The sequence below is a fragment of the Lactuca saligna genome, chromosome 7 (assembly GCF_052625555.1).
Source record: "Lactuca saligna cultivar CGN05327 chromosome 7, ASM5262555v1, whole genome shotgun sequence".
In the NCBI taxonomy this organism is placed as follows: Eukaryota; Viridiplantae; Streptophyta; class Magnoliopsida; order Asterales; family Asteraceae; genus Lactuca; species Lactuca saligna.
This window is the reverse complement of record NC_136423.1, coordinates 67,491,637-67,563,725: the sequence shown is the minus strand read 5'-3', so window position 1 is coordinate 67,563,725 and position 72,089 is coordinate 67,491,637. Positions and strand designations below refer to the sequence as shown.

The window sequence follows — 72,089 nt, the reverse complement described above, 5'->3', positions numbered from 1 at the left end:
TTTTACGGAATTCAAGGAGAATATCGGATTTTTCTAAAACAAACGCGACATTTACATTTGAAAGACTTCTACTAAGTTTATTAATAAAAGCTTATGAACTCTCCAACCTTTGTGTTGACACTTTTCAAACAACTTGTATTCTCAGGAAAACACTAAACAGGTAATCAAGTGCTTTTGAGGATGGGACGTTAAGGCGTCAAACTTTTCATATTTTGTCAACGTATTGTAATTGATTTTGAAACATGTAATTCATACAAGTGATGTAACTTTTTCAATTATATATATGTTGGTTGTGTTTGCATAAATTACTATTGAAATTGTGGTTGTGATACTATACATGAAGTCCTCCACCCCCGGACGTTTCCGCCATCCTTGGTTTGGGGGTGTGACACTATTGTTGTGTTACATTTTGTAACCAGAGTCTCCTGGAGGGAGAGCGTGAATTTTTGTATAGATCTATACTAGAATGACCATCTTACACCTTGTTGCTAGCTATAGTGGGACCTGCAGGTCTACGGGTGACGAATGTCATACCATTTCAACGTCTTCGAACGTCGTGTTTTACTAGTCGATCAAGCATGGTTACAATCATATCACATTTTACCTTAATTAACAATTGGTTTAAGGTAGTTATTACAACAATAGTTACTATATACAATACTACGGTACATCATTATTTTTCCCATTGCATTCACTTTGTGATCTTCTCACATAAACGGAAATGTAAACTATATTTCGGTAATGATAGTCATACTTGGTAAAAACACTCACTTTTACAAACAAACAACATGCAAAACATTCGGGCCTTGGTAGAAGGCTACATTTCTAGTAGAAAATATAGGATTTTTTAGGAGATACAAACATTTACTACAAACACTCACAAAAATATAGTACAAACATTTACAACAAACATTTGCAAACACTTTCAGCATACTTATATAAAAAATGACACTGAACTACTTATGAACTCACCAGCTTAAATGTTGATCCTCTCTTTCAAAATAACTTGTATTCTCATGTCACCAGTAGACAGGTACAGATGGCCAGGTTTTTGAGAAGGCGGAGCACTTTCAAGACTCGTCTATATTTTGATTATTCATTTTTGGTGTCTTATTATTATTACACAGAACAAACTTGTATTGAATTATACTATTGATGCAATGGATGATGTTGTTGCTTGTTTACTATTATGCATTGTTATGATACTGTACATGACGTCCTCCGCCCCTGAATGTTTACGCCAAGTAGGTTTGGGGGTGTGACACACACGCGTGTACATATATATATATATATATATATATATATATATATATATATATATATATATATATATATATATAGTCACGCCGTGGTGGTGAAGAGGTCACACTGTGGTAATCAATTGGTCTCTGAAGTTGCCACATATCGTGGCCTTTTTCCATGTGTCATTTCATGATTGACACGCGTCCTAGTGACTCATCGATTGTCGCTCTATGGTGAACACTATTCCACACCGCAGTAGCCGCAATGTGACCAATGACTTTGACTTTTGTTGACTTTCTTAAAATAGTAACACACTTTAATCTCAACTTCAAATGGCCATAACTTGCTCATATGAACTCTATTTTTGATGATCTTTATATCCATGTAATCATCTCTGTAAGCTCCATAACACTCCTCAATTGTATTTTTCTAAATAGCATTTCTCTGTTTAAAGCAACTCCACGCTTTATTTCATGTACTCATCTAATATCAATTTACATCTCTCGAAATAATACCTATTATGAAAAACAGGTGTTACATCATATATTTTTAAACTAGAGTTATAATACATACAAAGAGCCCTTTATAAAAAGCAAGTCTATGTTGTCCACTTTGAAAGCATCGTACGTCACTTATATAAGATTATGGGGAAAAGGTCACATGACCATCGGTATTATATTTTGATGGCCAATGTGTATTCCTGATTTCTATAACCAAGTTATAGCTAATTTAAGGATGAGCGTGGGACGAAACCAGTACCCACCCGTCCTATTCCCGATTTCCCGAATACCGAATTTGATCAAAAGTTAATCCCGAGTACCGAACCAAATTAACATCACCGGTACTGGTACCGGTACTCGGTATCTGTCACACCCCCAAACCAAGGATGGCGGAAACATCCGGGGGTGGAGGACTTCATGTATAGTATCACAACCACAATTTCAATAGTAATTTAAGCAAACACAACCAACATATATATAATTGAAAAAGTTACATCACTTGTATGAATTACATGTTTCAAAATCAATTACAATACGTTGACAAAATATGAAAAGTTTGACGCCTTAACGTCCCATCCTCAAAAGCACTTGATTACCTGTTTAGTGTTTTCCTGAGAATACAAGTTGTTTGAAAAGTGTCAACACAAAGGTTGGTGAGTTCATAAGCTTTTATTAATAAACTTAGTAGAAGTCTTTCACATGTAAATGTCGCGTTTGTTTTAGAAAAATCCGATATTCTCCTTGAATTCCGTAAAATGTAGCCTTATAACCAAAGACCAAAATGTATAAGAAATCATCCTTACTTAGTAGAAATGTCGTGAGTTTAAAATGACATGGAAAGTAAATTTTTACTCAACCTAAAACCTACTTCGGTTTTATGAAATCCCGTAAACTTTATGAATTGTTAACTCCCTAGGTGAGTCGCTATAATCATACTGTGACTATGTGAACCTGCCACAACGTTTCTCAGGCGTCGCGAAAATGAAATGACATTTGTCACCCGTAGACCTGCAGGTCCCACTGTAGCTAGCAGCAAGGTGTGGGGTGTCAAACCCAATATAGATCTATATACAAGTATCACGTTCTCCCTCAAGGAGATTTTGATTATAACTACCAGGAATTATATCCCGCACTCGGACGTACGGGGAGAGAGAGAGTCTCACAACATAGGTTAACAAGTTTACGTGAAATGTGTGTGAATATAAATCTTTCTTGTATGAATGTACCCTTTTTGTACGAGTGTGTTGAGTGATGTATCATAAACTATACCTATTATAGTTTATCTAAAACGTATGTAGTATGTATGAATTCTTTTATGGAAATGTATTAGTGTTGTGAATTTATCAAACTATACTTTTTATAGTTAAATATACGTGTTCTAAAGTGAATGAATAATATTTAATATGAATGACTTAGTTTCAGTTCATAATGATAAACTAACAAGGAAACACATTCAAATATTAGAACTTATGATTATACACTTTGCTCAACATAATACAAAGTGTTATGATATTTACATGCTGTTGGCTAACTTTAGCCATTCTGCCCTGTTTTTGGAAAAATCATAGAAAAATCATACGAAGTCGAAAACTAGATCCGCAAATTCTGAGAGTTCACAAAATGTGTCTAGTTTACTCATAATTTTTATCACGATTTTTAATGACCTCCAACTTGGGTGAAAAGGTCCAAAATCACAGACTGGTCCGGATTGTTGTTTGAAATGATAGGCAGTTTTGTAAAAATCACCATAAATTGTAGAAAAATCGTATGGAGATGTGCAAGTAGCCATTTTAAAGCTAAAAACTTGAACTATTTGCGTCTTGTACAGTTTTAAAAACAAAAATGTTTAAGATGCCCAAAACAGTCCGTGAATGGAGTTGAACTTTTCTGATGAAGGCTGTTAGAAAATTTTAGTTATGTTCTTAGTGTTTTAACTTGTATTCCCCCCCTGAAAATTTGAGAAAACATGAAAATGTAGGGGTATGAACTCACCTTAAGTGATTTCAGTAGATGACTTTGAAGAATGGAAGTGTTTAGTTCAAGAACACTTGGAGATGCCTTGAAGATTTTCGAGAATCTAACATTATAGTTATGGAGTTTGTGTAAGCAATCAAAGATTTGAGTAGAAGGAAGTGAAATAATAATAGGGAGGATGAATTTTTTTTTACTTACTAAGAGTGGAAGAACACTTGAAATCAGCCTTGAATCTCGAAAATTTGTGTAGAAAAAGTTTGAGAGAAAAGTGGTGTTTGTTACTTAGTGGAATGAGAGAAATGAGAGAAAATGAGGAGTGTGGTTGTTTGTTCCAGCTCAAAAAAACGTGAGAGTGAGTGAAATTTGAGTGTAAGGGGACATTGAAGTGACATAGGTAAGGTGGGGAGGTATGGCTGGTCATAGAGTGGGTGTGGGGTGGTTGTTTGTGTCATAAGTTAAGGCAAAGTCAACACTCCACCTTAAATAAATCCCCCATTAGATCTTTATTATTTAGATAATGATTTTCATAAAAATGTGATTAAATTGTGAATATTTAGAGTTTATTATGTTAAAATATAATTTCTGGAGAAAATCCCGCGTTAAAATAATTAAAAACGGGCCTTAAATGCAAAACTACGCGAAAACCGGGAAGAAAGGCATTCCCAGCGAGACCTCTCGGTCCCTAGGCCGAGGTTCGGTCCTTGCTGGGGGCTGTAGCCGGAAATGAAACGAACAGAGGGAAGAGAAAGGGGCGACGAAGCGAGAGGCGAAGGCGAGAGGGGGGTTCGGTCCGGAGATAAGAGGCGACGCGTCCGACCGAAAGGTGCCGAATGAACAGTGGTGAACAGTACCTTCGGGTTCGGTTCCTCCTGGGCGAGGTTCGGGTTCGGTTCCTCTTAAGCAGGGTTCGGTTTCGGTTCCTCCTAAGCAGAGTTCGGGTTCGGTTCCTCCTGGGCGAGGTTCGGGTTCAGTTCCTCTTAAGCAGGGTTCGGTTTCGGTTCCTCCTAAGCAGAGTTCGGGTTCGGTTCTTCTTAAGCAGGGTTCGGTTTCGGCTCAGGAGGGTTCGGCTCCTCCTTGCTCTCAGTCCCTAAGAGGACCTTCGGGTCCTAAGAAGCTTCTCTCTTCTCGAGAGGTTTCGGTTTCTAATGTCTATTTTTCTCGTTTTTACCCCGTTTTAAGCCGTTTTTGACACGGTTAAGCGTCGGAATGACCCGAATGATTCTAAAAAGTTACGGGAAACTTTGGAGAGAGATTTGGGAGAGATTTTACATACTTGGAGAGATTTGGGAGAGATTTGACATTCTTGGAGAGATTTCTCATACAGAGAGATATTTGAGAGAGATTTCACATACTTGGAGAGATTTGGGAGAGATTTCACATACTTAGAGAGATTTGGGAGAGATTTGACATTCTTGGAGAGATTTCTCATACAAAGAGATATTTGAGAGAGATTTCACATACTTGGAGAGATTTGGGAGAGATTTCACATACTTGGAGAGATTTGGGAGAGATTTCACATACTTAGAGAGATTTGGGAGAGATTTGACATTCTTGGAGAGATTTCTCATACAAAGAGATATTTGAGAGAGATTTCACAAACTTGGAGAGATTTGGGAGAGATTTCACATACTTGGAGAGATTTCACAGACTTAGAGAGATTTCAAATAGAGAGAGATAGAGTGAAAACGATTGAGAGAGGTTTCGAGTGTGGCATTTGTGAGTGTCCGGCTTCGCAAAGGTCCACAAACACTGTTAAGCCTTGTTTAAGGATCTTACACATTCCCGATGAGTATTCAACATGGTTTTTATCAGTTTAGTTCGTCGATTTACTCTAAGGCTCAGGAAATTTTAACACAAGATTTTTCCCAAGTGAAGTTTTCCCATTAATATAGCAAGTTATACAGTATGAACATAACACAAACTCTAATACACAAGGTTTAATCGAGTTGACCGGTTTGACTTGATGACTCGACTTGACTCAAGATTGACGATTGTCACAGTATTAGTACCGGAACCGGCGGTACCGATTCCTGAATTTCATGTATTTAGAGTACCAAGTGTCGTCCCGTGTTTTTAAATTCAGTACGGTTCGGTACCGGTACGGGATTGGGATTTGGGACAACCTGCTCATCCCTAGGCTAATTACACATGTTCCTAAAACTGAATATTTGTTCGGAAATCTGTTATGAAAAAGGTCACATAAGAAATAAAGATATGATGCATACATGGGATCAAACATGTCAATTAACATAAGTTATTAGCGATTCCATAATACCGAGCATTATATATTAGAATATGATTAATAATTGAGACATAAGTTATTAGCAATTCATAACACTGAGCATTATATATATATATATATATATATATATATATATATATTAGAATATGATTGATAATTGATATCTAGGTTGTTAAATTTAATGAATGGGAAAAAGAATACCTAACAGTTTATTTGTTTTGCAACTTAGATCCTACTATTTGGAATTTTGATAATTAATGTTTTAGAAACTTAAAGAGTATTAATTATTGAAGATTTAAATATTAAAAATACTAAACGAATTATGTTAAATTTTGTAGATGAAAACAAAATCCACAATCATTACCATGCATTATTTTTTCTTTTGCTGATCTATAAGATGTAGTGACCCAGAGTAAGTAATTATGTTTAAGCTCTCATTAATCTAGTAAGCTATTACAAAGTAGGTATGTAAATATTCTCTTACTAGACTAATCTCACATGTAGTTCTTACATAAAATGGGAGCCACCCACTTCCTATTTATAGGAAAGGCTAAACTCAATACACATCCAAATAGGGTAAGCTACATCCGCGGAGAACTTTTCACCCTAACATTCTCTCGTGAAAGTTAGGATTGAATGTCTCGACTTTAATGTTTAAACGAGCTCCAAGCGATCAAGACCCAACTCCCCCTCCAAGTAACACCGATCATCAAATCCTCTTTGAAAAAGAATATATGAGAATCTTTGAACACCCATTTTAACATTCTCCCCCTTTTTATAATCAAAAAATGATTATAAAACCCATAAGAGTATGAGAAGCGCTCGAAGAATAAACCATACAAAACTCCCTCTCGATGTGAGACAAAAATGAAACCATGAAAATCTTGCACGAAAAACAATCACGAAAAGTCGATGAAAAAAATATTCAAAAGTTGTGAAGATTTCGAATTTTGGGTGAGAGTTGCAAGAAATTCGAACATTGGGTAAAAAATGTCATTTTCACAAATACTGCAGGAACCTGTTGCGAAAAATCAACTTCAAATGCGAAACTTTACCCCAAATGAGAAATAGGGTATAAAGTGTCATTTCGCATAAGCTTCAAGGACCAAATTTGTAATATATCCAATACATTCCATAGATTGCAATTTTTTCAACTTCTGGGTGTAAAATGCTAATTTGTTGAAACTATAAGGACCATACTAGTCAAACTCAACCTTGATTTTCGACCCAATCAAAGCAATTTAGCTTTCGACTATCAAACCCAAAACATGTTCAACTCGAACTTAACAACTAACACCGTCGAAATCAATTTCAACTCCAAGCAATGTATTTCAATCCAAGTAAAACCAACGAAATCGACTACAAAAAATCACAGGTACCAGTCAAATTCGACTCTAAACATCGTGAATCAAGTTTCGACTTCATCAGTCGAAATCAACAACAACACGAATCAAGTCTCGACTTGAATCAAGATTCAACACCATCGAAAAAAATCTCTCAACTCGAACGACTCCATATGTTGTATCATCTCGATCTCAATACTATTTCTTTTGATTTCAAGTAAGCCTAAATCCAGATGCGAAACCAAAGTTGTGAACTCTCGATTCCAAACATTCATAATATCAAAAATCAAATACTCCAAATTCGACCACAAATTCGCTATCGAGTATCGACCACCCAAAATCAACCACTCATAATCAGCCATTTGATACCAATTAAAAGATCTAGAGCTCATAATTGAAAATCAATTACGAGAATTGGGAATTTAGACCAACAATTCCATATTCCCATTCGATACCATTTTTTACTTCAATTCACCGAATCACAAATGAAATTAGATTATGACTTTTACTTTTCGTAATTTCTCATCAATACATCTAAACAAGTCGATTTAACCATAAGAACCAAATCACTTTCATTTCATGTATTTCATTAACATGAACCCATAGAAACTGATTTTGATTCGACTTAACAACCCTCACAATTCTAATTTAGACTTTTGTTAGTTTGGCCATCCATTGAACTTTAAGAACATATTTAATCAGACATCGTACCAAAATCCATCAATTATGAGCTCATGTCTCACATCGAAAAACACCACACAATTACTAGCATCAATATTTTTTGGATCAAAACTGATTTATGAGGAAACTTTCTAGTTCTTTGGCTGTTCGAAGGAATCACATCTTTTCTCATCAAGAAAAATTGATCGGCAATTGAAACACAATCAAAATCAATGAAAATCAGATTTCTTCTTCCTAATCGAAAAACAAAACCAGTTAAGATTAACAGTAAAGTAAATCGATTTAAAGAGATATTTCTTCAAATTTGAATGAAGTCCATAAAAGAACGAAGAACATTGAACTGTAAAAGACTTTGGGCTTGATGTGATCAATAAATGATTTAATATTTTGCCTTTGAAATCAGATCAATGAATAGTAAGAAGATCGAGATTTTGGCTTAACTTTGGATCAATGAACGCTGAACAGATTATAATTTTGGTTTTGGGCATGATCTATTGAAAAATTTTATTGGATCATAACGATTGGGTTGATACAAATTTGATCCAAACGAGTCAAAATGATCAAAAATCAATAACGAATGCACGAATTGAAAATATGATTGAATTCGAATTACGAGAAAACCTGGATCGTTCATCAACAGATCTTCAAAAACAATGTATTGAAATCATGAACTTTTCTGGAATCTATTTGACAATTTGAGAACCTTTTGGATAATCCTTTTCTCATTTACAATGTATGAATTGATCATGGAAGATCTTGGTTCCTTGTCTCCAAATTGCACATTGTACCACCTATTATAAATTCATAACTTCTTCATCCGACGTCCGTTTTCACCTGTCTTTTTATCGTTTCACTACAATTAATGAGATATTTGATTCTCCTTTAGATTGTTTCGGCTAAAAACCGCTCGATCTCAAATCAAGTATTCGGGCTGCATACCGCTAAGTCGAAACTTCGAAAAATCATAACTTCCTCATACGATGTCAGATTTGGGCGTTCTTTTTATGCACGCTCTCAGTTTAACGTATTCTATGACTTTCGTTTACATTATTAAGGCTAAATATCGATCTATCATAAATTCACTATTTACGTCATTCAACGTTGTCGGTTCTGTCACGAAACTTCGACATGTCATAACTTCTTTGTTATAACTTGGATTTCAGCATTCTTTATATTTTGCGGAATCCTTGTTTCAACCACTACATCTTCATGCAAAGATATCGGGCTTATGTCACACTATAATTTTGATGCTTATTTTATTCTTAACTCATTAATTTATAATAATTAAGAAATTAAACACATAAATTACATAATACTCAAATATTTCATCATTAATAGTTCAAAAAGAGTTACAAGGGTTAATCTAGACTATTACATCAACAATAATGCCTAGCCTGGAAACACGGGAGTTATAATTCTCTCCCCCTTAGGATGATTCCGTCCCTGGAATCACACATCAACAAACAAACGCGGATAGCGGCTCAACATGTCAATCTCCATTTCCCAGGTGAGATATGGCCCATTCGTATGTTTCCAACGAACAAGCACTAATTCGACCATCTTGCATCAAAGCTTCTTAGTATTTCGGTCAATAATTGCCTATGGTTCTTCAATTAACCTCTTGTTTTCATCAGGTCTCAATTTAGAAATTGGAATTATATCGGGCACTTCTCACGTGAACTTCCTCAAATAACACACATGGAAAGTGTTATGAATTCCATTCAGTTCTTCGGGTAATTCGAGCTTGTAAGCTTTGTTCCCAACCCTATAAAGAACTTTAAACGGTCCAATAAACCGTGGACTTAACTTTCCCCTTTGACCAAATCTTATAAGTCCCTTCCATGATGAGACTTTAAGCAAAACCGAATCTCCAGCTTCAAAAGTCATCGGTATTCGCTTTGTCAGCATAGCTCTTTTGACAATCCTGAGCGGATAACATTCTTTCCCTAATTATCTTGAACTTTTCAGCGGTTTGATGAATTATCTCGGGTCCCATAAAACGCTTTTCCCCAGCCTGAAGCCAATAAGACGCCGTACGACACTTTTGTCCGTACAAAGCTTGATAAGGTGCCATCTTTACGCTCGAGTGGAAACGATTATTGTAGGAAAGTTCTACCAAAGGTAAATGTTCATCCCAGTTACCTAGGAATTCCAGAGTACATGCTCTAAACATATCTTCAAGTGTTTGTATTGTTCTTTCACTCTGACCATCAGTTTGTGGATGGTAAGTTGTACTTAAACACAACGTGGTACCCATTTCCTCTTGCAGATTTCTCCAAAACCTTGAGGTGAAACGGCTGTCACGATCCGATACAATCGTTAACGGAACACCGTGAAGCCTTACAATTTCCTTCACGTAAGAATTCGCAAGCTTTTCCATAGACCATTTCTCATTGGCTGCTATGAAATGCGCACTCTTAGTGAATCAATCAACGACCACCGAAATAATGTCGTGACCATTCTTTGTTCTGGGCAGTTTAGTGACAAAATCCATAGCAATGTCTTCCCATTTACCCATAGGTACAGGAAAAGGCTTTAAACTCCCATATGGTTTCTGATGTTGTGTCTTGACTCTAGTACAAGTCACACACTCGACCACATACTTTGCAACATCAAGCTTCATCGTCGACCACTAGTAGTAGGGTTTCAGGTCCCTATACATTTTTGTGCTACCAGGATGAATCGAGTACATTTCTTTTGAGCTTCTTCCATCAGAAGATCTCTGACTCCTCCTATCTTAGGTATCCAAATCTGATCTTGGAACACCTTCAGTCCATGACTGTGTATACCGAAGACCAACGTTTTTCCCAAACGTTCTTCTTTTCGATCATTCTTCACAGAAGCTTCCTCTTGAGCTTTCTTTATACTCTCCACAATTGTCGAGACAACTTCTATTCTCAACGCTCTTGGCCTTTTTCTTTCAATATTGACTTTACGACTGAGAGCATCAGCAACAACATTAGCTTACCAGGGTGGTAAAGTATCTCGCAGTCGTAGTCCTTAAGTAACTCTAGCCAGCATCGTTGCCTCATATTCAATTCCTTCTGACTAAAGAGATATTGGAGACTCTTATGATCAGTGAAAAGTTTGCACTTCGTTCCATAGAGGTAATGCTACCATATCTTTAGAGCGAAAACTAACGCTGCCAACTCCAAATCATGAGTCGGGTAGTTCTTTTCATGCTCCTTCAACTGTCGAGATGCATATGCTATCACCTTTTCTCTTTGGGTCAAAACACAACCCAACCCAATACCATACACATTGCTATAAATAGCGAAGTCTTCAACTCCATCGGGTAGAGATAAAATCGGTGCCTCGCATAATTTCTTCTTTAGCTTCTTGAATGCTTCTTTATGCTTATCACTCCAAGCATAAGTAGCTCCTTTGTGGGTCAAAGCTGTCAATGGACTAGCGATCGAAGAAAAGCCTTGGATAAACCTTCGGTAATATCCGGCTAATCCCAAAAAGCTTCGGATCTCCATGGGACTTTTCGATTGTTCCCACTTCATCACAGCTTCCATCTTTGCTGGATCAACTATTATCCCTTCTTTGTTGACCACGTGACCCAAGAACTGGACTTCTCGAATCCAAAAATCACATTTGGAGAGCTTTGCATACAGCTTCTCCTTTTTCAATAGTTTCAAGTGTCTACCATGCTCCTCTTGGCTTTTCGAGTAAATCATAATGTCATCTATGAACACTATCACGGATTTATCTAGGAACGGATTACAAACCGATTCATTAAATCCATGAATGTTGTTGGAGCATTGGTTAGTCCAAATGACATAACCAAAACCTCGTAGTGTCCATATCGCATTCTGAATGTAGTCTTCTCGATATCCTGCTCTCTTACTTTCAGCTGATGATATCCTGACCTTAGGTCGATCTTTGAATAATAACTTGAGCCTTGAAGTTGATCGAACAGGTCATCAATCCTTGGCTATGGATATCTATTCTTTATTGTTTCCTTATTCAGCTCTCTATAATCAATGCACATTCTCATACTTCCATCTTTCTTCTTCACGAATAACACTGGAGCTCCCAAGGGTGATGAACTAGGTCTAATGAAACTGTTGTCCAACAACTCCTGAAGTTGCATAATTAGCTCCTTCATCTCCGTTGGTGCTAATCGATAATGTGCTTTTTCTATTGGCGTGGTTCCTGGTAACAAGTCAATACGAAATTCTACTTGTCGATCAGGCGGTAATCCAGGAAGATCTTCGGGAAATACTTCCGGATAATCACACACCACAGGAATGCTCTGCATCTCCTTTTTCTCCTTCTTTGCATCAACCACAAATGCCAAATATGATGTACATCCTTTGGCCAAACACTTTCTAGCTTTCATTAGAGAAATAATCCCACAACTTACTTTGCGTTTGTCCCCATAGACCATAAATGACTCTTTCCCTGGTGGGTTTACTTTGACTATCTTCTTTTTGCACAATATCTCGGCGTCATTGGCGCTAAGCCATTCCATCCCCAACATGATGTCAAAACCATTTAGTTCGATAGATAATAATTCCTCGTGAAACTCATTCCCATTCAAGTCAATTAAGATGTTTTTCACACGATGACTAACAGGTACAAACTTTCCACTAGCAACTTCGACTACTAAAGCATTATCTAGTCTATCGATAGGCAAAGCTAGTTTTCTACCAAATTCATGCAAAATAAAGGAGTAGTTGGCTCCAAAATCAAATAAAATTTGGGCAGGCAATTCGTTTACGAGAAAGGTACCAGAAGCGACATCAGCTTCAACTTTAGCAGCTTCCAGTGTTATCTGGAATGCTCTCACCTTCGGCTTTGGCGGAATGTTGGGTCTTGTTGCCTACTTCTTTTTCGGACAATCCCTCGAGATGTGATCCTCCTCACCGAAACCATAACAAACTTTCTTGGTAAGAGTGCATTCATTGGCATAGTGCCATGGCTTTCCAAATTTAAAACATGTGGCCACTACCTCACATTTTCCATGATGCTTCTTCTTACATTTGTCGCACCATTTCCCTTCGCCTCCTCATCCTCTAAAACTAGACTTCGAGAACTTGTTTTTCTTGTTGGACCCCGAGGGTCCATCGAACTTCCTTTTTCTCACCAAACTCTATCCTTTCCAGACCCTTTTCCGTCTGTTGGGCCTCCACATTCTTAGCTGCACGAACTGTTGTTTTCAGAGTGGTTGCCATCTTGACTGTCGGGCCAAAGTTAGCAATCAGTCCATTAGCGAACCTCTCGATCTTGGAGAGTTTTGTTGTCACTAGGTACAAAAATAACTTCATTTTCTCAGTGAATGCAGTACCATAGTCGTCTATGCTCATTCTCCCCTTCTTTAAGTTTTGGAACTTATTGTTCAGATCAATTAGATTTATCTCTGAACAATATTGCACCCTTAATTGTTCCAAGAACTCCTCCCATAACATTTTCAGGGCTTCTCCTCGTTGCATAGTATCTGCCAACAACTTCCACCACCTTAAGACTCTGGTCTTCAGTTGCCTAACTGCAAAGACAGTCTTCTATTTGTTGCTACAGTTGCAACTTTCAAATAACATCTCCATTTCAGAGATCAAATCCATAATCTCAACAGGCTTTGGGCTTCCAGAAAGACTTGGCGGCTTGGCGCCCAAGAAATTCTTATACATTCGTCCATCCTTGTTGTTTCCCTTTTCCGGGTCTTTCCTTCGTTCTCCTTGAGTCCCAACTTGACTCACAATGTGACTATTGTTCCCTATCTCCGATTGCTCGAGAATCAATTCAGGTTCCTCAATGGGCATGATAGGTTTGTCCCTATTATCATGCAACATATGTCGCATTTCTTCCCTTTGTTCGGCTAACATAGTCGTAATCATGGCTTTCACTCCATCCATGGTGATCTGCTCTGGTGCAGCAGCTTCAATAGCTACTTGTTCAATTACAGGCGGTTGATTCATGTTCTCATTTGCATTTCCAACACCGCTTCTTGTTCTTTCCATTCTTGATCTATACACCGACTAAGATGAAATTCAGATCTTCAATCATGATAGATATTATGATCTTCCATATCACTCCGAAATGTTTACATGCTAGTTCTAATACCTTAGACATACTCTTAGAATCCTAAACACATAAGGTCTCCAGATCCGATTAGCAACAAACCGTAGATCAAAACAAATAATATCATATATGGCAACATATAACATTTAGCACATAAAAGCATTTTAGGCATCTTCCTAAAATAAACTAGTGCTCGTGTCTATAATATAAGAGACACACATCTCACAATCTCCACTTAGCATTCTAAGTTTAAGTCTAGAAATCCTACAAATTCCTAGTTGGCTTAAACTAATGCTCTAATACCAACTATGACATCCACAAAATCACGGCCAGAAAAGACCGGTTTCATTTATGCTTTTAAAATAATTTCAGAGTAAATCCTTTTGATTTAAAAGAGTTGCGAAATTTGTTCCCAAACAAACAAAATATTATAAAATAATATTTACCAAAGCATTTCATAAAGAAATGTATATTCATTATATAATTAAGACTCGGGATGTCATGTTCCGATACACACACAAAAGCATAAATAACAAAAGATAGACCATACAACAGCTACATATAACAACAGGTATAATAAACAAAATAACTTGATGATTCATCCATCTTATGCCCTCGCGCCACTACTTGTAATACAAATAAACTGAGTGGGTCAGGCTTGGGAGCTTGGTGAGCATATAGGGTTTTCAACCCGTAACAAATAATTATATTTACTTTTACCAACCAACAATAACCCGATTACCCATTCCCGTTATCCTCACTTTACATCCCTAAAACAACATCTATCTCAAGGGACCTAATCTAGGATTTTCATCGGGACGGACATTACTGCTAAGGGGTTTCCTCAACAATAGATGTCTTAAAGGAAACCATGAGGGGGATAGAGTACACCGGTGAACACATCGTTCACAACACCTACACGTTATGAGCCTGCTAACATTCCACAGGACTGTCTAGAAAGAGTCTGTGGTCGTTATACATACTCCGTTGAATAACTAGATCAACAACAACAACATCGAGGCCTCTCATCTGTTTATCACACATCAACTATCTACCCATGTTCTACCCACATATTAGTAAATAAAAATATATATTTTTATACATAGTTTAAAACCTGTATAGCATTCTCATTCAATACATATTCCAAACAACAGATGAGACACATACACAAAGCACGTATTTCATAGAGAATAAATCATATCTATGAGATAGAAGAAAGTGAATATACATTCACACATATAACAACAAAATATACACATAACACGTATTTTGTATAAAATACTTCATAATTATGCATTAGAAGAAAGTAACTACACACTCACTTGATTAGAAGATGATCGGACAGCACTACGACTTGTAGAAGTAGTATTTTTCGGTAGATCTGGAAGATCTTCACAGAAATCAGGCTTCTCGCTCGCAAATCTTCGGCTAAGGAATTGCACTTCTTGGGATCTTCGGGGCTTCGGGACTTGCTTCGGGGCTCGGGAATGATACCGGGGCTTCGGGGTATAAGTTGCACGCAAAACGAGGTAAAAATGCGAGAGAAAGGAAGAAATGAGTAATAGAACTCGGCTGCACTCGACATCTATTTATACGGGGCTGAAACCCCGAATTACGCTGGGCATAAATTAAGTTATGTTGGGCGTAATGTGGATAAGGTCGCTGACTCCCCCCCTTTGGATAATATCGGGTATTTATAATTAAATTTAATATTTTAATTATTTAATAAACTTCAAAATTTAATATATTCTTCATACGAACTCTGTTTTCGATGTTCTTTATATCCACGCGTAGGTAAGACTATGCTCCACAACTTTCGTTTAGACTCCGTCAGCTAATTTTGAATTTATTTTTATTATTTATTTTTAGTAGGCCAGGACAAGAAAACTCCATTATAAATTCATAACTTCTTCATTCGACATCCGTTTTCGCCTGTCTTTTTATCGTTTCACTACAATTAACGAGATCTTCGATTCTCATTTAGATTGTTTCTGCTAAAATGTAACAACCTGAAGTTCGTACCATATTTGTAATCCTTTTCGTAACCCATTTCGATAATCCATTAGTCGTTTTCAATTTCGTTTCCGTTTACGCAATTAAATTAAGTCATTAATTTGGGATTGCTATTATGACTTAATGGGTGATGAAAAGCATGTAGAACTCATTTTAACACCCCATTCTAGTAATCAGAAAAAAATTAAAATCAACCATATAGGGTTACGACAACTTGATCGGGTGTGACCAAAAGCCCCGTCTAACGTCGGTATCGGGTAGAATTCCACCGTGTCCAAATCTTAGACCCTATTTAAAGATGATTAAGCTTCCATTTGAAGCTTTTTCTCTCTCTCATTACTCTCTCTCTAACCTCTCTCCTCAAACCAAAGAACTAGGTCCAAAACATCAAATTAAGGCTTTAAATTTTCAAGGTAACTTCCCTAACTTGTTGTTCAACCTCATTAGCCTTCAAATCCGAGTTTAATCTATGAAAATGAGCCTCAAACATGATTTTACGGCCCTGGAGCATTCTTGAGTCGTAAACACATAATAAGTGGGGTTTTGTGCCTTAAAACCCCTCCAAACCAATTTTGGGACTTAGATATGACTTTGTGGCTAACCAATTCGGAATTAGAACACCCTAATCATCATTTTTGAGGAGTAAACATGAGTTTACTACCCAAGAACATGCTTGGTCCGTAAACTCATCCTCATGGAGAGTAAACTCAAAATCAAGTGTTTAAAAGCCATTTAAACACACCAATAGTCTTGGAATAAATTCTAGAATCAACCAAAACCAGTTTGGAGGCCTTAAACATGATGAAATCCCCTCATTTGAGTGTTCACGGCCGTAAACTCCCCAAGAATGAGTTCCTGGGCCGTGAACTCAATTACACAAGTCATATGATGCTTAAATCTCATTCAAGGGCTTGTATAAATTATTAGAATCACATGTGATTAGTCTAAGGCCATTAAATCAACAATTTAAGGGGGGTATAGGAGCTTAAGGACGTAAACTCCTTGTTTAGGGCCGTAAACTCCCATTGATGGTGTTTTTGGTGATTTAATTCCTTCCTAAGCCTTTGATAAAATCATACCAATATTCCTCAAGTGTTATCTTGCCATTTAGCATCATAAATCCCTCATCCATGAGTTCACGGCCGTGAACTCATGTGTATGTAGTGTTTAGGGCCGAAAACTCCATAAGGAGTTTACTCTTGAAGAATAAACACTTTATCCAAGTCCTAAGCGTCCGTAGATGTCACCCGGGTCACTCCAAACACTTGATTTGAAGTGTTTTTGCTCATTGGAGTGTATTATCATATCTAATTAGTGTTTTAAAGTCTAATTAGATACATTTGTATACCATTTCATATTATATAGGAACCTCACGTGTAATCAAGCCCCGAACCAACGCTTAGCATTCAAATCATCGCGTTTTTCTCGTCTGGTGAGTTCATACCCCTACCCTTTTTCAATGTTTTTCACTGTTTTCAGGGGGGAATACAAGCAAAGTACAAGTAATACTTGTACTCAAAACTTATTTTATATGTGTCGTGTTTCATATTACATATGTTTTTAACATTGACAAATCATAGCAGATAACTGTTTGAACTTGCAGATCACATTATCATATTATTTGTGAAAAACGTTATAAATTGTCGTATTTTATATTTTCACAAATGGTTTTCCACATTATAATAGTTAAAAACATAACCTTTGAACTTTGAACATGAAACTTAATATATTGTTTTGTCTTCAGTAACACTCCACAGAGATACGCGAGTGGAGGATAGTAGATAGAACTTTTGTATTGTCCTTAATAAAACACCCCCTAGACATGAGTGTGAAGGACAGGTATCATTGGAACTTAGTCAAGTATTAGTTAGTACTCCCCCTAGATACGAGAGTAAAGAACCAATAGAACAGGATTTCCGTATTGATATTTTCAGTTTTAAATTCATGAATCTTAAGATTGGAGACACGTCCTTTGCAACACTTCCCTAGACACGAAAGTGGAGGACCGCCCCCGTAACTAGAATCTCCAGAAAAGGGGAGAGTGTGACTTGAGTGTATAGATCTATACGGGATTGACTATTCCGCACTTGGATGCTAGCTACAGCCGAGCCGAAAGGTTCAAGGGTGACAAAAGTCATAGAAGATATTGGCCCCGTCTCGAGTCATATCTAGTCTGTAGTATGGTTATGGAACTCGCAATCAAGATTATGAAAACTTTATACTTATTTATTAGTTTTATATACGTGTTAAAACTAATGTACATTTAAAGGTAACCAAACTTTTAGGAAACTTCACACACACACACACACTTTAAGTATGGTAGATACTTGTACATTACTTTCAGATTTGATAACACTTCGCAAACATTTTAGGAAAATATAGGATTTTACTGGGATAACAATTGTACATAGCCAAAACTGTGTAACAGAACAGTTAACCAAACATTCCTTTTAAGAAAATATGGGATTTTCTTGGATAACAAACTTTTTCGGAAAACCAAATGAAACTTGTACATTTTCAGAAAACAAACATCTTATGAACTCACCAGCTTTATGCTGATTTTCAAACAGCTTGTACCGCATTAGACAGGTACCCGATGACCCTTTTGACGAAGACGGAGTGCGTAGAAGACACGTCTTACTTTTGTTTATATATACATATGTATCATCACTTGTACAACTTTACTTTTCACAAATGTAAATTTTAATATGTAATGTAATGGTTGTTTACTTTGCTTACTATGTACATTGGTTGCGATATTCATGACGTCCTCCGCCCCAGAACGTTTCCGCCTTCGGTTTCGGGGTGTGACATAAAAACCACTCGATCTCAAATCAAGTACTCGGGCTGCATACCACTAAGTCAAAACTTCGAAAAATCATAACTTCCTCATACGATGTCAGATTTGGGCGTTCTATTTATGCACGCTCTCAGTTTAACGTATTCTATGACTTTAATTTACATTATTAAGGCTAAATATTGATCTAACTTAAATTCACTATTTACGTCATTCATCGTTGCCGGTTCTGTCGCGAAACTTCGACATGTCATAACTTCTTCGTTATAACTCGGATTTCGGCATTCTTTATATTTCCGGAATCCTTGTTTCAACCACTACATCTTCATGCAAAGATATCGGGCTTATGTCACACTATAATTTTGATGCTTATTTTATTCTCAATTCATTAAATTATAATAATTAAGAAAATAAACACATAAATCACATAATACTCAAATATTTCATCGTTAATACTTCAAAAAGAGTTACAAGGGTTAACCTAGACTATTACATCAACAATAATGTCTACCCTGGAAACACGGGCGTTACAATTAAAGGCTTTCTATATGGCACCATTCCTTTGAACGAATCATAAGAATTCAAACAATCATCAGTTTGAACTCCAATTGAGCAAAAGAATTTCAGAACTTCATGAGAATCACATTGAATTCATTTATCTTGAACTCCAAGAACATCATGAACATGATAAACTTCTTCAAGAACATCTTTATGATCTTCAAGAACATTTGGATAAATTGCAAGTTCATTGAAACCATATGTAGTAACATCACAACAAATTCCACTAATGATTTCATCTTCTTTCTTCTTCCTTCTCCTCTCATGATAAGTTGCAATAAAACAATTAAGTAAAACCTTATGATTATCATGATCAAGATGATAACCAATCATCTTTCCACATTTATCTTTTTCACCACAAGAAATGGGTAAATATGATTTAAGATACCTGGTAACCAAAGAATAGAGAAGTTCTTTAAAAGTATATGAATATGAATGACCTCCTTCTGATACAAACCATTTATCACAAATTGCTTCTTCCATTTCAAATCCAAAATGAAAAGATCACAAGAATTTGAATATATCTAGCACGAGAGAGTGAATTTGAAAGAAATATCTAGAGAAAAGAAAGCAAAATTGATCAAAATTCTAGATAGAAAGTGATTTTGACATGAATTTTAAAGAGAGAAAGTGAAAATCACATAAATTCTTGAGAGGGAAAATCGAATTTGAATCAAGATCAAAGAACAATTCGATTTCTAGAACCAAAAACACTCTAAAAAATGAAGAACTTACACCAATTTGAGATTCACCAAATCATGTTGTCATCATGGATCAATTTCGTGAAGACTTCAAGCACACTTTAAGAACACGCGCTCTGATACCAATTGCAGTGACCCGGTTATGATGACAATTGTGGAAAATGTAAAGATTAAGTGAATCAATCCATCATGAATAACATAAAGAGTAAATAATTATGTTTAATCTCTCATTAATCTAGTAAGCTATTACAAAGTGGGTATGTAATAATTCTCTTACTAGACTAATCTCACAAATGGTTCTTGCATAAAATGGGGGCTACTCACTTCCTATTTATAATGCTAAATCCATTACACATCCAAAGAGGATAAGCCACTTCCAAGGAGAACTTTGAACCCTAACACAAGAAATATTAACATTTGAAGAATATAATTTCAAAGAATGGTTTCATACCTTGAGGGATATTCATGAAAAGGACCAGAAATTATATTTTATTAAAGACCATATTCCTAAAAACCTTGCTATAAGAAATAAAATTGAACATGATGCCTAGTGGAAGCATCATTGTGATGCTAAATGTATCTGACATCATATTGATAATAGTTATTCATGACTTCCAAAAAGTCTTGAAAAACTTAGAAGCATATCAGATGTTCCATCAAGTTACGCAGATGTACCTTCAGAACGGTAGAACCGATTTCAAACATATGTCAAGCATTGGAGGAAAGCAAGGCTAAAAAGAGTCACATTGTATGCTCTAATAGGACTGTACATCATGGAAATGATGCCACTAGGCCCAAGAAATCCAGAAAGGGCCTTAAAGATGGATCTTGTTTCTATTGTTAAGAAATAGGACATTGAAAGAGGAACTGATCCCCTCATTTGAGAAATACTGATCGGATCAGTAATTCAGGTATATATAAAATAGAATTGATACTTTGCATTTAACACCAGAGTACTTAACACTTTATGTTAATATAATGTTGTAAATGTTTAAAGGTATTCAAGAAGAGTAAGCAGTTGAGAGAAAACACGTTGGAACTTCACTCTCGGGGTTTATTATTTATGTTTTGATCATAAAAGACTTGTATTGTATAACAATGTTTTCTTTGAACAATGTATGTTTGAATTTAGATTGACTAAATTTATGTCTCGTTTAATAATTATATGATTGATTATTTAGATAAGCGTTTTCATAATGATTACATTCATATTTTGTAATGATTAATTCTTATTTCGAGAGCTAGATCCTTTAATAGAAATATAAAGTAAATATCAATATTTTCTAAATAAAAATTCTATAAGAAAACTCTTTAGATTGAAATATGATTTAGACACATATTTTTAAGAGAAGACAAATATATTTGGTGCCTTAATCTTGCTTGGTGGATAGTTGTAGAGAAGCTCTAAGCTTTTTTTACACTTCATCAACTTCCAAACTTCCATGAGAATCAAAGTTTTCAGATGTTGTAATCTTTTCTTTCAATGGTTGATTTATTACTCCTATGATTGAAAAATGATCATTGATGGGTATAAAATGGTTTTTTAAGTTTTAACGCTGTCGTTGCCATTTTTAACGTTTTTTGAAAACGATTTTGAATAAAACCCAACAGGGTTTCCACCCACACCGCCAACATTAGGGTTTGCAGGTGTGTGGAGAAGATGAATAGATCTCATAAGGGTGTTTCTCTCTTACTGACGCAGTCTATAACGATGATGGTGGTGGCTACAAAGCGGACGAAATTTGTAGATCTAGATTTTCTAGAGATTATGGTAGGTGATGAAAATGAACTCCGTGTGTGGGTATAGTGAGGACGATGAATGTTGATCGTATGAGTTAGAAAATGAGATAGTCATAAAATGATGACAGATCATATATGTGGCGATCAGAGCTGTGTTGGTGATGAAGTGGCTTCATCTCATCATCATCAATGCTGATAAAGATGGAAGAGGGGGAATTTTTTAAGTTAAAGAAAAGGTAAATTAAATTAATTTAGGTATTATAACAATTTTAAAAAACTGGAAATTTTTATAAGGATATAAAAGTAATTTTAAATGTATAGAAACCAAAATCATTAAAAGTATCTTAAATTGAACCATTATGCACCATCAATTTTTTTACTAAAAACCATAATTTTTCTTAGGGAAATGACTTAAAATGAAAACAATAATCCAAAATTTATTCTTTAGGTCACTAAACTTTTACTTGTATCTAATAAGCAAACCAATTTTTTTTTTGAAACAACAAACTATCATACTCCTAATCATACATACTTATAAAAGAAGCATTTTTCCTTAACTCTTATGCATTTGAAACCCCCTAATTTGATTTCCTTCATTATTATGCATTTGAAACCTCCTAATTTAATTAATACCACTCAAAAGACTTTTTAATAATAATTATTAATTGGTTCTTTAATGTAAAAATAACATGAACAACATCAAACATAACAAGACCAAGTATAAATACGATGAATAATAGGAACATCTTTATCATATTTTGCAAGGTTTAAGGACCTTTAAAGAAGGAAAAAAGACTTTTATGTGTGTATTGATTTTCATACAAATTTCAATATATATATATATATATATATATATATATATATATATATATATATATTTGTTTTTACCAACTGTTCAATGTGTGGTTGCTTCTGGTATGTCGCATGTTATATTCGGAGTAAAAACTTTTGCATAAAGATGCACTTAATTCCATTCACTACAGGTACTAAATGTCACACCCTCAAACCAAGGATGGCGGAAACGTCCGGGGGTGGAGGACTTCATGTAGAGTATCACAACAATGAGTATAATAGTGCTCAAAGTAAATACAACCAACACAAATATAATTGAAAACGTTACATCAAAGCACATGTTTACATGATTCACATCAATTACATTATAATACAAAATGAACTGTTTGACGATTTATCGTCCCATCCTCAAAACGTTGTTGATTTCCTGTTTTCACTGAATTCCTGAGAATACAAGTAGTTTTGAAAAGTGTCAACACAAAGGTTGGTGAGTTCATAAGAGATTTCGTTGGAAAAGTAAATCGTTTTCCTTGTAAAAGCGTTAGAATATGTATCCAGAAAATCCGATATTTTCTTTAAATCTGCGTAATGTAGTCTTATGACTGAAGACCAAAATGTATAAGTAACTTTTCTTATTAATAGAAAATATTATGTACTTAAATGGACATGGATGCATTTGAATAAAATGAAATTTCTGTATGTTCTCATGTTCGTTAATACTTTATATATATGTAGTCCTAAATTAGTGGACCGAGAGTAACAAGTATTGACCATACTTAAAAGTATAAATGTGGTTTCAAATGATGTGTAGTCGTAACTACCAAAACCAAAAGTGTACAGTAATATCTGTACTCATAGAGATAAAAAGTGATTTTAAATTGACATAAAACTCATTTAGGTTTTGAAAATAAAATCCCGTAAACTTATGGATTGTTATATCCCTATGTGAGTCGCTATAATCATACTATGACTATGTGAACCTGCCACGACGTTCTCAGTGTCGCGAAAAATAAAATGACATTTGTCACCCGTAGACCTGCAGGTCCAACTGTAGCTAGCAGCAAGGTGTGGGGTGTCAGACCCAATATAGATCTATATACAAGTATCACGTTCTCCCTCAAGGAGATTCTGATTATAACTACCAGGAATTATATCCCGCACTCGGACGTACGGGGAGAGAGAGAGAGAGAGAGAGAGAGTCTCACAATATAGGGTAACAAGTTTACGTGAAATGTGTGTGAATATAAATATTTCTTGTATGAATGTACCCTTCTTGTACGAGTGCGTTGAGTGATGTATCATAAACTATACCTATTATAGTTTATCTAAAATGTATGTAATATGTATGAACCCTTTTATGGAAATGTATTAGTGTTATAAATATATTCAAACTATACTTTTTATAGTTAAATAATACGTGTTCCAAAATGAATGAATAATATTTAATATGAATGTCTTAGTTTCAGTTCATAATGATAAACTAATAAGGAAACACATTCAAATATTAGAACTTATGATTATACACTTTGCTCAACATAATACAAAGTGTTATGATATTTACATGCTGTTGGCTAACTTTAGCCATTCTGCCCTGTTTTTGGAAAAATCATAGAAAAATCATACGAAGTCGAAAACTAGATCCGCAAATTCTGAGAGTTCACAAAATGTGTCTAGTTTACTCATAATTTTTATCACGATTTTTAATGACCTCCAACTTGGGTGAAAAGGTCCAAAATCACAGACTGGTCCGGATTGTTGTTTGAAATGATAGGCAGTTTTGTAAAAATCACCATAAATTGTAGAAAAATCGTATGGAGATGTGCAAGTAGCCATTTTAAAGCTAAAAACTTGAACTATTTGCGCCTTGTACAGTTTTAAAAACAAAAATGTTTAAGATGCCCAAAACAGTCCGTGAATGGAGTTGAACTTTTCTGATGAAGGCTGTTAGAAAAATTTAGTTATGTTCTTAGTGTTTTAACTTGTATTCCCCCCCTGAAAACTTGAGAAAACATGAAAATGTAGGGGTATGAACTCACCTTGAGTGAAGAAGAGAAGTGTTCAACCCAAGAACACTTGAAGATTCGAAGCTCTAACGCTAATATGATGGAGTTTGTGTAAGATATCCATGATTTGAGTGGAAATAAGTGAGATAATCATAAAGAGAATGGATTATGCTTACCAAATGTGGAGGAAAAACTCAAGATCAGCCCTTGAATCTCAAATTTCTAGAGAGAGAAAGTGAGAGAGGAAAGAGTTTGATCTTCTTGTGAAATGAGAGCAAATGAGAGAAAATGAGGAGAGAGGATGTTTGTTCCAGCTCTAAAAACGTGGGAATGAGTGTAAATTGAGTGTGAGGGACATTGAAGTGACCTAGGTAAGGTGGGGAGGTATGGCTGGTCATAGAGTGGGTGTGGGGTGGTTGCTTGTGACATTGGATAAGGCAAAATCAACACTCCACCTTTAATAATTCACCCATTTGATTTTTATTATTTAAATAATGATTTTCATCAAAATATGTTTAAATTATGAATATTTAGGGTTTATTATGTTAAAATATAATTTCTGGAGAAAATCCCGCTTTAAAATCACGAAAAACGGGCTTAAAATGTTAAAAATATCAAAAATGGGCTAAAAGTGACAATTTTCCGGATTCTGGCCGAGGTTCGGCCTTCTGATGCTGAAACCGAGAGGAGGGAGCCAGAAACCGAGAGGAGAGAAGAGAAAGGAGAGGAACCGAGAGGGGGAGGGTGGAAACCGAGAGGGAAGAAAGGAGAGAGAGGGAACCGAGAGGTGGGAAGGGACAGAGAGGCGCGAGACAGAGCGAGAGAAGGGAACAGAGAGGGGCAGAGACCGAGCGAGAGAAGGGACGCGACAGAGAGTGAGAAGCGAACAGAGACAGAGGGGCGGAGTAGCGAACAGAGACCGAGAGGAGCAGAGCGTGAAGCGACAGAGGCAGAGGCTCGGTCTCTGGTCTCTTAGCCACCAGAGGCTCGGTCTCTGGCCTCTTAGCCACCAGAGGCTCGGTCTCGCGTACTTAGCCACCAGAGGCTCGGTCTCTGGTCTAAGAAGCCTCTCACTCCGGTTTCGGTTCCTAAAGCCTATTTTTCTCGTTTTCGCCCCGTTTCAAGTCGTTTTTGACCCGGTTAAGGGCCGGAATGACCCGAATGATTCCAAAAAGTTACGGGAAACTTTTGAGAGAGATTTGGGAGAGATTTCTCACACTTGGAGAGATTTGGGAGAGATTTGACATTCTTGGAGAGATTCCTCATACAAAGAGATATTTGAGAGAGGTTTCACATACTTGGAGAGATTTGGGAGAGATTTGACATTCTTGGAGAGATTTCTCATACAGAGAGATATTTGAGAGAGATTTCACATACTTGGAGAGATTTGGGCGAGATTTGACATTCTTGGAGAGATTTCTCATATAGAGAGATATTTGAGAGAGATTTCACATGCTTAGAGGGATTTGGGAGAGATTTGACATTCTTGGAGAGATTCCTCATACAAAGAGATATTTGAGAGAGGTTTCACATACTTGGAGAGATTTGGGAAAGATTTGACATTCTTGGAGAGATTTCTCATACAGAGAGATATTTGAGAGAGATTTCACATCCTTGGAGAGATTTGGGCGAGATTTAACATTCTTGGAGAGATTTCTCATACAGAGAGATATTTGAGAGAGATTTCACATGCTTAGAGGGATTTAGGAGAGATTTGACATTCTTGGAGAGATTCCTCATACAAAGAGATATTTGAGAGAGGTTTCACATACTTGGAGAGATTTGGGAGAGATTTGACATAGAGAGAGATAGAGTGAAAACGATTGGGAGAGGTTCCATGTGTGACAATTGTGAGTGTCCGGCATCGCAATGCATGGTTCGTAAACCCTGTTAAGCCTTGTTTAAGGATCTCACACACTCCCGATGAGTATGCAACATTGTTTTATCGGTTTGGCTCGCCACGTACCACAGTTTTTAGGTTAAGGAGGTATAGGTGTTCGCACTTTTTGCTTTATGATTTCTCATTAGAATAGAGAGTTATGTAGAAGTTTCATAGTGTAAATTTTAGTACTCACGGGGAAATTGAGTCAAACGGTTTGACTTGCTGACTTTAGTTGACTTTGACTTGACCGAAATTTGACGGTTGTCACACTAAATTAATATTTGACTCACGCACACACAAACAAATCTTGCTGAGCATTTTAAATTATTTGAATAGATTCGATTTTCATCATCATTCCTTCAACAATGAAAATTATCTCTACCTTCACTATTTGACACTTCCATATGTATCCATGCGTGTAAGAACTTCTATTTTTCTTAAGATTTTTTTTGTTAAAACCATTTTAATATCTAAGAATATAAAAAAAGATGGAAAACAATGAAATATTCATCCTTGGCATCACAAGGTGGATTTATTAAACCCTAGAAGATATTGGAAAAAATGAAGTCATATTAGCAAATGTATTGCTACATATAAATTGTTTTACATGTCAATTGGTCTTAGTTTCCACTAAAGTCATGATTTCCTATTTGATCATATAAAATATCACATGTGAACTAAAGGCAGGTCATGCATATTTTAATGTTGTACTGGTATTAACCGATACCAATGAGTTGACCTGCTCCTTTTCAAGTCATGAGAATGTAATCCTTTTAGCTTTCATTTTTTTGTATATATACATTTAGTCAGAACCAAGCATTTGTGTGGCATGGGTGTGTTTCTATTAGTCTCTAATGGAAATTAGATGTTGGTATCCAGACTATGCCTATGTGGTTTTAGTTTACTGATATTGGAATATGAAAATTAATATGATGCATCGATATGCATTTAACAAATAATAAGTACATCACATTATTTACTTAATTGATATTAATGGATATGAATGTCACTTTGTGCATTTTCAGTAGTGTAATCGGGATTGAATCCGAGAAGTAGAGTTGTATGGTGATAAACAAACATAGATTTCATAGTATTTGTTGGATGTTTTGGTTTTGATACAAAAACAAAAAAACCCATCAAATACAAAAAAAAAAAAAAAAAAAAAAAAAAAAAAAAAAAAAACATTAATATATTTCTAAAAATGAAAATGTTGTATTTTGAATAACATGAAATAGTAGGGTAAAATATGAAATGTATTATGATATAAATATCAATAACATATATTAATATCTATTTGTCAAGCGACTATTCGCCTAATCTAATCATAAACACCACATATGTCTCATAGTGAAACTTGAACTCATGACCTCTTATTTGAGAGAGTCACTCCTTACCGCTAGGCCAAAAACCTTTTGGTAAGCAAACCAATTTTTTATTTTGGTTTTAAAATAAAACGATAACAATTTTCAAAGGTTAAAGTGACAACAAAAATCATCATTATCCTTTCCATGTCCAATTAAAAGTTAATTATAGTCATTTTTCTCAAACCACAACTTCAAATGGATTGATTTTGTCGATTAAATAGGAACCTCACAAAGTTATTTGGTGTTGCTAACGATTATCAGTTGTGGTTTGAGAAAAATGATTACAAGAGGCTTTTAGTTAGATGTGGCAAGAGAAATGAAAGTTTTTGTTGATATTTTAATTGATAAAAATTGTAACCGTTGGTATTTTTCAAGGTTATAAAAAGTTCGACGTCAAGTCGCGTCATGGCTCGAAGCTTTGTACTTGACGCCACGCTTTAACAAAAAACCGTCTTAAGTCATTTATGTATATATAAAAGAATAATAGTAGAATATAAAAATAAAATTATTTACTATATATAAAATTATTTCCTTAAGTCACACTTTACAAATGATGTGACTCGCTACGACTTATAAAAGCTTGAGGCTTGATATTGCCGCAATGTCACGGCTAATGTTATTTAGAATCTTTGTATTTTTAAACCAAAATAAAAAGTTTATTTCTTTATCGAATGCAATTAAAATTTTACAGACCTAAAGAACAAATTTTGTGTTATTAATTGTCTTTTTAAGTCATTTCCCTGTTTCTTATAACCAAAAAACTATTTTGCAAATTTGTATTATTATTATTATTATTATTATTATTATTATTATTGTTGTTGTTGTTGTTGTTATTGTTGTTATTATTATTATTATTATTATTATTAGGGATAATGATTTGAAAGGATAACGGACTTTTAGTTTTCTTTACATTTAGCCATTGAACTTTTTATCATGTTTGATTTACCCATGAATTATTTGAAATTGTTCACATTTTACACCTATGACCGGTTATAAGGTTAAAACATGAACAATTTCAAATAATTAAGGGGTAAATCAAACACGAAAAAAAGTTCAATGACTAAAAGTGAACAAAATTGAAAGTTCGTTACATTTTCAAGTTATTATTCCTATTTTAATATATTCATGAAGTCAATAGTTAAAACCAAGAAACGGCTTAACATGCTATAAAAATGAAGCCATCGAGCATTCATTGTGCTTTCTTGGTTGTGCTTGTTTTGGTCTACACAAAGCTACAAACTTGTAACATCCCGATGATGATGTATTTTCAATTTTAACCCTAGTATGGAGAAATATTACATTTTGGCCCGTATGCATGAGAAAGTTTGCAAAATGACCCATAATGGCATTCTTTTAAATATTAGGGCGGACTCATATCCAACGTACTCCTAGAGTACGTGGGGCGTACGTGGGTGAGCCACAAACCCTAATTTTTAGGGTTGACCCTATTTAAACATCCTTAAGTCCCCCAACTTACCTTTTTTCATTAGCCTCCAGCTTACGAAGTCCCTAAACAAACCCTAATCCATTTTTTATTCATATTGAGCTTTGAGTGTGTGTTTTGGTCACCCTGAAGGAGAGAGGAAGAAGAGAAGATCATCTTAGAGGAGTAAGACTCTTTGGATCCAGAATCTCATCATCATTTGTCATCACCTTGAGGTAAAAAGCTTTAAACTTGATGAAAGATAAGCATAGATCTAAGTTAGCCTTGAATTTGTGTCCTTTTGGTCCCAATAGTTGTCTATTTTGAGTATGAGTTATTTCAATCCATTCAAGACGTCCTTTCAGATGTTTTGAGGTGATTAGAGGCATAAAAATGTGGACTTGATCATTTATTCCCTCCCATGCATGTGCTACAAGGTCTTAATCGGTTAAGTAGATAAGGGTTTTTCGTATTAAGCATTTTTTGGCCATGCAAGACCATGAAGTTGGAAACTTTATGGTCAAGGATGCTATTTGGGGCGTGGATCTAACTTTGGACGTAAGGACTAGATGTGTTAAGCTCTTAATGAGAAAAGAGCTGATCAGGTGTGTACATTGGCGTACCAAGTGGTACACTACGCATAAGCGGTCAGAGCCCTATCGCCTGGTCAACCAGCGAGTACGCCCGACATATAGAGGAGTACGCCCAACATACTTGGCTGGGTTGACTCGGCTGGGTGTTGACTTCACCTTTTACCTTTTACCAAGTTTGACCAAGGGTATTTAGGGAAATTGTTATTAATCTATAATAAGGAATGTTTTGATTATTAAGAGTTGAGTATAGCCAGTTATTGGAGCAAAGATTTATTCATATTGTATTCAGATTGAGTTGTGAATTTTCTTTACTGTACTTACGGGTCAAAGGCACTAAGGCCGACCCATTGGATTAGATATCCAAGTTTGTTGTATGTTGCTATGTTGTAGTGATATGTTAGATCTGTATCCTGATATATAGGATGTTGCTATGCCGTAGTGATCTGTTGGATCCGTGTCCTGGTATGTAGGATGTTGCTATGCTATAGTGATCTGTTAGATCTATATGATTACCTATATCTGCTAGCTATCGATTGTTATGATGTATGTTGATATGTTATGGTTTATTGGGTTGAGGCAGACCATCTGAGACTGAAGGCCAAGACACCCACGACGGTCCAAATAGAATGAAGGCCTACAAGGCAGATCAATCGGGTCGAAGGCCCAAAGAATGGTCCAAATAGGTTGAAGGCCCAGTGAGGCGGTCCAATCATGATGAAGGCTCTCTATGCATCTTGTTGCTTGTTATGTTTATGTGGTGGTACTTTCGGGGAAACTCATTAAGCGTTGGATTACGATTTTAGTTTTGTTTCAAGTGCTTTTGAGGACCGTGATAATGCGAAGGCATGACTGTACACATCATGGATTTTATGTTGTTGGATATTGGGAGACTTTGATTTTAAATAATGTTTTTGGGAATAATGATTATGTAAACACTTTCTGAGTAAATGGGTTGTTTTTGAAAAGTTTAAATTTGTTTTCATTTTTGAGATGTTACAAAACCTCATTAAAGTTAAATGATTTTTACAAGAAAAAATTACTTCAACGATTTAATGAGTTCGACTAAGTTTGTTTTCCAATCCCTTCCGAAGGGGCGTGTTCCACCTTCTAGTCTATCATGGTGTACTTATATTCGTGAAAGTAGTGGACCATTATGTCCTTCATGAGCTTTTTTAATGGTGTCATGGTTTAGCTTGTCTTAAAATCGTGGAGTAAACTCTTCACAATTTGTTTTGTTAAGATTTTTTTTATTTATCAATTTATGGAGAAAGGTACAATATATACAAATACATTTAGGGTGTAGTTCATGGTTTTAATCTTAGTCCATAAGATAAACTTTTAAGGGGAGTTTCTTTATTCATTCCATGTTTTATGCTTCTATTTCTAATTAAAGTTTTATAGGTTATAATGAAACATCATTTAGCCAACCACATATTACAATAGAATTTGCACCTTGGTTCCATGAAAATAATGTGATTCAAGATAATTAGAATGTAATTTGAGGTTGTGAAAGTTCCAAACTGTTAAATAATACAAGGAATAATGACTTACAAAAATCACGAACTTTCAATTTTATTTACATTTAATCATTGAACTTTTTTCGTGTTTGATTTATCTCTAAATGATTTGAAATTGTTTATATTTTAGTCGTATTATCCTTATAATCGTTCATAAGGATAAAATGTAAACAATTTCAAATTATTCATAGATAAATTAAACAAAAAAAAAATATATCAATGACTAAATATAAATAAAATTAAAAATTGATTAACCTCTAACTCATTATCCAATTTTATTATATTATGTGAAGGCGAATAATTTGATAGTTACTGGTGAATGTAATTTTAAACCAAATCAATTATTAATCTACTGACTCACCAACTTCCCACTCCATACATTTTGACCACTTGTAATCCACATTTTATTCTTACAAATTCGCCGGCTGAAATGTTCCCGTGCTTGGACTCTGTTGACGCAGCAGCAGTCACCCAATTACAGAACACCATTCTTGATTTTAATCCATCACTCCCTTCTCTCTTCACTCATCCATAAGCACACATACTCATATATCCAAACAAAAGCATACAAACCTGTATCCTCTTCAATCGAATTATCATCCGTAGAGTTACTCTGTTCTCTTGCTCTCCAACTCGTTTCTGGGTTTCACTTTTTCCAGATCTTGACACCCATTTGAGAGATGAAGCTTTAATCGGAGAATAATTAGTAAAGAAAGATTCAGATAAAGATCGCTTGAACCAGGTATTGCTCCTCATCTCTCGTTCTTCGTTCTAATTCAAGATTCTTTAAGGGCAATCCCCCAATTTGAAAGTGGCGGGGGGTTCGCTTTTGATTTCGCTTTCAATTTCAATTAATTTCGTATAAAATTTTGATTTTCTATCCTGGGTTTACCCTCAAAACCAAAAACATTTGCATTACATTCACTATCACTCTCACTATCACTATCACTATCATACATGTTTGTAAGCGTAAAAGCATGTGTTCTGCGTGGCATTTAAGGGTTTTATTCCAAGAAAGTTTCGTGTTTATGTGAAATGCATTTGGGATTTGGATGGATTATGTGACATTGACTTAGATTGGTAGGTTTGACTTCCATCTTTGTTTAATAAATTGCTTTTAAAAACTATAAACATCAGTTGCTTCGATTTTGCGATTTCATCTAATTCTATATTCTTGCTTGCAGATTCGAATAATTCATTACATAGTGCGATGCGTAATTATAAACGAATCCACTGAGTCGTGTCCTATGGGCATGAAAGATATGCAGATTTTGCATCCACCTCGCCATCGTTCTCAATTAAAGAAACCCAAATGGATTATCATATTGGTTTCATTAGTTTGCATCTTCTTAATTGTCGCATACATTCATCCACCTCGAGACTCTACTGCCTGTTATATCTTCTCGTCTTCTAGCTGTAAAACCATTGCCAGATGGCTTCCACCTCCAGAAAGACAACTCACTGATGAAGAGATTGCTTCTCGTGTTGTAATTAAGAATATATTAAACTCCCAAATGGAAACAAAAAATCCCAAGATTGCTTTCATGTTCTTGAGTCCTGGATCATTACCTTTCGAAAGATTGTGGGATAAATTTTTTCAGGTATGTAAGAAATAATAATTCGCCCTTTTTTTAATCCAAAAGGGTGTTGGATGTGCGATTAAAATCATTACACTATGATTTTCTGATGATTTGAAGTCAAAATGATCAAGTTTTGAAAAAAGCATAAGAAGTTGCTTTAAGAAACTCATTATTGTGCTTCAAGTTGCAATAATCAGTTTAAAAATGTGCATCCAAACACCTTCCAACGATCATTTCTTTTCTTTAAAATTGTGTTTTGACAGTTTTACCCCTCTAGTTGATGACTTATTTACATAATTTGTAGGGTCATGAAGGTAAATTTTCGATCCATATTCATGCATCCAGAGTCAAACCGGTCCACTCTAGTCGATATTTCCAAAATCGTGAAATTCGTAGTGACAAGGTTTGTTATATACATTGTTAAATAGCAATAATCTTTATGTTAAAAAATAATAGCAACTTTTAAAAACTTTTAAGCTTTAACATCATATGTATATATAATTATTATATATGTCATCCAATGATACATACATACAGAATAACCAGTGGAAACATAATCAAAATCACCTATCATGCTAGTGCTATACAGATACAACTACCCTTGACAAGGGGTATATTGGTCAATATTTTGTTCAGGTAGATTGGGGGAAAATTTCAATGGTTGATGCTGAAAAACGGCTTTTGGCGAATGCATTGAAGGATCCTGATAATCAGCATTTCGTGTTACTTTCTGACAGGTCAGCGTTTTGTGTTAGTTTCTGACAGGGGTATATTGGTCAATATCTGATTTTAGTGTCAATGTCAAATTCTTGCTTTTTTCAGCTGTGTACCATTGCGTGGGTTTGACTATGTATATAATTATCTTATCTACACCAACATCAGCTTCATCGACAGGTTTGTACAAAAATCTTGACAGCTTTGACTTTGGAAGTCAAACATGAAACTTTACAACTTCAAATTCAATGCGTTTTAACAGTTTTTTTGGCAGGAAAATTGCCATTTACATTAGTATTGATTACAAGCAGTACAAATATTGTGTTCTTGGTGCCATTTAGTCACAAATTTCATATCCAATATGCAATTTGAAAGTAGTAGGTTTGACTTAAAAAGTCAAAATGTAAATATAACACTTTTTATGTAATTCTGATGTTTTTAAATGTTGTCCAGCTTTGAGGATCCTGGCCCACATGGAAGTGGTAGATATTCCAACCGTATGTTACCTGAAGTTGAAAAGAAATTCTTTAGAAAGGGTGCTCAGGTGTAATATAATATTCAACTATTTTGGATATTGTAGTCTTATTACAATTTTTTGTATTTGAAATTGAAGCAAAGGGTAATTTTGTACTTTTTGCAGTGGTTCACAATGAAGCGTCAACATGCTATTATTGTTATGGCCGATAGTCTCTACTATACAAAGTTCCGAGATTATTGTCGGGTGAGAATATATATATATATATATATATATATATATATATATATATATATATATATATTTGAATCTCAGTAGCTACAGTGTGGGAGTTTCAATTCCAATCTGGATTACTGGGCTTTATGACGACCACTTAGTGGGCCACTGTGTACCTGATATGGTACAGGACACAGTGTGGGCCAGCTCAGGGGTTGTTGGAAGAATAATTTTTTTTTTATTTTGATGACTTTTTCTTTGACCGCAGCCTGGTATGGATGGGCGTAATTGCTATGCTGATGAACATTATTTGCCAACATTATTTCATGTGAGAAATTTTGGGGTTTTTATCGTTCATTTTGTGTTGTACTTATTTCTAGAAAAAGGATTTGGATTTTATCTTTAAAATTAATTAATTTTGTGATTCAAATTTTTAGATGTTTGATCCACATGGGGTAGCAAACTGGTCGGTGACGCATGTTGATTGGTCGGAACGAAAATGGCATCCGAAATCCTACCGGAAGAAGGACGTCTCTTTACAGCTCATCAAAAATATTTCGGTATATTTTTACTTATTTTTATAATTCATTTATGGTGGGAATCCCCGAATCTGATGGAATTGGAATTCAAGATTCCATTCCATTGCATGTTTGGAATCTCAAATTCCAATGGAATCTTGAATTCCGGTTCCATCAGATTCCATTCCATTGAGTGTTTGGAATCTTGAATTTCAATGGAATCTGATGGAAATGGAATCTCGAATTCCAGTTCCATCGGATTCCATTCCATTGTGTGTTTGGTTTGCCATGTGGATGGAACTGAACTCCATGGGAATGGTTCAAATTCCATGTTCGATGGATTTCACCATTCTCAAGGGAGGGGTGGTTGAAGGAAGCCAGTTAGTATCTTCCTTTTTTTATTGATAGACCAAAGTACCCTTGTCATATGTATTGAAATTAACAAAACTAAAAAAAATCAAGATATTTAGTTTTTAATTTTATTATTGAATTCCAATCCATATGTTGCCAACCACGCGCATGACAGATTACGATTCCAATTCCTTTGACGGATTCCATTCCTTCCAAAAACATTTTACAAACCAAATCCCCCATAAAATTCTACCATCTTAACGCGTTCTTGTTGTTATGAATTGCAGTCGATTTCTGAAAGTGTTCATGTTACAAGTGATGAAAAGGTATTTTTCTTTTTTGTAAATTCTTGGTTTTTCGGTTTTGGTTTCTTATTTACAACGGGAATCTTGCAGAGGGAAATGACGATTACGCCCTGTATGTGGAATAGTGTGAATCGACCATGTTACTTATTTGCAAGAAAGTTCTTACCAGAGACCTTGAACAGCATGATTGACCTTTTCCCAATTTACACGACTGTTTGACTTTTATTACCGATTCTTTGGTAAAGCCATCTTAATTCTCACTCCTTTCAAACATGGGTCTGTTTTCGAGTTGAAGAGCAAGTTTGAGTGGATAGTGAGGAAGAAAGGTTTTCAGAAATCTGTTTAATCTTTTGTTAATTTGTAACTTTATACTCCCTTGATTTTTGGGGAGATGTTTTGTAGAAGATGTGGTCGACTGTTTGTACTTTTGTAGGGATGAAACAATTAATTAAGTAGGAATAGTGATTCCATGGTTGTGTTTGTACGATTATGTTTTGTGCAATGAAAAAGTGGTACATGTTTTGGAGTAGAAGTGCATAAAAAGATTGGGGATAGTCCGACCCGGTTCAAAACCCATCTAAACCAAGGGTTCGGTAAAACAAAGCATGTTTCCTTTAAGTAATAGTAGAGAAAAATAATCATTATTGATATATGGGTCGTATATTTTTTGTCGGCTAGTTTTGGCGCTCATTACTTTTTTTTTTTTTTTTTTTTTTTAACTAGTGTTTACTATTCTCGAGACTCGAGCCATATAGGTTTATTTGATGTCTTCAAAATCTAAGGTTTATTTTTTGATGTCTACAAAGAATTGGGTGTTTTGTTGAAGTAGCATACGAAAAGGATTTGGCTTCTTTCAAGTAAAGATGAACATTGGGATATAGCTTTGAGAGTTTTATTGTATTTAAAAGGTTATTTTGATAGGGCATTCTACTATGTAGGGAGAGTGATTTTCATCTCTATGCTTTATGTGATAGTGATTGGGACAATTTCCTTTTAACTTGGAAATCATTGAACATTGAGGCTGTTAGGAAATTAGTTGTACTATGTAACTTAGTGGTTAAATCGGTCAATTATCCTCGTAATTAGGCAGTTGCTTGTACTATGTAATTTCTTCATTGAGTAGCTTAGGTGGTGTTTCGTTCGAGTAATTTGGGTGGATTAAAAAATGTTACAGAATCAATAATAAAAAAAACTTAAAAACTTTTTTTATTGGTTGTTTATAAAACAAACAAAAATGTCATTTGACAAAAATACATTCCGAATTCTTTATAAACAAACTAAATTTAAAAAAATAATGAGTTCCAATTCCTTTTCAAACTATACCATCCAAACACTTAAAAATTCTTACTAATCCAAATTCATCGATGTCTAAATGATTTAACAAAATTCAAACAGTGTTTTCCTAATTTAGTTTATTTTCAGAATGGTCACCACTAACCATAAATATACTAACCATAAATATGATTTATATGGTAAGATCACTTCATGTTAATGATACAGTGAAATGTAGAAACACCACATAGTGATAAATTGTGGCATCACCCACATACAATCTTATTTTTTTTCTCTCTTTATATTTAATTAATTAAAAAATTATTTAAATAATCAAAAAAGAAAAATGATATAGTGATATGTAGTGGTGAGTATATCAATCTAATATTATTATATGTGATGATGAGGTGACATGATTATATGTGATGATGAGGTGACATGATTATATGTGATGATGAGGTGACGGTGACATAATACTTACCATGTTTGTAGTTAATGGTTTCAAAAAAAACTAAAAAAAATCAATATTAGTTTTGTAAACACTAGAGTCTTACACATATTAAAATTATTGAACAAAACTCTTTAACCAAAGGGATGAAAAAAAAAAAAAAATATATATATAAAAAAAACATCGTTGTTTCATCATTTTATTTATGACTATCTTCAACCTACTCGCCGAGTTGTTCTTCCAACTCGTCGAGTTCCAGGCCATCTTCAAGCAACTCGTCGAGTCGACCCATGTGACTCGCCGAGTACCACCGTTCTGAATCCATTCAGAAGCACTCCAGGCCATGCAATTGATCCAAAACATAGATCTAGCCTCCTACAACCCATCCATCACGTAAAGTGGCAAACTTTACGTGAATCCAAAGAGATCTAAGCCGTTTGCACATTGGGCTAGGATTTGGGACAAGATGGCTCCATCAACCACTCACAAACAGGGACTTTCATGCACTCTAGACCTTCTCCCTTCCAGATCTGAGGTAGCAACCTCAGATCTAACCTCTAAACTCCAATACATCCAAAGATATGATCTCCAACACCCTCAAAATGATGCATCTAAGAAATAGCAGCTCAAAAAAACGAGATATTACCTCAAAGGGATGCCCCAATTGAAATGAGACTCGAATTCAAACAAAGCCCCTTGCTCCAAGCCTTCAATCTCCCAAAATTCCTTCACAAATACATTCTCCAAGCTCCAATCCATCCAACAATGGTGCTTCTTCGTGATTTAGGGTTTTCTGGGGCTCAAGGGGTGATAAAGAGGCTGGGAGGGAAACATAATGATCTTTATATAAGGCTCAACCCCGAGAATTAGGGTTTTCTCCACTCAGCGCCTACTCGCCGAGTCCATTACACTGACTCGCCGAGTCGCCCACTTAACACGCGACCAAGTCGCGACTCTACTCGCCGAGTCACTCTTTCCCAATTTACTCTTTTAGCCCTTCAACTCTACTCTTGATATTTCGGGATGTTACAATTATACTATATTACTATAGTAGTGAGACCCATTATACTATATATAGGTTCAATGGAAAACAAAAAACCCTAAAAATAAAAAAAAAATGCAAAAAAAAAAAATACTTAGAGATCACAAAACTTTTTTTTGAATTTTTTTTATGAAAAAATCGCAACTTTCAGTATAAAACTGCTGAAATTTTTTTTAAGAAAAAAACATTTAAAAAAAACAAAAAAAAAATGATTTTTATTTTTTTTCATCGATTTTATTAAAAAAGCTGCGATTTTTCTATAAAAAAAAATTTTAAAAGTTTTGTGATCTCTAAGTATTTTTTTTATGATTTTTAAGTTTTTTTTTGTTTTCCAAATATATATATATATATATATATATATATATATATATATATATATATATATATATATATATATATATATATATATATATATATATATATATATGAGAAGTTTGAATTTATAAGAATAATAAGAAAAATATTGAATTATTAAAATTGAAGTAAATAATTTAGATAAATAAAATTGTAATTATTTAGAAACTCTCTACTGATTGTTTTTGTTATGTGTTTGGTCCATACTGTTTGTTTTAGGTACGTGATTGGTCCCGGTCTTACCTAAAAAAACTATTATTTAAATCGGGAAAAATTATAGGATAGATAAGGTAAAGTAATGGGATAGAGTTGGGGTGTACTTATTTAAATATTTAAAAAAATCAAGAGCAAAACAGATTTTTGAGGTAAGACAGGGACCAAACATGTAACAAAAACAAACAGTAGGGACTTTACAAGTAAAAAAAATAAGTTAGGGACCAAACGTGCAAATTACTCTAAACCATAGGGATCATTCGTGTAATTTACTTTTATACTTGTTACAATTACTACATTATGAAATTTAATAAAATAGAAAAAAAAAAAGCATAAAATGATATGTGAAAATAAATTAAAATAACATGTGGCAAATTGTAAGACTCATATGCTACACAGGTTTTTTGTCAAAAAAAAAAAAAGAAATTAAATATGAAAATCTAAAAATTTAGGAAGTTTGAATTTATAACTAGAAAGCAACCGAAATGAAACTATATTTGAGAAAGATAAATAATGCAATGAGTTGCATAGGGTTATTACAAGACTTCTCAGAACTTGCAATGAACAAGAGAAAATAATTGATGGGTATTAAAAAAGTGAGGGAAAACGGTTCATTGGAAAATAATAACTTTGACCATTAACTGCGGTCAAAGTTGCATATCGAGTTGTTGAGGTTAAATAGGGTTGAACATGCTTTTTTCGTAGAATGTCATATTAACCAGGAAAACATATATTAATCTAATCATCACAAATGCCACTTACATGGCTAAACCGATATAATGACAAAAGTACAATTGCTTTTCTGTATTTTTACGTAACCAAAAAAAAAAAACTTATTACAAATACATACATATTAACATAATACTCTGAAAACACAATGAGAATTCAAGTTAAATTGTTATAAACTCAAACTCCACTTTGAGGATTCAAAGATCTATAAGAAGGTAAACACAACTCTTACAATAACGCTTTCCATTTATCTCCCCTCTGATTGCTGCTAATTTACATACATGATGAGGTGGATCAAACGACGGAATCCCCAATTCCATTTGTGCTTTGAAGCTTATGGATTACCGATTTACCATGTCCATTTTGCAACTTATAATCCACAAATCTGACCTTAAAAAATAGTGGCCATGTAACAAAATTGTGTTGCGCATTCCAATCTCATTGTTATTGGTAACATTTATATGATCCTGAAATGCCAAATTATAAGTTAGATATTAGGAGCAAGGTTGAAAACAAGAATCTGTATTAGCTTTTCTTGATTGAATACGTAATATGTTTTTCATCATTAAGATCTTATTTCCTTTCAAAAACCACTTAACCATTAAGACTATGTGGTAAAGTAATCTTCTAGAGCTCATATCACCTAAATGGAGATTAGGAAAATGCATAAGTGGAATATATATACAACATATATATGTTTAAGTATATGAACAAATATATTATAGTTATAAATTTATAATGTTGATGCTAATCATGCTATATTATTTTGATACAGTTACTTTTCTATAATATAAGTTCCATTGATCAAGAAAGATTCCATGATTTCCATCCACATTGAAAAAAAGTCGATTTTATGGGAAAAAGATTAGAAGGTGTCACATAATGCAAAGTTTAATCTTTTAAAAAGCTTTATTCAACAATTAGTTTTCAATCAAAATAGCAAGTACATACCTGAAAACTGCATCAAACATGAAGAAAATGACATTTTCATTTTTCAATCAATCATCCTCCATCAAAACCAGAAAGCAACTTTGCAACTTTATTTGCCTTCTTTAACTCTCCTCTAGAACAAAGTGAAGCAAGTAAGTTATAACAAGCCTCAAAATCATCATACACCCCATCATCTTGATCAGAAATCAACGGTTGAGATCCACCTAATCCAATCCTTTCCTCATCAAACTTCTTTCCTACAGGAAAAAACATCCTCACAATTTCATCAAGAATCAAAATAGCTTCACGTATGTTCCCTTGATTACATAAAGAATCAAGAAAATGATCCAAAGACTCATTTTCATCCCCTGTATCAACTTTCTTTAGCAAATCAACAATCTTTTCAATTTCAAGCATATCCCTTAAAACACTTCTAGATTCTTCCATTCTTCCTTTAGAACATAACCCTCTAATTAAATAGAAAAACCCTAATAAATCTGGGAAAAGATCATTTGTTTTTGAATCAAAATAGTACTCAAGAGCTCCTTCCATGTTCCCATTTCTACAAAAACTATTAATCACAGCACTAATTGTAAATTCATCAGGTTTCACACCTTTTTCATCCAAATCAGCAAGAATTTTCAACACTTCAGGCAATTTCCCAAGCTTACTATACCCGTTGATTAAAGAATTATAAACACGAATATTTGGCTTGAAACCCTTTAAAATCATCCGTTCGAATAATTCTTTGGCATCAAGCAAATACCTTTCTTTGCTTAAAACATCAATGAGTGTTGCATATGTGATTTCTGAAGGAGTTATATCAATCTTTTGCTTTTCTAATGAATCGAATAGTCTAAATGCTTCAAGAAAACACCCTTGGTGACATAGCCCGTTGATGATTGAATTATAAGTGATGACATTAAGGGTAACTCCATGTTTCATAGCTAAACAACATATCTCTAAAGCTTTCCGGATATACCCTTCTTTGGAAAGTGCATCTACAAGAATGGTGTAATCAACAACATCCATGAAGGGTAGTCTTTCTTTTGATCCAATCATAAGGTTAAAAGCATCTATGACCCTTCCATTCTTGATTAGTTTCTTGAAAATAGGGATTGGAAAATTAAGATTGTTTCTTGATTTGAGAAATTTGATTGCTATGTTGGTATCTTTCATACACAAGTAATGTAAGATGATCTTGCTTACTCTAGAGTCAAAGATTCCAAATTCTTTCACAAAATCGCTTACACAAATCTTTTCAAGACCCAATTCCTGATCTTTAACAAGCAATTCCAAGAAAGAATTATAAGAGTTTATGGTGAAAAAAGATCCATTGTTTCTCATGAACATGTATAAATCACTAGCAGACTCAAAAAACCCTCCATCACACAAGCAACAAAGAGCATCGTTGCATATTATATGAAAAGATTCAAGTCTCAAATTCTTGATTCTTGAAACATATTCCAAAATCCCATTTTGGCCTTTTGTTTTTATAATCGAATGTAATAACATTTGGTGGATATGTGGATTTAGAGGCATACGTCTTTCGTTAAGCTCTAGGAACACTTGAATGGCCATATCGATCATATTTGTTTTACAGAGTCCATTGATGATGGAATTATAACATGTGACTGAATTCATTGATGTCCTTCTAAATTCATCAAAGACTTCAAGTGCCTCCTCAATTCGGCCATATTTACAATACCCATCAATCAAAGTACAAAAAGTAACATGATTTGCAACCAAATTCATCTCTGGCATTCCCTTGTAAAGGGCATATGCATCTTCAAATGACCCTACGAGAAATAGTGCTTTTATAAGTGTGTTACACATGACAACATCCATACAAACTTGAGCTTCTTCGAGGGTCTTTTTTGTCATTAACAACCCCATGGAATCTTTTTCTTGGATATAGCTATGTAACACAGTAGTATAAGTAACAATATCTCCATGGATACCTTTCAAAAGATCATACGCCTCATTTGTCCTCCCAACTTTACATAACCCATTAATTATAATGTTGTATGTGACAACACTTGGATGAACACCCTTTTCATTCATTTCATCAAGCATATGGAACACAAAATCAAAATCATGAATCCTACAAAATCCATCAATTAGGGTAGCATATGCAAACTCATCCACTTCAATCCCCAAATTATTAACCAAATTGAAGACCCTAAGGGCCTCTTCTAACTTGCCTTTCTTGCAAAATCCTGATATGATTGTGGTAAAAGTGATCAAATTTGGCCTAATTCCTTCCTTTTCCATTACATGTAGAAACCCTATTGCCTTTTCCACAAGTCCTTCCTTTGAAAAACCATCTATAAGAATTGTGTAGCTAATAGCATCCATTTCTATCTTCCTTTCAACCATTTCATTATGCTTTTGCAAAGCCTCCATTACAGTTCCTGCCCTAAAATACTCATAAACTAAATTACCATAAAACACAACATCAGATGCTAATCCATCCTTCTCAATTCTGTTAAGTAATTCAGAAACTTGTTCAAATCTTTTTAATCTACAATAAGCACTCAAAAGACAAGTATAAGTGACAATATTCATCTGTAACGCAGTGGATTTTGCTGCATTTTCATAAAATCCTACAGCAAGTTCAGGCTTCCCAACATTAATAAACCCCGAGACGATAGCACTAAACACGAAATTGTCGAAAGGGTATTTAAATTTCTCATCAGTCATAACTTCTAAAACTTCAATTGCTCTATCCATCTTACCTTGCCGACTAAAAGAGCTTATTAATGCACAAAATGTAAAAGAAGAAGGAATTATACCATCAATCTTCAAGTAATCCTGCAACACCGAAAACCCCCTTTCTGGGTCTTTCTCATTGACACAGAAACCTTGGACTAACGAATCCAAAATCCGATTTTGTAAAATGGTTGGGGTTTTTCCTATCTGGGTATTGATAAATTCGACTGCTTTTTCGTAATGATGTTGTTTGAGAAGAGCCCTTGTGAAGATTGAATGTGTGATGTGATCTCCTTCGATTTGGTTGGAGTTTAGTTGAGATATGAAGTGTGTAATAATTCGAAATTTTTTGGTTTTGAAGAGTTGAAGAAGAAAGTTGTTGTAATGTTTGAGAGATGGATTCACACTACTTTTCAAGAGGGTCACGAGTGACAGAATTGATTGATGGTTGCGACGAGAAGAAGATGATGATGATGATCGGGAAGGGGAACGCGTGAAAGTGGAGAATCTTTTGGATTTGGGAAGCTTACAGAAAATCATTTGTTGGGAACAGCCCGCTTTCGAGGATGGTTTGATTTCTTGCCTCTGTAAATGGTTCTACATTTATAGAACTATAGAAGTGCTCTTCATAAGCTTGTTTTTTTTAACACAAAGAGCTAAAGAACTTTTATTTATGTATAAATTAATTATAATAACAAAAAAATTCAATTTTTTTCATAAAACACTTCCACATTTAACTTTTTATCAATATATTATATTTGAAAAAACTATCTAATTACAATATTTGAAATATCGTCACTGTTAACAAAAAAAAAATCGTCACTGTTAAAAAAAAAAAAAAAACCCTTGTATTTAGCCATGATTTCATAAATTCGATTTTGTTTTTTATGAAGACCATAAAGGAGGTTGTTTTTCTTGTCTTAGGTTATCTGTTATGGAGTTTCTACGAAGACGGATGAAGACAACCAATAGGAAACAAGCAGCAGTAACAATCTAATATTTGACCCTTTTTCTCTTTGCTCTCTTTCTTTGTGTCCTGTCGAGATCTTTCGGCCCTTCTTGGCCGGCGTAGACAATGCAACAAAGGGGAAAGGTTTTAGGGTTTCCTGGGTTGAATGAAATAAGGAAGAAAGGAGTATCGGCTATATTCCAAACTCAAAAGAATCTCATGCCCAAATTTTGGTTTTTGACACAAAAAGCCCTTAAAGTCTCATTTTCTTACATTAGTAGTTTTTAAATTTATAATATAGGGTTTTAATGTAACTTTTTATTAATAAAATGTTTATTTAAGTTTAAAATTTTGTTATTTATTTAATCTAATGTATAAATTAAAAAAAAAAGATAAAGATAAAGAATGTGGAGTGGTAACCATTTCCAAAGACTAGTGGTTTGGTAGTGGAGATGACGTAGCACATAAGTGGTGTATAAGTGACAACACTTTTTTAGTGGGTTGGTGGTGACCATACCCCTTAGTTTTATAGACTTTTGTAGTTGATTTTATCTTGTTAGTTATGTATTTTCTTAATAACCATCATAGTTATGTGGCTCTTCTTTTCCCAGTTAATTCTAGATTAGTATATCGTTATCACTTCTTGTTCGGTTGTTTTCTTATTCTTTTTTATGGCTTCATCTTTATATTTCGCATGCTGCAAAATCTCAAGTGAAGAAAATCGAAATGCTCAAACGAACATTGTCATCATGGTGTTATGGGGAGATGTTTGACTTCATATATTATCAATAACCAAGATATAAGTTATTTGAGTTATCCCAAACTCTATGATCTTAACTATATATAACAACTTTTTAAAAGGGGTGATCTATTAGTGACATATGTGTTAGATAATCGGGGTAATAGAATGTTTGGATCAATGAGAGTTGTGAAACACTTTCAAATTAAAAGTATTTTGAGGGTACACTCAAAAATCTTTAATTGGATAAAACTCATTGTTATAGAAGAGAGGCTGAAAAAGATGTTATGATGTAATGTGTATTAGTCCTGACTTCAAAATTGATCATAGATCAAGAACATAATTTCTTGTCTTAAAATTACCATATGATAGTTACAGGAACATAAATCAGAACATGTAAAAACATAGAATCTATATGCTTTGGAATGTTCAGTATATCCAATGAAGATACATTTTATACCTCTCTCACCTAATGTTTTCCTTTTAGGTTCAGTGAGCCTTACAACTGCTCTACAATCCCAAACTTCGAGATAACTCAAATTTGATACATTTTTAAACCAAAAGTTCAAAATAAGTATTCTTACTCCTTTTGTTTGGAGTTCTATTCAAAATATAACATCCAGTTAACATAGCCTCACCCCCAAACCCTTCACTTAAACCATCATAGGACAACATTTAGTTAATCATTTCTTTCAAAGTCCCGTTCTTCCTTTCAGCTACACCGTTTTATTGTGGTGTATAAGGAGTCGTGGTTGTTGATACATGAAAAGTGAACCTCTTGCAATCCCAAGCAATCAAGTTCCGAAGTCAGATGAATCCGAGATATAGTGAAGTTCCGAAGCCAGATCAAGTCTGAGATCAAGATGTTCAGAAATCAAAAGTTTGTCATGCATATAAGGCATTTTGTCTTTTATTTGATGTAGCAATTCATAGGACTTAATTGTGTGTATCTTTTAGATGTCAATTTGTCAAACACATATCATTATCCAATCCTTAGAATGTTTTATGGTTTGTACTGTGTTCCCCCTTCACTATTTAAGGAGTGAATGTTTCATCAGTTCAAGGATGTGAACGAAGCAAAGTATTAATCCAAGAATAGCAATAATTCTCTTCACATCACTTTCAACTTTCCTTCAAGTCAAAGTTCTTTCATTACATTCTTATTGTTCTTAAATTTCCTTTGCATTGATTACACTCAAGTTTACTTCATTTATTACTTGAATACTTTGTTGAATATTTATCTTCAAGTCCTAACTGGTTTACTAGATTCGACTGGAACCATATATTAAGAGCAGACTTTGATCTTAAAGATTACCTCAAGGTTTGAGTTTTCAAACCTTGTCCTTGCACATTGATTCTTGTATTCACAATTGGTATCATAGCATGAGTGGTCGTTGTCACACCCCCAAACTAGAACAACGGAAACGTTCGGGGGGGGGGGGGGGGGGATGACGTCATGTACAGTATCACAACAATTTAATAATAGTAATCAAAGTACAACAACCGTGATATTGATAATATATAGTTTTTACATCTGTATTCAAATCATTGTATACTTGACACCAAAATGTATAGCAAAACTAAAAGACGTGACTTTATGAAACTCTGTCTTCTCAAAATTTGTGTGGGTACCTGTCTATTGATTTCCTAAGAATACAACTGGTTTTTGACTCCAAAACCGAAAACACATATAACAATACATTTTTAAATCAAATAATTTTAATTATTTAACTTTGGTTTATCGTAGTTGACTTGTTTAGACTTTGGTTTGACTTGTTTGACTTTTATTAACTGCTTTGACTTTTATTGACCCGAAATAACCGGTTGTTACAATTGTCCTTTGAATCCATAAGAATAAATTATAGTTGATCTAAGATTACCGTGGTATCCCAATCATTTTTGTGTTCAGGATAAAAGTTCTTTTATATGCCGCTTCTGCTCTAATATCTTAACTTCAATGGCTGCTCTTAATTCATCTCAACAAATGTATTCAATGCAAATAGAAAGTAGTGTGGGTTGCCCTTCTCGTGCCCCACTGCTAGTTTTTGAAGAGTATGATCACTGAAAAGTTAGAATGGAAAGATTTTTACTTGGTAAGGAAATAGGTGAAGAAATATGGAGATTTGTGAGAGATGGTCCACATGTTCCGGTCATACAAATGGTGAGAGATGTCGTTGCAACACTCATAGACCAAGAAGAACAATGCCCAACACCTTTCACTGCTATAGACATCGAGAAACTGCATGCATATCAAAGTTGCATTCCCGAGATGGTGTTTGGTGTTCCTCCTTCTCTCTTTGAGCACATTAAGTTGTGCAAATCTGCTAAATAGATCTGGGACACTTTTCAAGATTTGTTCGAGTGATCAGAAAACATGAAGGATAAGCGTCTGACTTCGGTTGTCAACGAGTTTGATACCTTAGCCACTACTCCTGGTGAATCAGTTGCCTTAGCTTCTAATAGGTACAAAATCATCGTCAACAATATGACAGCTCATAAGATTGTCCGAACTCCGCTAGAATACAATCTCAAGTTCATCAATAGTCTTGGTAAAGGATGGGGAAACATAAAATTGTGTATTCAGTGTAATGGATCTCTGAAGAAGTTGAAGCTTTACCGGTTGTTTGATGAGCTGCAAGGACACAAATCAAATGTTGCACAAACATTAAGAGAATTCACAGGAGGTCCTCTTTCTCTTGTTAGCTCTTTCGATCCACAGGTCTTGAATCCATATGTTTCAGATCCTTTCAAAGTTGTTATCCCACCTATTCTGTTTGTTCAACCCACTCAACCAGATCTACCTGTTCCTACTAATTTTAACTATCAGTTTGATGGAGACCTCGATCCTGAAACCATGGACTCCGAACTTCGCTTTCAAAAAGAGTTTGCTTTACTGTCCATGAAATACAAGTGTCCATGGAATCCCACTCACAAACCATATCATAACCATTTCCAAGACCCTCACCAGAATAATCCTCAACTATTTCCTAAACCTTAATAGAACCCACCTACTTACAAACCCAACTTATTGTCATCAAGTTGTTGGATTAGGTGTCTAAGCCCATAACTATATTTGGTATGTACTTGACCCGGTTGTAGCATGGTCCTTTTTGGTTGCCTTCACCAGAGCAACTTGACTGGATGATTAATGGAGAAAGAGGTTATTATGGTTTATTAATATATTATATGAATAATATATTAAAAGAGAAATCATATTGGTTAATTAATATTGGTCAATAATTAATTAAGAAATTAATTTTGTGATCAAAATATATTAATTGAACATAGGGGACTAAAATTGCAATTATAAGATAATCGGATTTTGGGTTGAGGATCCCTTAGGAATGGGATGGACGAAATCAAGGGGGAAGCCCACCTTGGATTCGTCCAAGGCCCTGTTCTGGAAGGTTCCTTTGGACTGCTTGAGGCCTAATCAATCCGATTAGGGTTTTGACTGAAACCCTAACATCTCACCTATATAAAGGACCCTAGGCTTTGCATTTTCGGCTACCACCTTGAACCCTAGAGATAAAGAGCCGACTTTAAGCCTCCTTCCCCTCTCTCCAAAATCATCTAACTTGCTTTGGTGTTTGTGATTCATTAATGGCATCACATTTGAGGTGTTAGGCTCTCAAAGCTCAAGATATTCAAGCTACAATTGAAAGGTGATTTCTTAACCCTAGTTTAGTTATGATTTTCGATTTTGTATGCTAGAATTAGGGTTTACAAGCTTTGCATGATTTGCATGTACAATTAGAGAAACCTAGATCCAAAGCTTTAGGGTTTGCATGTGCACCATATGATTGATGTAATACTCAAACCCCATCAGTGGTATCAGAGCCTAGGTTGTTTTCTATTATATTTGATGCCTTGTTTGATCATTCATTGCTTGCAAAATTGAATTTTCTGCCCTCTGACAGCTGAAATCGTCGAGTCACCTGATGAGCTCGACGAGTCCAGTTAGTGACTCGGCGAGTCAGAGAGTCAGAGAGCAGATCTTTCGGAATTTTTGCCTATTTTTGATTGGGATAATTACCAAAAACGTTTTTGATTAATAAAATCCGATTTTTATTAAATTGATATGATTATCCTTATCAAAATAGAAGATAATTGCAAATTAATTAGATAATTATTGCCTTATATGATAACTTTAATTATTCGAATTAGTTGATTGCATTATCTTGCCATGAAATTGGATTAGATCAAAATTTAGATAATCACTAATTAATTGTTTAATTAAATTATTTATAATATGATCTAGAAAGTTTTGAAAAATTTCAAAACTTTCTCTCATGTTTTGGAATTTAAATTGTTGATTAAAAGTTTAATTTTGAAATATTTAAATTCTAAACCCTAGAATTTTACAAGTTTAAAATTCAACCCTTTTACTATTATAATATTATAAGATTAATATATATATATATATATATATATATATATATATATATGTATATATATATATATGTAACGCCCGTAGATCAGGGCTAGTCAATTTAAAGACGATAAGCGTCAAAATGACTTTTTGATGAAAGATTATTTATAATGATTAATCTTAACTAAGTTATAGTATATGTTACAAGGATTCTGTACATATAAAGAATGCCAAAATCCGAGTTATAACGAAGAAGTTATGACCTGTCGAAGTTTCGCGACAAAACCGGCACGACACAACGCGACGTAAAAAGTGAATTTACGTTAGAGCGATATTTAGCCTTAGCGATCTAAAAGAAAGTCGTATAATATGTTAAACCATGAGTGTGCATAAAAAGAACGTCCAAATCTGACTTCGTATGAGGAAGTTATGATTTTTCTAAGTTTCGACTTAGCGGTATGCAGCTCGAATACTCGATTTGAGATCGAGCAGTTTTTAGCTAAACAATCTAAACGAGAATCGAAGATCTCGTTAATAGTAGTGAAACGATAAAAATATAGGTGAAAACGGACGTCGGATGAAGAAGTTATGAACTTATAACGGAGTTTTCCTGTCTCGGCCTACTAAAAATAATGTATAAGTAATATATTTATGATATATTAAAAATAAAGTCAAAATTAGCCAATGTAGCCTAAATGAGAGTTGTATATCATAATCTCACCTACGCGTCGATATAAAGAACATCGAAAACGGAGTTCGTATGCGAAAGTTATGAATTTATGAAGTTCGGGGCACGAAACCCCAAAATTGTCAGATACCACGACGTGGCAAGCAGTGCCACGACGTGGCAAGTCTTCTGACACCTCCTAGAGTCCCCCATATGTAACTTGCGATGACGCATGCAGTGACAACCAAGCCCACGACGTGGAAAAAGGTGCCACGACATGGCAAGGGCAAATTTTGCCCTATAAATAGATTTGAAAGGCCAACCGTTTAGGGTTGCTATTTTCTCTCCTCTCTCTCCCATTTGATTTACATGCAAAGAAGTACCCCCGAAGCCCCGGTATCATCCCGAGACCCGAAGCGAGTCCCGAAGCCCGAAGATCCCGAGAAGTGAAATTCCCGAGCTGAAGCTCTGCCCGCAAGGAGCCCGGTTTTTGTGAAGATCTTCCAGATCTACCGAAGAATACTACTTTTACAAGCCGTAGTGCTGTCCGATCATCTTTTGATCAAGTGAGTGTATAGTTACTTTCTTCTAACACATAAATATAAAGTATTAGCTGTGAAATACGTGCTATGTGTTATATATTATTTGTCTATTTGAGATGTGCTTGGAATTGATGTTTTTATACGGGTGTTAAATGATTTAAACTGCGTTTGTATTTATATCTACAAAAATGTTGGGTAGAACATGGGTAGATGGAATAGTTGGTGACGATGTGACGTCGTGCCTATTGAGTAAGCCTTGGCGACGATGCGACTTTGTGCCTATTTGATAAACCTTGGTGACGATGCGACTTCGTGCCTATTTGATAAACCTTGGTGACGATGTGCCTTCGTGCCCATTGTGTAAACCCTGGTGACTATGCGACGTAGTGCCTATTGTGTAAACCTTGGTGACTATGAGACGTAGTGCCTATTGTATGAACCCTGGTGACTTTGTGACGTAGTGCCTATTGTATAAGTCGTGGTAGCAAATGAACTTTGTGCCAATTCCTTAGGTAAATCCTTAGGAATGAATGAATGAATGATAGTGGATTCTTTGGATAAACCCTTGAGAAAATAAAGGAGATATGGGGATGGGTATTTGGGTTGATTGTTTGATAATTGAATATAATAAATGTATTATTGTGGGTTGAAAACCCTATATGCTCACCAGGCTCCCAAGCCTGACCCACTCAGTTTTCTTTGCATTACAGGTAATGGCTAAAAGTATAAGTTGGTGGACTTGACGAAAGATTTTGGATTATAGATCAGTAGTTATAAATAAGTGTTGTAATGTCTATTTTATATTGTTCATGCTTTTGGTCTGTATCGGAACATGACATCCCGAGATTTTGTTATTTAATGAAAATAGATTTCTTTAAGAAATGCTTTGATAAATTTTATTTTACCATATTTTATTTTGGGAACAAATTCCGCAACTCTTTTAATCAAAGGATTACTCTGATTTTATAAAAACAAAGCATAAACAAATCGGTCTTTTCTGACCGTAAAATTGGGGATGTCACGATATATATATATATATATATATATATATATATATATATATATATATATATATATATATATATATATATATATATATATATATAGGGGATAGGGAATATACATTACAGCCCCACCTAAGCTTAGGTACTAAACCTCTAAAATATATCGTTTTATCATGCTAAATATACCCGGTTTGGTTTTACTTGGTAAATATATCATCCTCCATAACATTTCTTTCTTTCATTATCGTTTTACCATCTCTGTTTTCTTTCTTCAATTATCGTTTATTACTTCACCTAAGTGAACATTACTAAACCCTAAACCTAAACCATAAATTTAAACCCTAAACCCTAAACGTAAACCCTAAACCTAAAATCTAAACACTAAAGCCTAAACCCTAATCCTAAACCCTAAACCCTAAACGCTAAACCTAAACCTAAACCCTAAACCCTAAACCCTAAAACTAAACCTAAACCTAAACCCTAAACTCTAAACCCTAAAACTAAACCCTAAACCTTAAACCTTACTGTGTCGATCTTGAATTTACATCTTGAAATATTAATAGTGAATTCATTAACCGTATATATATATATATATATATATATATATATATATATATATATATATATATATATATATATATATATATATATAAAGCTAGTCTTACCGTTAGTAGGCCTCATTCACGAAGACGATCTATAAGGGGGTATAAGGTTGCTGCCTATAAAATGACAGTTTAATAGGTGTCCACTCTTACCTACCGCTTTCTTGATTGGTGGAGGGTCGTTAGCCGAACGGGTAGGATATGACAACTAATTCCTCATTAAAAGTATAATGATTAATAAAGTAGCTAAATGTTTTTTTTATAAAATTCCCAATCTTAATTACTTTAGGAAAAATGTGAAATGATGTTATTCCATGAAATTACACTTTGCACCCTGCCAAGTCATTAACGGAGCGTGCGTGGATACCCGACACACTAATATGGACTAGGAATGGTGACAGAGGGTGACTCAATGTTTATCATAGATCAATGGAGCGTGTGTGGTTAACCGGCACATTGATTAGGTGGTAAATGACATCGAGGGTACTAAGTATATTTGTATGGTTATTCACACCTTGTTTGTGATCCTCGGTATCGCAGGCACAAACTTGAAGGGCATATTGAGATTTAAACATGTCATTGAAAAGTTTAATGGATCTCAAAAGATCTGGAGTTTCAATACATTAAAAACTTAATCTCTTTTTCGTTTTTAATGGTGGAAATTAGTGAATCACCATTCACTTACCTTCAAATTATTTGCGATTTAGATTATGGCATCCCTTTTCTAAATTGTAAATAATGTTGTTGGATCCTGTAACAACCCGAAACTTCTAGTCATGTAATTGATCTGTGTTCAACACTAAAATTCGAGTTCATTATCTTTTGTTACATCTTGTGGTTCCATTCGAGTGCTCTAGACTTAGTATAACCTGGATATAAGCTCCAAGAAGGGTTGGAAAGTGCTTAAGTATCACAAAATCGGACCAAACACACCAAATAAGGTGTGTGCGGCCACACACTTGTGTGTGCGGCCGCACACACACTCAACCTCACACTCAAACCCTTATATGGATGGATACCCCCTTCATTCATTCATTTGGATGTCTCTCTTCTCTCTCTCTCTCTCTACTTTCTCTCTCAAAAATCATCAACTAAGAACACTTGGAAAGCTTCCAAATTGTGATCTACTCCATCTTCAAGCTAAGTATAGTGGTAAACACTTGAATCCCAAGATTAAAACTTATCATATTCATCATGTTCATCATCCCTTGAAGGTGTACGGCCGCACACCTTCATATGGGGCAACATACCTTCAAACCTTTTTAAGTGTGAAGAGCAAACACTTCAAAAGTCATTAAATGGACTCAAATGAGGAGTGTACGACCACACACACACTCTGTACGGCCGCACACTCTTGTGTGCTGCCTCACACACACTCCTGGACGCACACCCCAGCCGCACACTCATTTTCAAGGCCATACACTCACATTAATGCCCACATTTGGCCCTAAACTTGCATAAATCTTTAAGCATGGATCCTAGGGTACTTATTCTTAGTAGTTCCAAGCCCTAAGGATGTTTTCCTATCATGTTAGTCATGAAACACCTAAATTCTAACTCACCTATGTATCGTCACGTGAATAATAGGGGCCATAGGCGTTCAGGGCATCCGTTGACACTCGAACCCTACATTAAGCGGTGAGTTCATACCCCTACTCTTTTTCACTGTTTTAACTGTTTTTAAGGGGGGGGGGGAACCCAAGCAAAGTACAAGAGGTTTCTTGTACTCAAAACTTGTTTACATGTGTGTGTTTCACATTTTATATGCTTTTAACACTGATCGTTACAACCGATAGTCGTTTCAACATACAGATCACATAAACATATATTTGTGAAATGGGTTTTAAACTGTTATGTTTTTCATATATTTCACAAATGCCTTTCACATTTTATCAGTTAAAAACATGACATTAGAACATTTGAACATAATACCTGTACACTGTTTTGTCCTCGGTAACACTCCACGGAAATACGCAAGTGGAGGACTATCATATTATTACTAGTAAATTTGTTAATCCTGTATGATTGGAGACACGTCCTCGGTAACACTCCACAGAGATATGCGAGTGGAGGACTACACCCGTAACCAGAATCTCTGGGATTTAGAGAGCGTGACTTGAGTGTATAGATCTATACGGGGCTGACTACCCCACACCTGGCTGCTAGCTACAGCCGAACCGAAAGGTTCAAGGGTGACGAGAGTCATAAGGTGATGTGGACTACTTATTGCCACATTTAGTCTATTGTATGGTTATGGAACTCGCAATTAGGATAACAGAGATTTACTCTATAGTAATAATGAATAACGTAATACATCTTTTGCATTGATAACCAACAGTCAGGAAAATATGGGACTTTCCTGGGGAACGTTTACATAACCATAAAAGGGTAACAAACCGGATAACTTTACATCTTTCACAATTGGTAAAACACAATCAGTAAAGTATGGGACTTTACTGGGAATACATTGGTACCTAACCAGAACAGTATATCCAACCAGATAACCTAACTGTACATTTTCACAAGGGTAAACATGTTTTCAGTGTACAACTTTACTTTACATGTTAAGAAACAATAACCAACCTTTTAAGAAAATATGGGATTTTCTTGGTGCGTAACATTTCAGAAACAGAAAGGAAACTCAAACCTTTTCATAAAACAAAAACCGCTTATGAACTCACCAGTGTTATGCTGATTTTCAAACCGCTTGTGTTCTCAGGTCAGAGATAGAACAGGTACTCGAAGATCATTTTGTTCCAAGTTGGAGTGCGCAGAAGATCAATTCATTTTGTTATTATATACTATGTATCACAACTGTATAACTTACTATTGTAACAACCGTAAAACTTTTCAATATGTAATGTAATGGTTGTTCTACTTTACTTACTATGTGCATTGGATTTGATACTCAACGTGGAGTCAACCCCGGAAACGTTTCCGCCTTCGGTTTTCGGGGTGTGACAGATCCTAACCCTAATTTCTCATTTGGGTGTTTAATTAAGGATTTTTATCTAATCAAACTTTGTCTCTTTTCTATTTCAAATCTCTACTTCGAACAACAACAACAACGCTTCATGCTCGACCCCTTCCGGCTCATTCTCACTCATGAATTTGTGTGGGAGGGTGATTTTTGATGGGTCCAACTTCAATGATTGGATCTGCAATATCCGAATGGTCACCCGTTACGAGGACAAGGAGTATGTTCTCAATAAGGAGCTGAAAGAGGTTAATGTCAACACTACCACTCCCGAAGAGATTGCTGTTTACGAGGCTCACGAGCGAGATGCTACGAAAGTTCATTCCATCATGCTCGCGACAATGACCGCATAACTCCAAAATTCATACGAGGACTATTACTCCTACGAGATGCATCAAGATTTGATGGATAGGTACCATCAAAGCGCGAGGCAGGAAAGGTACGAGATCATCGTTGCGATGATCACTACTAAGATGAAGGATGGAGAGTCCATCACGACCCACCTGCAGAAAATGCAGAGGTATGTAGACCGCTTGCTGAAGTTAAATGTTAAATTCAATGAGGAGTTGACAATAGATATTATTCTACACGCCTTACCTCCTTGTTACAACCAATTTCGTATGACATACCATATGAAAAATGAGGAGGTCACTCTAAGCAAGCTTCAAGGCCTGCTAAGGATTGCCGAGAGTAGTCTGAAAGACAAATCCGTTGTATCAACTCCTACTACCGCCCCCGTCTTGGCAATTGGGAAAGGGAAGGGTAAGAAGAGGAAGACTCCTTCTAAGAGCCACAAGGGAAAGTCCTACGATGGTACCTATTCTAGTGGAACCAAGGTTGGTCCCGTTGCACCCTCCTCCAACCTGAAGGATGCAGAGTGCTACTATTGCACGAGAAAAGGGCATTGGAAACAAAGCTGCTCGAAGTACTTGCAAGATATCAAGGATGGGAAGATAAAACCATCCTTCATAGGTATTTACACTATTCAATATAATAACTCATCACATGCTATATCTTGGGTCCTCGATACAGGATATGGTTTTCACATTTGTTCTGGTTTGCAGAGTCTAAGAAGAAGTAGGGATGTGGAGCATGGGAAGATAAACATGATCATGGGGTATAGGAAAGAGTCGCTTGTCACCAAGATTGGAGTTTACTCTTTAGTGCTTAGTAGTGGGTTAGGTTTAGATTTTAATAATTGTTGTTATTCATCAGAAATAATGTGAAACATTATTTCCTTTCATGGTTTGTATAAACAAGGTTTTAGATTTTCTTTTGATAATGAAAAAGGTTCTATTAATGCTTTCTTTAATGGTTCTTTCTATTTTTGAAACATTGCCTTGTAATGGTATATATGAAACTGTGATGGTAGTAGAAAAATTAGGAAATTATGTGTTGCATATCAATTCTTCAAATAGTTTGGACAAAACATGCTTGTGGCATTGTCGTCTTGGACATATCAACAAGAAACGCATAACCCAACTCCAAAAGGATGGAGTGTTGGAGTCATTCGACCTTAGGCACGATGACGTGTGCGAGTCTTGTTTACTTGGAAAGATGACCAAGTCACCCTTCCCTGGCACTTGTGAAAGGGGTGAGGGTTTATTGGATCTCATACATACCGATGTATGTATGCCCTTTAGATCCACCACAATGGATGCAAGCCGCTTCTATGTGAATTTCCCCGATGATTATAGCAGATATGGGTATATCTACTTAATCAAACACAAGTCAGAAACCTTTGAAAAGTTCAAAGAGTTTAAGCAAGAAGTGGAGAATCAGCTAGGCAGGAAAATTAAGATGCTCCGATCCGATCGAGGTGGTGAGTACCTTAGTCTTGAATTCCACGACTACCTCAAGGAATACGAAATTGTTTCGCAATTGACGCCACCCAGGACACCGTAGTTGAATGGTGTGGCTGAGAGGTGCAATCAAATCTTATTGGACATGGTTTGTTCCATGATGAGTCGTGCTTCGTTACCTATCTCATTTTGGGGGTATGCCTTAGAGACTGCCGCCCATATCCTTAATCTAGTCCCTACTAAGAAGGTTTCCAAAACACCTCACGAGATGTGGATAGGGAAAGCTCCCTCGTTGGCACATATCAAGGTTTGGGGTTGCGAGGCTTTTGTAAGACGAGAGACTCATGACAAACTCGAACCTCATAGTGAGCGGTGTATTTTCACCGACTATCCGCAGAAGTCCTTTGAATATCTCTTCTATAGATCGAGTGACAATGTTGTCTTCGTTGTGAGGATATGGGTTTTCCGAGAGCGAGAACTCATAAGCCAAGAGGATAGTGGGAAGCAAATTGATCATGAAGAGCTTCAAGAATCAAGCGATGAAGGAACTTCTAATGCTGGTGTTCAACCCGAGGAGGAAACTCCTATTGAACCGATTGACGAGTCCTTACCTCTTAGACCTTCCAGTAGAGTTAGTGTTCCACCTGTGTTATATGGTTTTCATATAATAAGTGAGGGTGATACGTTTGTTAGTGATAGTACACTAGTAAATTTGGATGAACCTAATAGCTACAAGGAAGCCATGACAGGCCCGGAGTCTGCAAAGTGGAAAGAGGTTATGGACAGCGAGATTCAGTCCATGTATGACAATCAAGTTCGGAACTTGGTTGACAATGTACCAGATCGTAAGACGGTCGGGTGCAAATGGATCTTCAAGAAGAAGACCGACATGGACGGGAAAGTACACACTTATAAAGCGCGATTGGTTGCGAATGTCTTTACTCAAACTCCCGGAGTTGACTATGATGAGACCTTCTCACCGATTGCAAAGATAAAGTCTATAAGAGTTATGCTAGCCATAGTTGCGTTTCATGATTATGAAATATGGCAGATGGATGTCAAAACCGCTTTCCTTAATAAGAAGTTTGTTGAAGATGCTTACATGAGTCAGCCAGATGGTTTTGTTGATGCCCTAATAGAGTGTATAAGTTTGAGAAATCCATCTATGGATTGACACAAGCGTCTCGCAAATGAAATCTTTATTTCGATGAGAAAGTCAAAGAGTTTGGTTTCTTGCGAAACGAGGATGAGTCATCTGTATATGTCAAAGCCTGTAGATTTTAGTTTTCTCGTTTTGTATTGAACTCATAGGATATGTAGTTTGTTTTTTCTTTAAAAAAAATGCAATCACATCCATACTTTAAATCATAATACCCTTCGTTGCAATAGGCCCCGATAAAAATTCGCCTAAAATGGTGCCAGAATCGTAGCATGATCGCATGTGACCGACGTAAACGATGGAGAGTGGCTGGAGGTCATTTCCACCTGCTTTTGGTACAATCTCAGCCGTCTCTCACCCTTTGACGTCTCGCTGACTCATTCTCTGCTGCAGTCTCTCTCCCTCTCGACGTGTCAACTAAATCCACGGGAATCACCCTCTCCAATCTCCATTCGATCCTTGTGTAGCAACAGAGGGGCGGATTTCTCTGCGCTTGAGCGTCTTAAGGGGTAAGTATTCATTTCGTACAACTAATCAATACCTCTTTGCAATTGCGTTGTAGTTTTGATGGATTAACATGGGCTTAAAACAAAGTGATTATCTGTTATGCTTACGGAGTGAAATTAGGTTACAAAACTCATTGACGGATTTAGGGTTTTGCAATTTCTATGGTTGATTCTCATTTTGTTTATTCGCTACAGAAATTTGCTAAATTTTATTTCTTTTCGCGTATGCAATCGTTTGGAGTGGTTGAATTAGATAAACATGCATAACCTATAAAAGACCTAACCAACAGAACGACCCATTATAGAAACTCAATAAATGGAGCTACCTTAAATTTGAATACACAATGCATAACCCTAATGCAAATGACTAATTGGTTCAAAGGGGCAGATCAAATGGTGTCATTAGGGTTTACATAGATAGAGCAGATGATGACACCAAGGTCAAAGAGGTAGTAAACAAAAGCCTGTGACAATGGAGATAAAGTTTTTGGGAGTTGAGAAATCGGAAGAAGCTAGGGAAAGAAATATGCATAAAAACTAGTAAAATTATATATAAAATGGAATTATAGGAGATTAGGAGGCACATAGTAGATATAGAAAGATTGCATTATGCTTTAACTATGTCATGCAGATTGAACACAATATAGATACTTAAAACAACATTTTGTGGATTTTTCATATCATGTTGATTCTACATTTAAAAAAAGAATTACTCTGCACCCTACCCAACCCCATCTCTTTCATAGGCACCACAAAATTTGATTTATGTGTCACTACCACATTAAAATCTATCATCCCACTTTCAATTCTCTATTCTTATGTTTGTAGCTTATCCAACTTTTTTTTTTTTTTTTTTTTTTTTTTAATGTTATAGTTTGATTGGCTATAATGTGACTAATTTGCTTTCTATTGCAGCTATTCTTGATCACATCATCAAGGTAGGATGAATTGCTGCCTATCTTTGACATTACATTATTGGAGCTACTTATAATTGTTATTCTGAATCTAAAGGGTTCAATTCGTAACTTTTGTAGGCACAATAATGGCATTGCGAGAAAAGGGTAAGTGATTAAAACCTTTCATCTGTATGCTCATCTACTAGAGAATTTACAAGAAGGTTAGATCATGGTAATGTAAGCAGAGTCATAATCACAATTGTAATATAATAGATGATGACAACGTGTGTTCATTATGAATAAAGAGTAGGGTCCTAACTCCTAATCACAATTAGGGATCTAGGTAAAGTACCCTTTACAAGTAAATAGATATAATAATTCTTCTTAATCACCATGTTATTTGCAAGTGAATCATATAACAACAAATATCAATAAAAAGTTGATATTGAATTTGACTAAACAAATGTCCTAGCAGCCATTAGATAGCTATTAGCCAAGTTGTTTGTTTGTTTGTTCACTCCATAGTGATGTTATAAGTCCCATAATGCGAAAGGAATCTTTTCTCAGTATTTTTTGATTTTATTTCTTTTTCTTCGGATTGATGTTTCCTTCTTCCATCTATTTGTAAAGTTTTTCTTTGTCTATTTTTCCAATTATTATGTTCTCCTTTTCAATAATTCTACTTATCTTTCTTTCTCTTCTTGAATTGTGAAAACTACTGTCATTTCATGTCTTTTCCATCTTTCTTTCTTTCTTCATGCTACATTTAGATTCAATATTTTGTATAGTTATACTTTGATAGTTGCCTTTTTCTATCCTTTTTCTTCTTTAATGTCATATTTTGAACCATATCTCTCTTGAATACTTGACATGCTTTGTCAATTACATATACCTTTTTATAACGTACGATAATTATACTCTTTTTTTTTTTTTTTTGATATCGCAATAAAAAGATAGAAACAAAATGTTACACAATACACATATATGGTAAAAAAAATGATACCCCTCGTTCTCTACAACATCTTGATGATGTTTTTTTGACAAGACATTTTTTTCAAAGTCATTACGCCACATGTTTTTTCTTATATTTTATATTTTATTTTTCAAATATATCTCATATCTACTTGGTTTTCAATCCACTATTGACCAGGGTGTCAAAACAGTTGACCCCATTTTACTCTACTTTGATTTTATGTAGTTTTTACAGGACCTCATGAAGATGATTTGCAGGGTATGTGAGGTTTATACTAAATGTAGTAATGAGATGCAAGTTTCTATTACTTCTTTAGATATATATTATAATGTGATAAAAATTGTTCTTTTCCTTGTTGGCCTAAATTATCTTTTCTAGTTAATAATTCTTTCACTCATCTTCGATTTTCAGTCCTCAAAAAGAAAGCAGAGAAGTTTGAATTGAAAGAATTAGAGAGGATTATACCAAATCGAGGCAAATTACTTGTCCTTGAAAAACTACTTAATGAAGCCTATTTAATTCGTAGGCCAAAACCAAGTGAATATGAACATCGAAAGCAACTAATTCGAGTTTTTAATGAAATAGCAAGGGAATTATATGGTAAATCCCCTCTCACATTCTCTACTATTTACATTTTACATTCAAGATTTCCTATTTCATTTCTCTCTAATACAACATTCTACTTCCTGTTTTTTTTCTTTGCTAAGGCATTGTGTTTTTAACTTTTTTCTTACTTAGTTGCTTAGTATTTGTTTGACATTGCTATAATTGGTTATATTTTTCAAAGTAGAATGCTTTAAGATGCTATAAGAAACAAAATGGAAGTAGATTGTTGTTATTTCTTGCAAACCCTTTTTAGATTTGAAGTTAAGTTTATGGTTTAACACAGAGTGGATTTATTGTTTTCTGATTCAGGTAATTCTTCTGGTTGTCCTGTTGTTGAAGAATTCGGTTCTTTTTCAATGGATCTTTTTACTACTGGAAGTGACTTAGATCTCTCAGTCAACTTCAAAAACAAAAACAATAGTCAATCAGTGTTCCCTCGAGATCAGAAAATTAAAGCACTTAGGAAGTTTGCAAGAAAGTTTTATGCACTTCAAAGTACACTTTTTACCTATTTACCATTTTCTATTTATTAAGTTTTTAGTTTCTATTTACACAATCATGTATACGTCTGATTTTGTTTAATGACCGTTTTGCCCTTTAGCTGGAGGTCATGTACGAGGTGTTCAGCCTGTTCTCTCTGCTAAGGTGCCTATCCTTAAAGTTATTGATGCTGGAAGTGGTGTTGAATGTGACCTTTCAGTTGAAAATAGAGATGGAATTTCAAAGTCAGCTATAATTCGCTTAATTACTTCAATAGATGAAAGGTTCAAAAAGCTAAGTTTCTTGGTAAGCTTATATAATCTGCTACATGTATTAAAAATTATTCTAGTAAATATAAGGTTTTAATACCTTGAAATTGTAGCTTATTAATATGTATTATGGATACTAATGATAAAATCTATCTATGCAGATGAAAGCATGGGCAAAAGCACATGATATTAACAGTTCAAAAGATCGAACTCTTAACTCTTTATCCATAATATTATTGGTTGCTTTTCATCTACAGGTTTGCTTTTATACTGCTTAATACTGAAAGAAAGTCATCTTTTTGTATTTGTTATTTATATTATTTTTCAAGTGTTCAAAATTTGATCTTATAATTATTCTTTGGTTGCAGAATCGAGACCCCCCTATATTACCTCCATTTTCCGAGATATTAAAAGGTAATAATACTTAATTAAGCATGTAAAAGTAGTTAATTAGTAATTTAGTATTAAGAACTCGTCTTATACAATGAAACTTCATTGATGTTTGACTACAAGTCAAGCTTTAAACAAAAAGGGAAAAGAGGTTTGTTGATTATTGTCAATAAAGAAAAAACAATCTATTTTTATGTATTTGTTTATCCTATTTTCATTTCTTATTACAACATTGTACTTTGAAAAATCTTGGATGAGAATGTAGATTTTTCAAAGTACAATGCTGCAATAAGAAATGAAAGTAGGATGCTACTATGACAAACAAATAAATGAAAGTATATTGTAGTTTCTTGTATAGAAGTATTTTAGTTTATAATTGGGTGAGAATTTTCTAGATGGAGAAGATGTTGCATCGGTGCAGAAATCAGTTAGAAAATTTCGAAATTACGGTAGTAAAAATACAGAAGCATTAGGTGAACTGTTGGTGTCGTTTTTACTCAAGGTAAAATCTCCAAGATAGAACAGGTTGTACTGTGTTTGACTTGCACTGGACTAATGAGATTGATGTCAATGGGACAAAAATAACATTTTTTTTGTCCCATTGACATCAATCCCTTCAGTCCAACAAGCACTACTTGTAGTGCTTTTGGGGTGCACTGGATTGAAGGGATTGATGTCAATGGGACAAAACATCAATCCCATCAGGCAGTTCAGTGCACCCCAAATGCAGTACAATTGACTGCATTTGGGGTGCACATGACTTATTTGATTGAAGTCAATGGGACAAATTGCAATTTTTGTCCCATTGACATTTGTTATGTCTTATTAAATGGTTGTTGCAGTTGGCATCTGTTGAAAAGCTTTGGCCGAAAGGTCTTTGTGCGAGTACTTATCTAGGACAATGGACTTCTAAAACTTGGGCCACTAAAATAGCAAGCATGAGTGTGAGTTCTTGTAAAACCTTGTTTATTATTTTCAAAAATCTTACCAAATACATAACAATTTTACATGGGTAGATTTTTGAAGCAAAAGCTAAAAGGATGCTATCTTTAATTAACAAATAATTGAAAATAGGTTGATATTTCTTGAATTTAGCTTTTGTATACGTTTAAATATTATGAAGAATTTACAGGTGGAGGATTTCACGGATCGAACCCAAAATGTGGCGAGGGCAGTGGGGAAATCAGAGGTGGAAAAAATCTACAGTCGCATCCAATTTTCCATTCAAAGACTTTCTTTATTCATGAATGGTGAAATCCAAGAATCAGTTTTAAATGAATCTTTATTTGGCATCACCAATACATTGCACCACCATCCCCCGCTCACCACCACCACCCCAATGCAACCAAGAGCCGCCCAAAGTTGGCTACCAAGACCACAGCCAGTTGGCGGCCAGTGGGGTGGAATGGGAACCCAACATCAAGCCATGGGTTCCGGTCAAGAATGGTCTGATGACCACCCACCCAAAAGAATGCGGGTGGCGGCAGACAGTGCACCGGGAACCCAAGGTTGGGGTACTTGGGGACCAGAATTGGGAGGACATAGTCAACCGGCTAAAAGAATGAGGGCGGCAGAGGGTGCTCCGACACCACCACCACCACCGGGAACACAAGGTTGGGGTAATTGGGGACCACCCGGGTGGGGTGCTGAGGATTATAGGGGAAGAAGGGTTCAGCAACCAAATGGTCCAAGGTATCGTTTAGGCTAACCAGGGTGTGTGCAGTAGGGCTAACTGGGGTTGGGTTAGTTGTTTATAATAGAGTTTATTATGGTGTTTTAAATTATGGAAAGCTGAAATTGGCATTGGGATAGGCTGCCACCATATGTAACAAACCACAGTAACGGCTTTTGAATCAGAAAGTTGCTTTAACCATGTCTCCTTAGCTTTACTATATGTTATTTAAATTTTAAAATAGCTTTAACTATGTCAAATTATGCTTTGCTTGATTATGTCCGGTTTATCTAAAGAATTAAAAAAAAAAAAACTTACATACAAATAAATAGGTAATTTTTCTAAATCTTAATCTTATCCGTTAATTTTTTGATAAGTAGGTTGAGATCAGTAACTCAAATCTGTATATATTTTTTAATGTAAGTTTTTTGCCATTTCTGTTCTAAATGCCGTGTTTCAAAGATGGTCGTCGTTTTGGTGGAAACTGATGAGCTATGTTATTTTTTTTATGCTGTGATGTTTTTAATGATCATTTTTGTAAATATTCTTTTTAGTTTAGAACTTTAGTTATCTACAGATTATTAATTTATATGTTTGTTAAAAAAGCTCGACAAAATTGCAAAAATGGTTATTGTGGTTGACAAAATTCTATTGATTTGGTCCAAAATTTTTTAGTAGTGCACCAACGGTCAAAAGATTGGATCTTTTTATTGTTTTTGGTCCTTATATACTTAAAATGAAAACTCAAGAACGCAAAAACCATTTCCATCGACTGCGGACACCATCACCAACGACTACCACCACCATCACCACCGATTGTCGACACTGTTTGCCACCATCAACACTAACTGTTACCATTGTCTCATTCATCATCTCTTTACCTTTACAACTGCCACTTCCATCTGCCTCCATCAACACTAACTGTCACCACTGTCTCCTTCATCATCTCTTTACAACTGCCACTTCCATCTGCCTGTACCCTTTCCCAATGTTGGATTCAACCTATATACTTATCAATGCCAGAAAACACTTTTCTTCAGAGAAAAGCTTTGACCCACCTACGAGAAGTCCTTCATCAGATTGAAATGAGGTTTTTTCTAGTGTGTAGTTTACAGTTTGTACATGATTTTAGACTATAATTTTGTGATTTTTAGGTTTATATTAATTGAGTTATAGTTTTTCAAAGTCGGGATATCAAAGTTGAAAATTTTATGTTTTTCAGCTTTCTTTGTATTCTGTGATAGTTTTAAAACACACATATCAAATTTGTTTGAAGTCAGAATAACATGCGGTTTTTTCCAAAGGGTAGTACATAGTTTGTACATGATTTTGGACTATAATTTTGTAATTTTTGGTTTCATCTTCTATGATTTATAGTCTCCCAAAGTCAGGATATCAAAACTGCAATTTTTTTTCAGCTTTATTTTTGTATTCTGTGAAATTATAAAACATGCATATCTAATTCGTTTGAAGTCAAATTATCATGAGGTTTTTTGCATCATATAGTTTAGAGTTTGTACATGATTTTAGACTATAATTTTGTCATTTTTGGTTTAATATTCAATGACTTACAGTCCCCCGAAGTTGGGATATCAAAGTTGAAAATTTTCAAAGTTCAACCACTAAGTAATTACCAAAAAATTCCGGTTTTTCCGGTTCTACACCCACTTTATCCGGTTCCATCGGACCCACTTTGATATTTCCAGGTTTTCCGGTTCTAGACCCACTTTACCCGGAACCGGATCGGAACCTGTTCCTATATACTGGTCTGGTTTCCGGTCCTACAAAATCTTGTTAACCGGTTCCCGGGTTTTTCGGGTCCAGGTCTACCGGTCCGAATTTGGACTCACTCTCATCCCTAGTGTGTAGAACTCAACCGACATCATCATTAGAGAATGTTGCCTCAAACCTACAACTACAACTAGATCGAAAAACCCACCGTTTCTCCAATTTGGAAAAATCCTTTGATCTAAAACCCTCAAACCACAAAATCATAATCAAAAGTGGGTCACTATAAATTTGATTTGTTTTCATCTTCACCATTATCTTCAACAACACCATCATCACTGTATTTCTTCTATTTGTGTGTGTATATTTCTGAACATGATTTTGGTTCTTGAAGATTGATGAACCATATCTGTAAAGCATCATAAACCGTCAATGCTAGATGAACCATATATGGATATCCAGAAAGAACCTAAATCTGTAAATATGTGTGTGTGTGTGTGTCTGTGTTTATGTTTTTGAATAAAAAAAAAATAGAGTGAGGCGTTTGAAATTGAGTTGATTTTCATAGTTCTTCCAGATTAAAGACATCAATTGGGTTTGGGTTAAATGTCAGAGAGAGGGAGGGAGGGAGGGAGGGAGAGAGAGAGAGAGAGAGAGAGAGAGAGAGAGAGAGAGAGGTAGGGGTGGGCCAAATTCTTTTATTTTTATTTTTAATTAATAAATTATTAAAAGAAATATAAAAAATACAAAAATAAATAAATAAATAATGTAAAATAGTACGTTCTTTTCAATTTCTCTAGCTACCAAAACCATAGGAAAATCTTGATTTTGAAACATCCATCATCCATGCAAGTTGAAAACTTTTTAAATCTTATCCAAAAAATTTTGAAATTTTGCAGGTTAAAAAATAATAACATATGATAGATTTAATTATTCAGGCTCGTAAAACCATGGCTCTCAAATTGCTTTCAAGAAAGAAAAATGCTCACAATTTTTTTTTCTTGTGTTTACAGAGAAAGGACAAAATGAAAAGAAAAAAGAATTTTGTTTGACCATCCATTTTCTTTGGTTATCGACCTAAAGTGAAGATGAGAATAATTAAATATTTATGAATTTATGGTATATCTATCGGATAAAATAGTTATGAACTTATGGTATATCTATTAAATTCAAGTCTTTACCATATAAATAAAGTTTTTACCAACCACAAATATTTTATTTCTACATTTTTGTATAATCACAAAACAATCAAACCAAAACATTAATGTTTTTTTTTTCGTTTGTATTGTAGCAGCTAGCAAAGGAGGGTTTAAGAGAATTTGTTATGATTTCTATAGCATGGAAAGAGCTTCAGATTTGATGATTTTAGGAGGAAAATAATATGTATTAAGTTGTGAATATAGTGTGAATTAATTGTGAATGTATTATATTAAGTTTGTGAATTCTGTGTATTAAGTTATGAACTTTATAAATTAAACTATTAATAGAGTGAATTAAACTGTGAATTTACTGTATTAAATTATGAATTTTATATAAAATTTTGTGTTAAATTGTAAACGAATGAATTAATTGTCTAAATAATATTATAAATTCTTATTTCTATCTTCTAGGATGTTGTTGGTTGTAAAAGAAAATAAAATTTTGGTAGTATACAATAGATTTAATTATTCAAATCGGTAAACCAAGGCTCTCAAATCGCTTTCAAGAAAGAAACATGGGCATAATTTTTTTTTCTTATGCTTACTGAGAAAGGACAAAAAGAAATGAAACAAGAATTTTGCTTGACCATCTATCTTCTTTGGTTATCCAGAGAAAGTCACGATGACAATAATTAAATCTTTATGAACTCATGGTCTAACACCACCATCAACCCACTGTACCCATAATCGTGAAATGCAACTGAGACCCACTTAGAATTGGCCGCCACCACCACCATCAACCTAGTGTGCTCCTAATTGTGCAATACAATCGAGACGACCAATTCAAAATTGGCCACCCCACCACCTCTATTGCCACCACCACCAAGCCAGTGTGCTTAGCTCCTAATTGTGAAATGTAACCGAGATCCACTAGGAATTGGCTGCCGCCGTCACCACCACCACCGGTGGGCGGCTACTGGGGTAGACCACAACATGAAGCTATGGATTTCGGTCCAGAATGGGCGGTGCAAACGTTTGACCACCAACCAGCCAAAAGAATCAGGGCGTCAGAGGGATCAAAAGGTTGGGGTTCTCAGGGTAGTTCACCACCAGCAGTGGATGGACTTGGGTTGGGTGATGCAACGAGTAATGGCTCGGGTGGACCACAACAAGAATGAGCGGTACACCTCCAACTCACTTAGTAAAATAGAGGTTTGAATGAATATTTAAGTAGGGTCCATGGAACCCCCCCCCCCCCCCCCCCCCCCCCCCCCTTCTTACACTGTGGATCCGCCAGTGGTAATAATCTATTTTGAACATGTCCTTATCAAAATCATCTATATTGAACAAATGTGTTAATAAAAATCATATATAATGAAGAGAAAATGACAAAAATAGTCATTTACACTAATGATATTACAAAAATAGCCAAAAAAAAATCGAAATTACAAAATTAGCCAACGATTTCACAGATGGAGATGCCCCATTTGCGAAATGAGCATCTCATCTGCGAATGTACAAGCACCTAAAGCACAACTGTGATTTAGGTGCTTGTACATTCGCAGGTGCTTTTAACTTTTTTTTTTTTTTTTCCTGTGTATATAGGGGTAAAATCACAAATGCAATAGGTCCATCTGCGATTTACTCTCACTCTATCTGCGAAATTGTGTTTATTTTTTGTATTTTTTTTTTAATAGTTTGATTACGAAATGAATTGGTTTGACTGAGAAAGTAAAACAATCTACAAAACTTTTTATATAGCAACATAATTTCGTAGTCAAACCAATTTATTTCATAGTCAAACTAAAAAAAATATATACAAAAAAAAAACCACAATTTCGCAGATAGAGTGAGAGTAAATCGCAGATGGACCTATTCCATCTGCGATTTTACCCCTATATATACAGAAAAAAATTTAAAAAAAAATAAATTAAAAGCACCTGCGAATGTACAAGCACCTAAAGCACAGCTGTGCTTTAGGTGCTTGTACATTCGCAGATGAGATGCTCATTTCGCAGATGGGGCATCTCCATCTGTGAAATCGTTGGTTAATTTTGTAATTTCGATTTTTTTTAGCTATTTTTGTAATGCCATTAGTGTAAATGACTATTTTTGTCATTTTCTCTATAATGAAAAATTAAGTTCTCATTAAAATCAAATTAGACTCTAATGAACAATTAAGTTCAGAAGCATGTCAACCAATCAAGTCAATAGTCACAAGGTCGATGCATATTATGGACTCGAGGAAATTGTTGTCCTAATTCCTCTCTTCTGAACTCAATTTTGAGATTCCATCAATCAGTATAAAGCTTGATAGAGACAGTTGTCTCATGATACCATGTAAAGATTAACAATTGTTGTATTTCACTCCATGAGTATAACACGGAATATATCGGTGTTTATACAGAAGAGAATGAGAAATAGCTAACTACATACAGAAGACTAGGAAAGTAGAGTTGATGAGTTCAATAGAACTCCTATAATATCGCAAGAATTTTACACGTTGTTAACATTGCACCTGTCATTTTTCTTTTATTAGAGAATTGCACTTGAAAAATCGGCACAATTACAACATTGTATTTTTATTTATTTTTTCTTAATATAAGACCATAAATCATGCTTTGTGTTTGGATGGTTTTTTGCTAATAATAATAGATTCTTCAAATTACAATGTTGTGATACGAATAAAAAGAAGATAACTAATACACACCAAATAGCACTAAGGAGAACTAAAAGTTATAGAAACAGCATGAAACAAGCAAAACGACCCCAGGGGTAAAATGGTCACACAAGCAAAGCTCCAAAGGAATAGCAACAACAAATAAACTATTCCCAGATAACAGCAAGGAAAGAATCAGTCCAAGGGTAAAATGGTCAAATCTCGTAACAAGTTGTTGGGAAGGAAACCACCAGTGACAATGAACTTCTAGATGCAAACAAATTAAGGGAAAAAAAGTAATAATTAATAAAAGCTTATGTTAACAAGATGTGTGAAATATTAATGAAAGAGAAATGAATTATATAGCGTATCATGAAGTTATTTTTGTAAAATATTATATTAAGAAACAGAATATACGTATCCAAACAAAAGTACGAAAGTATGTTAGGTTTTGATAAGACAACAAGTGGATTTGGTAAGACTGGGGTCAACTTGCCGTCTACAAGACTGCAAATCTCGTGGCCCAGATCATTGTAAACATCGGACAGATAAAAGATAAAACACCACCAAGGCATCGATGACCTCTAAACACACTTTACACGCAAATGGAATATATTTCTACTTTTATATATTTATAATATAATTAGTTTTAAAACATGAGAACAAACTTGTGTATAACCTAGTGTTTTCTATAGTATCACAACCCAATAAAAAAATCTCTTGTCGTGAAGTATACGCTCAAAGACCTTATAATAATAATGCATACTGCCTTTTTGCTCTCAAAGTACGTTCTAGTGAGTGCTTGGTCAGATTCCTTTCATTCAACACATGGACTATACATATAAGTAGAAAGGTCTCCTACACTTATAAGAGAATGAATCATGTGGATCACCTCATAAATAGAAACTCTTTCTTTTAAGAGAGGGAGAGAGAGAGAGAGAGAGAGAGAGAGAGAAATCGGTCGAACAACACCGAAGGATACGGCTAGGGTTTGATCAACATGAGCCATGTGCCTATGCATCGTTGTGGATGTCTTCAACCGATGGGCTCTTGTAAGCCTTGCATAAGATCAACCAAACCAACATCAACGACCATCCGAGTGGTCCATTTGGACGGTGTTTTAGAAGAATTTGATGCCCCGATCACTGTCGGACAGATAATCGGAGGTTTTCCCAAACACTTCATGACCACTCCGATACAACTTATGCACGGGTTGGTCTTAATGAAGCTTGATGCCTTACTCGAACCGGGAAGGATCTACTTTGTGCTACCCTACTCGATCCTTCGGTTGAATGAGTCTTCGAAAGACTTGATGTGTCTTGCGCAGAAACTCACAAGCATAGCCAAGGCCCATCGGTCCAAGCCCAAGCCCAAGCTCACCCGTTTGGCTAGCTCACCGGAGAAAGGGTCGAGCCAGGATTCAAACCCATGCATTGATGACTCCTCAAGAGACTTAAGTCTTGCAAAGGAGTTCACAAGCATAGTGAGGGACCATCGGTCCAAGCCCAATCGCACCCCGTCGGGTAGCCCACAAGAGACAAGGTCGAGTCGGCGTTCAAACCCACGAAACAATGATCAACGCTCAAGAGACTTGATTCGTCTTGCGAATAAGCTAAGAAGCTTAGCTAAAGCTGCTTGGTCCAAGCCTAGGCCTATGCCTAAGCCCAGGCCCAGACCCACCAATTTGGCTAACTCACAAGAGAGAGGATCGAGTCAGGGTTCGGACCCTAGCACTAATGAAGAAAATAGTAATATCAATAGGTCGACCAAGATGTTGTCGTGGAAGCCACTTTTAGCTACAATAAGAGAGATATCCTTCAATCGAAGAGAGTCTGATTTATCCTTTAATCGAAGAGATTCCGATTTAAGAGATTAGCAGTTTGAGATTATTGTTTGGTTGGTTTGTAAAAATGTTTGATTGATTGTACGGTTTTTCTTCTATTGAAGAAAATTACAATGTTTTTTACCGAAGAATTGCTTTAATAATTTTCAAGGAATTTTGACACACATGAAGGGCAACAATATTATTGATGGTATTGTTACTGTTATAATAAGTAGCTCATATCAATTTAGTCCACAAGTTTCATTAATACTTGAACTATATTATAAATCAAACATGCAACTATAGTTTCTATTAATACTTGAACTATATGTTATCATTTGGGAAACTTTTTATCCCTTCTTCTATTGTCATTCCACTTGTAATGCATAGGATTCACTAACTTTCTACGAGTCAATCTTAACAAATCCAACTAAATAGTTATTTATTAGGCCATTCCAACTCACATTTTGATGTTTTTGTCCGTCATGGCTTATTTTAACTGTTAACTTATTTAGGATAAACTAATTTTTTTCTTGATAAGACAAAAAATGTAATAATAAAAATCATTAATTGGACGTTTATGAATCATATCATTACATGGGCCATTAAATAATGTGTTAATTTTCTCACGAGATGATTCAAATTGGCTTTAAGGATTTACATTATTTTATTACTTTGATAACTTGTGTCATTATTTATTTCAATTAGAAATAAATATAAAATTTTGTGCGACGTTGTGTAGTGTTCAAGATTCAACATGATATTGATGTGTTTGTCGCGCTGTCATTGTTTTATAAGATTAAATTTAAATAAAAAAACTAAATGTTTATTTTATTTTCTCATTTTCGTGTTTGTTGTGTTGGTAGTTTTTATTGTGTTTTTGAT

General features: G+C 35.0%; 3 protein-coding genes across 8 annotated transcripts; 2 read left to right on the top strand and 1 right to left on the bottom strand.

Moving 5' to 3' along the window:
- Positions 1-31,769: 31,769 nt before the first annotated feature.
- LOC145005033 (glycosyltransferase BC10-like) lies at positions 31,770-36,083 on the top strand. Its single transcript, XM_078964080.1, has 11 exons — positions 31,770-32,134; positions 32,577-32,993; positions 33,277-33,375; positions 33,609-33,709; positions 33,795-33,866; positions 34,140-34,230; positions 34,327-34,407; positions 34,646-34,705; positions 34,815-34,937; positions 35,534-35,572; positions 35,642-36,083. Exons 2-11 carry the CDS (start codon positions 32,640-32,642, stop codon positions 35,768-35,770), a joined length of 1,149 nt encoding a protein of 382 aa, XP_078820206.1. The 5' UTR covers positions 31,770-32,134; positions 32,577-32,639; the 3' UTR covers positions 35,771-36,083.
- A 3,692-nt stretch (positions 36,084-39,775) lies between these two features.
- Positions 39,776-43,853, bottom strand: LOC145005093 (Pentatricopeptide repeat (PPR) superfamily protein). The gene is made up of 2 exons (XM_078964140.1): positions 40,561-43,853; positions 39,776-40,076 (listed from the first exon to the last, which is right to left on the bottom strand). Exon 1 carries the CDS (start codon positions 43,789-43,791, stop codon positions 40,612-40,614), a length of 3,180 nt encoding a protein of 1,059 aa, XP_078820266.1. The 5' UTR covers positions 43,792-43,853; the 3' UTR covers positions 39,776-40,076; positions 40,561-40,611.
- Positions 43,854-58,264: 14,411 nt separating this feature from the next.
- Positions 58,265-64,057, top strand: LOC145004868 (protein HESO1-like). 6 transcript variants are annotated; one of them, XM_078963879.1, is made up of 13 exons: positions 58,265-58,379; positions 58,458-58,573; positions 59,486-59,508; positions 59,605-59,631; positions 60,665-60,697; positions 60,851-61,039; positions 61,355-61,540; positions 61,647-61,831; positions 61,956-62,051; positions 62,163-62,208; positions 62,580-62,686; positions 63,027-63,128; positions 63,317-64,057. In XM_078963879.1, exons 4-13 carry the CDS (start codon positions 59,613-59,615, stop codon positions 63,890-63,892), a joined length of 1,539 nt encoding a protein of 512 aa, XP_078820005.1. In that variant the 5' UTR covers positions 58,265-58,379; positions 58,458-58,573; positions 59,486-59,508; positions 59,605-59,612; the 3' UTR covers positions 63,893-64,057. The 6 variants fall into 6 exon arrangements, with proteins under 6 accessions (XP_078820005.1, XP_078820004.1, XP_078820006.1 ...); XM_078963878.1 differs by having other exon boundaries at positions 58,265-58,399; XM_078963880.1 differs by lacking the exon at positions 60,665-60,697 and having other exon boundaries at positions 58,265-58,573.
- Positions 64,058-72,089: the final 8,032 nt, after the last annotated feature.

Coding starts and splice junctions, on each gene's coding strand:
- LOC145005033 (XM_078964080.1), top strand. CDS start 32,640: ATGGGCATGAAAGATATGCAGATTTTGCATCCACCTCGCCATCGTTCT. Junction 33,376..33,608: donor GTGAAATTCGTAGTGACAAG/GTTTGTTATATA, acceptor TATTTTGTTCAG/GTAGATTGGGGGAAAATTTC. Junction 34,706..34,814: donor ATTTGCCAACATTATTTCAT/GTGAGAAATTTT, acceptor TCAAATTTTTAG/ATGTTTGATCCACATGGGGT.
- LOC145005093 (XM_078964140.1), bottom strand. CDS start 43,791: ATGATTTTCTGTAAGCTTCCCAAATCCAAAAGATTCTCCACTTTCACG.
- LOC145004868 (XM_078963879.1), top strand. Junction 61,832..61,955: donor TCAAAAAGCTAAGTTTCTTG/GTAAGCTTATAT, acceptor CTATCTATGCAG/ATGAAAGCATGGGCAAAAGC. Junction 62,052..62,162: donor TGGTTGCTTTTCATCTACAG/GTTTGCTTTTAT, acceptor CTTTGGTTGCAG/AATCGAGACCCCCCTATATT.